The sequence below is a fragment of the Carettochelys insculpta genome, chromosome 16, assembly GCF_033958435.1.
Source record: "Carettochelys insculpta isolate YL-2023 chromosome 16, ASM3395843v1, whole genome shotgun sequence".
NCBI classification, from domain to species: Eukaryota; Metazoa; Chordata; order Testudines; family Carettochelyidae; genus Carettochelys; species Carettochelys insculpta.
The window spans coordinates 16,666,114-16,738,202 of record NC_134152.1 but is presented as its reverse complement, the minus strand read 5'-3'; the positions used below and the strand labels follow the sequence as shown (position 1 = coordinate 16,738,202).

The 72,089-nt window shown below is 45.0% G+C and overlaps 1 long non-coding RNA gene across 1 annotated transcript; it reads right to left on the bottom strand.

Annotated features, from left to right (window-relative positions):
* Nucleotides 1-23,440: 23,440 nt before the first annotated feature.
* On the bottom strand, nucleotides 23,441-53,270 carry LOC142021725 (uncharacterized). Its single transcript, XR_012647760.1, has 3 exons — nucleotides 53,186-53,270; nucleotides 35,153-35,272; nucleotides 23,441-23,665 (listed from the first exon to the last, which is right to left on the bottom strand). It is a non-coding gene; the product is annotated as an uncharacterized LOC142021725 (long non-coding RNA).
* Between the last annotated feature and the right edge of the window lie 18,819 nt (nucleotides 53,271-72,089).

The window sequence follows — 72,089 nt, the reverse complement described above, 5'->3', positions numbered from 1 at the left end:
ATCAGGACCAGATGGAGCAAAAAGTTTGCTGACCTAGCTTGTCTCAGGTGGAATTTGCTCACTGTGAGCAAAAAACAGACACCAGTTAACATGAAAACAGACCTTGAGTCAAACAGCTGCAATTCTGTATTTCCCTGTATGTCTCTCACACAGATCTCATCCTACATAGCTGTAGTGCTACAGAACAAATTCTAGCCAAGGCAATGTTAAAACAGATCAGCAAACCCATGGCAGGAATGCAAGACTTTGGACATTCCAAGCCTGGCCATTGACTCTTGCCTGCCCAGTGAAACCATCCAGTGACACTACTCCTTAGGGCAGGTCTACATTCATATCTCTGCATCAGTGCAGCTGTGCTGTTGTAACACTGCAGTGAAGATACTACTATGTCAACAGGAGATCCTCATCCAGTGGTTTAGTTAATCCACATCCATGAGAGACAGTAGCTATTGCAATGGGAGCAGCTCTTCTGTCAACATAACACTGTCTACACTGGGGGTGAGATCCATATCATTGTGTTGCTCAGGATGCTGATTTTTCACATCCTTGAGCAATGTAGCTATAGAGACGTATATTCTTCTAGTGTCGACCTGGCATTAGTCTAGCTGAAGTGGAAGACATAAGAGATGTAATGGAGTACGGCACTCTGCTGGACCGGGTGGATTAAGAACAGGTGGAGCCCTGAGACAACACAGTCACAAGGGCTCCCCTACCCCAACATATTAAAATATTAATGTCATGTTATTATTTATGCTTTAAAATCTATTCATGTTTATTATTACTCGTGATGCACAATGAAATGACATTTAAATTAATTTTAAAATAGGAAGGACGTGACACATTTCTTTTGTTCCATTAAAGTGAATTGCTTAATCTAAATGGAGCTATGGAGACTTTGGGCCCCTCATGCCAGTGGGACCCTGAGGCAACTGCTCCTTTTGCCCTTATGTCAATCTGCCGCTGCTGCTGGGTGGGTGGGGTCACAGTTCACAAATGAATGCACCTGGGACCCTGATCCAATAGCCATGGGGCACAGTTTCCACCTAAATCATCACTTTTCTAATAAATATGGGCTGCACAGTGCAGGCACCTGCAGATAGCCAGAACTGAGAGACAATCTTGTTTCAGAGGAGAGCTACTTAACTTGCTCTCTATTTGCTGGAAGTAGGCCCTGTGATATTCATAGGCCTGCATTACAGGAATCAGTCCTTACTGATTTCTGGAGATTAATCTTAACAGACTGCTTATTTTAAACTTTGTTCATTGTTATTGGTTTCTAGGCTTTTGTCAAGGCTGTTCCCAACTCTGATACTTGGAGTGCAGAAGCTGGGGGCCCACAAGAGACCTTAAAATACCTTGCCTCTATGAGCTCCTGCTTTAAAGCTTCCCAAGCTGTCACCATCCACATAAGAAAACCCCTCTTTAGAGTCCTGGCAGACACACTTTGGATGTCTCCCTGTGGGGAAACCGCAAGATCTTAACCCTCCCTTGGTAGAAAGCTTAAAAACAAGGAGAGGAAAAAAAAAACCCTGCAGTCTCTGATAGCTGGCCCTTCAGCCTTAGGCATGCACATGCAAAGACCCTTCTCTAGGACACAGGAATCAAACCATTGCCTTAACTATGTGATTGATTAACAAACAAAAGATATATAACTGATAAAGCGTTCTTCATTGCTAGATGTTACAGAGCAACTAAAAAAAAAGAGATTAAAACACAGAGAATTATTCCCAGGAATTCAATTTAAAAGTCACAGTGTACACAGTGGGTACATCATTCAGCCTGAGAAGTCCTGCACCAACTTCAAAATAAAAAATATAACCTGACTGAGTCTGACTGAACATTTCCTTTCTACTTAAATATCTGTATACCCAGATTTCTTCTGAGGTCTGGTTATTTACTGAAATCCTCAAAGCCTAGTAGACCTCTCTGCGCGGAATCCGCACTGCGATTCAGGGTACATCCGCTCGCGTCATCCTTGGCATACTCCAGAAGATTGCTGAGAGGGTGTACCCCAAATCGCAGTGCGGATTCCACGCAGAGAGGTCTACCGTTGACATGGTCTTCTTTCTAAGGCAGCTGCCGGAGAAGTGCAGGGAGCAGAGAAAGCCACTCTACATAGCCTTCATCGACCTGACCAAGGCCTTTGACTTGGTCAGCAGGGATGGTCTGTTCAAACTGCTCCACAAGATAGGCTGTCCTCCACAGTTACTCAAGATGATCCAGTCGTTCCACGAAGACATGAGAGGAACCATCCAATATGACGGCGCATTATCGGATGCTTTCAGAATCAGGAGCGGCGTCAAACGAGGATGCGTGCTTGCTCCAACATTGTTCGGGATCTTCTTCACACTCCTCCTGAAGCATGCCTTTGGATCTTCAACAGAGGGCATCTTGCTGCACACAAGATCTGATGGGAAACTGTTTAACCTTGCAAGGCTGAAAGCTAAGTCTAAGGTGCGAGAAGTCCTCATCAGAGACATGCTGTTTGCAGACGATGCTGCTGTAGTGTCTCACACAGAAGACCAGCTTCAAAAACTGCTGGATCAGTTCTCCAAAGTGTGCAAGGACTTTGGGCTTACCATCACCCTAAAGAAGACAAACGTACTCGGCCAGGATGTTGCTGAATCCCCATCAATCAGCATTGACAACTATACGTCAGAGGTCGTCCACAAGTTCGTTTACCTCGGGTCCACCATCACTGACACCCTGTCGTTGGACACTGAGCTAAATAGGAGGATTGGAAAAGCAGCCACAACTCTGTCCAGACTCAGCAAGAGAGTGTGGAATAACAACAAGCTGTACACTCACACCAAAATGCAAGTCTACAGAGCCTGCATCCTCAGCACCCTCCTTTATGGCAGCGAGACTTGGACCCTGTATGCCCGTCAGGAAAAGAGACCGAACGTCTTCCACTTGCGCTGCCTCAGGCGCATCCTTGGAATATCATGGAAGGACAGAGTGACCAACACCGCCGTCCTCGAGCAAGCTGGAATCCCAGCCATGCACACCGTCCTCAGGCAGCGTCAACTCCGCTGGCTCAGCCACGTCCACAGGATGAATGATGGAAGGATTCCAAAAGACATCCTGTATGGTGAGCTAGCCTCTGGCAAAAGACCTCCCGGACGCCCCCAGTTGCGCTACAAAGATGTCTGCAAGAGAGACCTCAGAGAGGTAGACATCGAGCTGGACAACTGGGAAGAAGCAGCAGATGGAGGCAGGGGTTACACAAGGGCCTTCAGAAGGGTGAGATGAAGATCAGACAGCTAGCAGAGGAGAAGCGAGCGCACAGAAAGCACAATAAGGACTTGCCAGATACCCACTACATCTGCAAGAGATGCAGCAAGGACTGTCATTCTCGTGTGGGTCTTCATCGTCACAATAGACGCTGTAAATGAAGTCCTCAATTGAAACTTTAAAGGGCGCGATCCATAGTCTATGCAGACTGAAGGATGCCTACTACAAAGCCTAGTTCAGACTTAAACCCTCTCTGTGTTTCTCTCTCCAGTTACAAAAAAGGACTCTCCCAGAAGGTAACTACCTCAGTTCAGAAATCCCCTTCTCTCTTCCCATTGCGTCACCTGGCTGCTCACCAACACAGAACCGACTATCTCTGGCTTTAACCCTTTACAGGCAGCTTTTTTGCCCCCTTCTTTGTAAAAAGTGTGCCCAGGCTTTGTCTACTCAAAGATGCAATTGCCATTATAAAAAGATGTAACTTTGGGTAGGACATGTAATTGAAATGGATGATAGTGAATATTAAATATGTATATACACCTTCTTCATGGCAAGGCTCTGCCTTGGTCACAGTCTCTCTTCAGCTCTTTGTTCCTTAGTAGCTTCCTCTCTGAGGTCTAATATGGCATTGAAAGATGCTATCACAGTGTTGGTACATTTCATAATGAGCTATATCCTGAGAGTCTCAGGCTCTACAGTGAGGCACCATTACAGCTGCTGTCTCACAGAAGGGGACTAAAATTGTCATTACAATGCATTTTCTCTTCTTATGCTGCAGCACAGGAAACTCATTTAAGCAGCCTTATTAGGTAGCATAGATATGCCAAGATGATATTTCACACGTTTTCATACAGTGAGCTATAGAAATCCTCCACCTGTAGGAGACTGTCAGAAGTCATAGAACACATGGCACATTTTGTACCTACTCTGTCTGGAATCCTCAGCTGAATCAACAGACGAACATATTCATAGATCTTACAAGGATTTGCCCCAGCAATCACCACCTTTTACTTCCAAAATTAGTACTGTGTTAACTATACTAAAAAGTCATCAGTTCAGTGCCACTAAGTGCTGATTGTACGGTAACATTTGTGATCTGCCAAGCTATGTAACAGCACATGAGATGTTTTAAACAATTAACCTGTTTGTAGTTCTATTCTTTTAAATTTTAAAGAAAATCACTGTTGAATAGGGTATGATTAACCACTATCCTCCCAAATCCCCTTCATTTATATTCTTTGCAAAAGCTGTCAACCTTTGCCCTGCCATTAGCAGTCATTTCTGCATTACTGTACTCAGTATCCATAAAAGTGGTTAATCAGTAAAGCCAAGTTTTATTTGAGAGGACAAAAAGAAATTAATTTTTGCCCAATTCCCCATGGTCTAGTTAATTAATTGTTGGGTCTTCTTGACCTCCACAGCCCAAAGATTCTCATATAAGTGGAAACAAATGAGTTTCTTCTATATTGCCAGACATATCAGTGTTGTTCCTTTTTAATCCTTGCATCTAATCAACATTTGGGGCTTGGAAATATTCCACTTGGAAACAGAAAATGGGGATGGTTAGGTTTTTGTCCATTGTGAAGAAAGGATTCCAACTCCCCAGTGTTGATTGCCTTGCAGGGAAATAGATGCCAGAAGAAAGGCAGGCTAAGACAGAGCAGGGTCACTAGAACATTTTTTAAAGTGGGAGTGTTGTGAACTCTTGAACCAAACCAGAAACCCCATAGGTGCTGGAACCAGGGTGTAGGGGTGCTGTAGCACCCCCTGTCTTGAAGAGGTTTCCATTATATTCAGGGTTTCCAGCTGGGTTCAAGAGCTCTCTGCACCCCCACCATAAAAATTGTTCCAGCATCCCAAACCTTGTATATAATGGAAATGACTTCAAGCTGCAGCAACCTTACTTCTGACTGCCTATGGGAATGAGCAGAAGTGGAGAAGAGACGATCCACCATTTCTTGTACTCTATTTATATTCAAGTATATATTTATATGTACACTATATTCCAGTAGTTCTCATGGGCCTAAGTCAAGGGCAGGGACCCACTGTGTGAGCTACAATTGAAAACATAGCAAGGGAGAAGTTCTGTCCCGAAAAGCTTACAGTCTAAGGCTATGCCTACACAGCAATTTTTTTTTAAAAAATAACATGCTATTTCAAAATTACTTTGCTAACCTCTACCCAGTGCAGCCACTATTTCAAAATACTTTCTTTGAAATAGCAATTGGCATATTTCGAAATAGGTAAACCTCATGGCCATGTCTACACTACCCCTCCCTTTCGGAAGTGGTATGTAAATGCAGCAGATTGGAAATGCTAATGAGGCTTTGATATGAATATTCAGTGCCTCATTTGCATAATGATGGCCACCCAAAGCATCAAAAGTGCTGCTTTCAAATTGAAAACTAGCCAAATTGGGAAGAAGGGTGCTTTGAAATTGGGATTTCCTTTCAAAGAAACCCCATCTACATAGCTAATTTTCAATTTGAAAGCAGCACTTTTGATGGTCTCGGTGGTAGTCATTATGCAAATGAGACACTGAATATTTATATCAATGCCTCATTAGTATTTCCAATTCATGGCATTTACACACTTCTTCTGAAAGGGCGGGGTACTGTAAATGCAACCCATTCCACAAGGAATAGCGCCTATTTCCAAATAGCTATTTTGAAATAGGGTCTGTGTGGACAGGGAATGGCGCCTATTTTGAAATAAGCCACAGTGCGTCCAATGGCTGTGTAATGAAATAGGCTCTATTACGTGCAGATGCTGTATTTGTGCACAGCAGTGTTATTTCAAAATCAGTTTTTCTGGAATGACTCTGGAATAGCTCCTTTCAGAATAACACTTCTGTGTAGACAGTGCCACCCGGCTGATTAACAGAGCACCCACAAGTAGGTTTTCTGTTTCTACAAGTGATGCACGTTCATACATGCCTTGGTGCACAAAAAATTTAATTCCACGCATGGATGGAAAAGATGAGAGGGAGCACTGGATAGCAGTTCTCACACTGCCAATTGGGACTCCAAAATGGGTCAAGACCCCCTTTAAATGGACTCATCAGGGCTGACTTCGACTAGGTCTGAATTCTGATCCTCAGTGCCCAGGGCCAAAGCCCAAAGGTGACAGGGCTCAGGTTGCAGGCTCCCTGGCTGGAGCTGAAGCTCTTGAACTTCAGTTTTGGCCATCTGTCCAAAGTGGTGGACTTTGCCCCACCCTGTGGCATTGGGGCTTGGGGAGGGTCAGACTTCAGTCCAGTAATTTTTGTTGTCAGAAAGGAGCAGCTCTGCAATGACGTTTGAGAATCACTGGTCTAAGACAAGACAGAGAGGGTGGGAGAAAGTAAATATTGGTTTTCCCATGTCACATATTAGGAACTGAAGCACCAAGGTTACATGATTTTCCCAGAGTCAAGCATGAAACTCTAGTGGAATCAAGCTTGAACCCAGATTGCCAGTCCAATGCCATCTTCTTCCTTTCCAGATCTGGTGCAGGCAATACAGAGGCTACTGCAGAACTTCAGTAAACGGCTGCAAAAACAAGTTAGTAGCCACTCTACAGCCTTGAAGAGAGAGTTCCTTCTCCCTGTTCCCTGTGGAGTTCCCAGCTACTCAACTGTGTGCTGATCTACAGCATTTCTCATAACAGAATTTCAGCCAGAAAACAGCTTGATTGTCTGAAGCTTCCTTGCTCTTGTAAGTTGGAAGATAGAAGGTGCATCAAGAAATAGAATGGCTTCCATAGCAACATCTCTTTCTCTCAGGTATTTCTAGGGCACCTGCTGCTGTGGTATCTAAGTGCTGATTTTATTCCATGGAAACAGTTGCAGACAGTGAATGTTGCTTGCAGACTTGTAAATAGCCTTTTACTTTATTTCAGAAAATGAATCTGTATTACTGCCAAAGTAATACTTGGTAAGAGCTTGCAGCTCATGTTTTTGCACAGGCTCCAAATTTGATAGCTATGTCATAATAAAACTTCATACTTCCACTGTGCCTCCCAGCCACCGATTTCAAAGAACATAACGCAAACATTAGAATCATAGAATCCTAGGGTTGGAGGAGACCTCAGGATGTCATCGACCCCCTGCTCAAACCAGGACCAATCCCAACTATATCATCCCAGCCAGGGCTTTGTCAAGCCAGGATTAAATTCCTCTAGGGATGGAGATTCCACCACTTCTCTAGGTAGCACATTCCAGTGCTGCACCACCTCCTGGTGAAATAGTTTTTCCTAACATCCAGCCTAGACTTTCCCCACTGTTACTGGAGACCATTGCTCCTTGTTCTGTCATCTGTCGTTAATGGCTTAGACATCACCATATCTCTTCAAAATAAACCTTATGAGCTCAGTATTAGATTTGAAAGGGCTTGGTTACACAGTGGGGGTGTGATTTGTGAAATGTGCTAATGAACTGAACATTAAGTGGCCTGTGCAGACACTGCTTGTGTGAACTATGGGCTCTTAAGTAAACTTTAACATTGGGCTGTTTCAAACAGCATCACATTAAAGTACACAGGCAAGGTCTGCACAGATCAATTAATGTGCAACATGTTAGTGCACTTTAAAAATCACATCCCCATTGAGTACATTATTGCACGATGTAGACAAGTCATTAAAGTTACTGACACCAAAAAAATAAGCAACCATCCAAGGCCATTATGTTAAGACATAGAATGGATTCTAGAACTCTTAGTCCCAAACCACCAAATTAATCTTCTTTACAGTTTTGAGAAGTACAAGTAAATACGCATATTCCTACAACCTCCCATGCCCACTTCTTATGGGAATCCCCAATGCCAAATCATTATATTAAAAATGCCATCGGCTACCTATTATGTCAATGAAATGTTATACAAAGGAAATTCACTGTGCATCTCTCCCACTGTTTTTGTTTTGTCTATTGCTGTTATAATTTTTAAATGTCTTTTTTAGCACTGAACAAACCACACCCATGACCCAAGTATTAATTATTCTAATGAGAGAATTTGGTTCACAGTGCTTTACTGAGAGACCACTAAGAGTTAATACAAGTGGAAATCACTCTGTCATATTCACTTTCATAAGAATGTTCAACACAGTAATAATCGCAAAAGTTCTGCCTTTCCTCTGGCATGTAGGAGCCACATATCACCACTACAGCTGAGTGAAAATTTTCAGACAAATAGTTTATTCACTGAAGATGTAGTTTTGATTAACCGGAAGCTATTCGGAAACTTGCAAAAAAATTGCCAAATTGTTTCAGGCCTCCAAAATTTTTTCAGGGCTTAGCTGCTTGTCACAAAATGATGGCAATCACAGCTGTGGGAGAGAGGAGGAGGAGGGGAGGAATAGCTCAATGATTAGCACCTTTGGCCTTGTAAACCCTGAGTTGTGAAGGGGCCTTTCAAGGCGGGACAGGGCGGGGCAGGAACTGTTAGGGATGGTTATAGGTCCTGCTGTGAGGGCGGGGGACTGCACTTGATAGTATCTCAAGGTCCCTTCCCCTGCTGTGATATATGGTATCATTTTGCTCAGTGCTTAGGGTATTCGTTGGAATGTGGGAGACTTGGGTTCACAGCCTCATTCAGCCTGATGTGGAGAAAGGATTTATCACCCCTTCTCCCCCCCACCACACACCCCGCGTCTCATTGAGCTGCTGGCTATTCTGGTGTGGGATTCTCTCAGTTTCTCTTGTTGAATTGGTTCCACTATGTATGATTAGAACATCATCGAACCAAGGACTTGAGCTTGGGTATCTCACATCCTTCAGTTGTGCTCAGGCCCACCAACAGGGGAGAGGGTCAGGGGGAAGTTGCTCCCAGGCCTGGCATTTCGTAAGGACCCAGAGCTCTGGCTGCCATCACTGCTGAAGTAGCAGCAGTGGCAGCTGGAACTCAGGGCCCCTTCAAAATGCCACAGAGGGCAATGCTGCCGCTCCACCCCGGCTCAGACAGAGCATGAGGGGGGCCACGGCTGACTGCCCTAAGCCCTTCCCCTTCTGTCCCTGGCTTCACCCCTTCTGCAGCAGGGATCCGGGCCTCCCTCTTACCTTGCCCCTGGGCCTGTGGCAGCTGTCAGAACTGCAGTGTATCACCTAATCAATGGGCATTGGAGCTATTCTTCCTCTATGTCCCTGGCCCACTGACTATGCATCACTATTCATAGCCATTTGTAACAACCACCTTCCTTTGGGTTATGATATTTATATCCTTGATAAGATGGAGAAAAGAGTGGTTGTGGAGAGGTTAATTTGCTCCAAGGTGTGCTATCAGGCAATAAGAAGCACTGCTGAGGGATGGCTTCACTGCATGTGAGGATTTTGTATGGAAAGTGAGAGACATATTATTGCTCTGATACAATATTAATTGTCTGCAGTATCACTTAAGAGTACATTTTCATAATTGTGCTTCAGGAACTGGGCATGGAGCTCCCATTAAAACACCATTCCATATCCATTTTATTTGTTCGTTAAACTGAAAATTTACCTTCCACGCATATCTTGTGCATTTGGCAGCCATGTAAGAAGAAGAATTTTGTCAGTTTTCATTAGGAACTATATTGTATGTTAGTCAAACACAAAAGCAACGTTCCAAGGGTCAGATATCCCACAGCCATTACCGGTTCTGCATAAATACCAGAGTGTGCAGGGAAGAGGAATTTAACCTGTAATATTAATAGAACAAGCTGCAGCCCCCAAGCTGAAGGAGCAACCCCATTAGGCTAAACTACAGAGAATGTTGTGTAATGATCCATCACGCTAGTTGTGGGTGCTTTGATTAAATTATTTATCTAATTACTGAGACAAAGTGAGTTCTTTGGAAATCAGGAAATTGAACTTGGCTTGTCATCTAGTGCAGGTGCCAATGCACAAAAATATGTGCTGCCCCACTGTTATAGATGGAACACTGGATTAATTATTTTATGTGTCTCATTCTGCAATTACTATAACATCAGTAACTATACTGCATACCATCACCTTGGAAACACCATACAAGCAAAAAAAATCCAAGAAAATGTATATTAATGTAAAATATGTAATAAAATATTAAGTAATATTTGCCCTTACATTGCATATATCTGCTGATCAGCTCAAAACTCTTTGCAAACATTGATGCATTAAGCCTCATGAAAGACATCTGCATCATCTTAATTTTAAAGTGGGGAGCTGAAAAATAGATTATGACTAATATTTGCAAATGTGAGAACCCAGAGTTGGACATCTAAATTCAGGTTTAGGGAACAAACTTAGGCTATGTCTAGATTAGAGCGATCTGTTGACAGACTTTTCTGTTGGAAGATACCTTTTGACAAAACATCTGTCAATAAATCATGGCCAGACAGCAAAGCAGATCGCTCTGTTGATCTGCTGTGTCTACAGAGAGTAGCTAGACTGTCCAGCCACTTTGTCAACAAAACAGACACCTGGAATGCTGACAGACAGGGACGCATGGCCAGCAATCCCTTCCAGGTGCTCCACTGAGACATGCCCTTAAAAGTCCACCCCCACCATCCCCAGCATATGCCCGTTCCCTACCTGCGCTGAGGTGTGCCTACCTCCGCAAGGGACAGCAGAGCTACTAGAGCAGGGCTTCGATGGTTCCGGGGACACACAGCTCTTTCCAGCAAGCCATGGCACCAAAGCAGCCCCTCGGCTTGCACTGGCCGCACACAGAGGTGCTTCAGCACCTGTTACACCTCCTGCTGGGGGGAGCCTCAGTCCATGGAGGAGGTGGGAGGCCATGAACCTGAGGGCGAGCAGGACTCCAAGCGGCGACAGCCTCAAGAGCCCCTCCCATCATGGGTTCGGATTAGGGTTAGGGGCTGGGTTGGGACTGGGAGCAGGAGGAGGTACGGAGGCAATGGGCCTGTGGCAGGGTCTGGGTGGGCAGGAGGACTGGGAGGGTCCAGGGAGCACCGGGGATGGCTAACAGGGGCAGGGTGTCAGGGGCGAGGGGAAGTCGGGGAAGGGCTGGCAGCCATGGGCAGCTGGGCCATCATGTCCCACCAGACACTGGTGGTGGCATCAGAATGGGACATTAGCTGGTCCCAGCCCTGCAACCACCACTCTCTGTCATCCCACAGTCACCGCACCAGGAGGTTGGTCATCCTCCAAAGGGCAGCACTGTGGTCCCTCTGGAGGTCCTCCTGGATGTGGCAGTGGCCCCTCTGACTGCAGGCCCGTGCTGTTGCTGGGTGGGGTGGGGCTGGCTCACCCTGGTGTTGGGTTGGGGCTGGCCCAGCTCTCAGATGGTGCTGGTGCAGCTGTAAGGGAGACAAGGAGGAGGAAGGTGAGTAATTCATGGAACACAGCCCCTAAGGCCCTGCCCTCCCTGCCATGAACAGCAACCAACACTCCCCAGGCCAAGAGAAGGGAATGCCCTGGGAAAACCAATGTATGGCCGGCACAATGGGCCCTGCCACACGGGGACTCCGCAGGGCCTCCAGGACGATGCTGACTGCTGAGGGTCCCTCCCCCACTCAGGGACCAGGCTAGTGGCCAAGGGAGGTATCTGGCCACAGAGGAGTCCCCTCGTGGGTGGTGCATGAGCTGGGAGAAGCATAGCCCTCCCTGCCCCCCACCGTGGCTGTGGCTTGCAGCACTGTCCTCGGGAGCAGGTGCTGCCTTGTACCTGCGGTATGCCCACATGCCAGGAGCCACGCTCCTCAGTGTGTCAGGGGTCAGGCCGGAGCCCTTGTGGTCAGCCAGCTTCCAGACAGGGCTGGTACTGGCAGGGCCCCCATCCAGGGCCTGGGGCTCATTCAGCTTCCCATGCGGCTGGCAGCAGGCTGGTGCCCATGCTCGGTGGCTGTCTGCTGGGTCCGGGTAGTGCGCACTAATTTGCACATGCTGGGAACGCTGTGCCAGGTCCCACCTGAGCCAGCCAGGTGATACACCCTGTCTGCACCCACCTCCCACGCTCTGGGATGTGTGTCGCATGGGGTACTCACCAGAGGGACCCTCGCCCAGCTCCGAAGACACCCAGGAGGTGGCCTGGCTGATGGGGACCAGCTCCAGGCTTATGTCCAGAGTGCTGTTGCTGGTCTCTGAGGCTGCAGTAGGGGTTGGGACTCAGAGACCTGCACCTCCTTCTCCAGGGACTCTGGTAGTGGTGGATGGGAGTCCTCCAGCACCATGTCAACCACACAGGTTGGAGGTGACGTGCCCCACCCCTGGATATCCTGCAGCTCCTTGTAATAGGGGCAGGTGGCAGGTCCTGCCCCGAGCATCGGCCAGTATCCTGGGCCTGCATGTACCCCTGCTGGAGCTCTAACTTTCACCCAGACCTGCTCTATGCTGCAGGGTGGCCCAACCAGACATAGGCAGGGTCATTACGGCACTTCACCTTGGGGTCTTGGAGTAACTTCTCCTCACTCACTGGTCCAGGAGGGCCTGCACCTTGGCACCAGTCCAGGAGGGTGCATACCTCTTGGTGCCCTAGCGTGGCTCCTGGGACCCCTTGATCTGCTCCTTTGAGGGCCCAGGTGGGTCAAGGGTTGGGGGCTGGCTGGCTGCCATCTGGGATGGCTCTGGTGAAAGGAGTGGCTGTGAGGGTGTGGGGGACCACAGATGGTACCTCTGCTGCCTCCAGGATCTCAGCTTCCTACCATAGGGTTTCCTGGGTTCCCTGCAGCTTTAAGAATGGCTGGAAGCAGGCACCATACAGCGCTGATTGCTGTGAACAGGACATCCCCCAGGGCACCTGCATGGCAACCTGGAGGACTTTTCTGTTGACAGAAGGTCCCCGCAGAACATCCAGACCAGCTTTCTGTCAACAGATTTCTGTCAACCCAGGCGTTACTCCTCATGGGAATACGGCTGTCAACAGAGGTTCTGTGTTCTGTCGATTTACTGTCAACAGAATGTTTGGTCACCTGGATGATCCCTGGGTTTTGTTGACAATACCTGCTCGTGTAGACATAGCCTAAGTAGCTTAATGAGCATTCGTAATTCCCCTTAACTTCAGTTCTCAGTGCCCCTGAATATCAGGTCCCTGAAGAACCTAACTTTAGTTCTGGTTTGAATGGCTTGTCTACAGTCAAATAGGAAGTCTGTGGGACAGACACAAAGTACAGCTCTCCTGACTCCTGTTCCTCTTCTGCTTTAAACAAGGCTAGCCCCCTTTCCTCTGTGCAATAATAAAGTACTCTAGGCTTCACTCGCAGACGTGAAAAACAAAAACCACCATTGAGAAGTGGACCAGGTGCTGAACTCAATATAACTGTGTGATTTTGATACTAAACATACCTGTCAGGAAGAGATTTTAAAAGTGTGCTGAGTATCTTTAGGAAAGGCAATTCTGCTAGTTAACATTCTAATTAGAAGCTCTAAGCCTTCGGCAATATTTATTGCAATCAACAGGAATTAATATTTTTATTCAATTAAAAATTAAAAGAATCTCCTACTTCCTTGGCACTCAGCATTTTGATAGAAAAGACAGATTTGTTTGTTTTCCAAGACAGTTTCCCAACTAGAATTCATATTTAATAATGCTGTGAAAGTGCCATAAATTGAACTGCTGTCAGTTTAAATGAGTCTTACTTTTTTTTTTAACAATCCGCTACTCTATCTACTGAGCAATGCGTCACAGGCCTACACAGTTACATTGACACAAGGCAACTTATGTCAACCTAGTTTGCCGAGGCCCATGACAGCACATTGTCAGAGGGGCCCAACTGGTGGGCAGGTATCAAGGTGGCACACTGACAGTGAATTGGGGCATGGGACCTTGAAGGTGCCATGTCCAAGGCAATGGCCCTGTTCACCTGGACCTACGGCTGGGCCTGTAGTTGTGGCTCTGTCTACTCTCAAATTGTGCTCCTGCCAAGATAACTGCCCCATTACACTGACTAGTAACAGAGAGGTAGCCGTGTTAGTCTGTATTCTAACAAACCAAGCAGTCATGTAGCAACTTAAAGACTAACAAAATAATTTATAGCTTTTGTGGGGCAGACCCACTTCTTCACATCTGGAAATAAGCAGCACAGCACTGATGGTTTTATAACATAGGGTGCGTCTACGCTAGCCGGCTACTTCACTACTTCGACGTTGAAATCGATGTTAGGCGGTGAGACGTCAAAATCGCTATTCCCATCCAAAGATGGGAGTAACGCCCTACTTTGACATTCAACATCGAAGTAGGGTGTGTGTAGACGATCCACGTCCTGCTACTTCGAAATAGCGAGGTCCTCCATGGCAGCCATCAGCTTAGGGGTTGAGATGCTCTGTCCAACCCCTGCAGGGCTCTATGGTCCCCGTGCGCAGCAGCCCTTAAAGCACCACGGACCCAGATTTCCTGTGGCAGGAAGCTGAGAGCGTGCAGGCAGCACCACATGCACATGCTAGCCCTGCACACTTGCCAGGGGCCCTGATCCACACATCCACCAGCCATGGCATTGAGCCAGCCCTCTGAGAGCCCCCCAGGGCTCCCCGCCAAGGGGACCCAGGCACCCCCGGCAGCCAAACAGGGGCCCAAAAAGCGGCAGGGCCTGTCCTGGTTGGAGGCCGAGCTGTGAGACCTGCTGGGGCTCTGGGGTGAGAAGGAGGTGCTCCATGTGATGGGGAGCAAACGGCAGAAAGCGGAAGCATTCACCCAAGTGGCCGAGGGCCTGGCCGCCTGGGGTCACCCTGCCCACACTCCAGATCATGTCCGTAGCAAGATGAAGGAGTTGCAGCAGGGTTATGCCTGGGCCCGGGACTTGGCCAGCCAGTCTGGGGCCACCCCCACTGCTTGCCCCTATTACAGGTAGCTCAGGAACATCCTGGGCCCCCGGGAAACCTCCTCCCACCAGGCCACATTGGACACCGCAGCTGAGGAGTCTCAGCAGGCCTTGGAGCCAGAGGCCAGCCCCGAACTCCAGGGCCCACCCGAGGAGCCCCCCTCGGCACTGCCAGGGAGGGGTCCAGCAGCGAGGAGAGGTGGCTCCTCATAGACCTCCCCTCCCAGAACACCAGTCGGGCGTCCACCCGCCGGGGTTCCCCGACCATGGCAGTGGCCGGTCAGGTATGTACTCCACAGGGCACACACAACAGGCCATGGGGTGGGGGCACCAGACACGACCGGGAGCCTCACACACCCCCAGCGGACCCTGACCCACAAGTGCCCAGCCACAGCATGGTCCCAGGACAGCAGCACACCCATCAGTGCCTGTCAGCACCCACATCCGTGGACAGCACTGTGCCCTAACCCCAGGGGTGAGGGGACCATGCAATGGGGACACCCAACAGGGACACCACACCCACTGATGGGGATGGAAACCCAGCACCCAAGGCGGGCCCAGTGAATGAGCCATGGACCAGGGCACAGCACTAACAGCCTTCCCTTCCCTTTCTCCCTCTCCACAGCTGCACCGTCCAAGGCTCCAGGCAGCCAGGCACCCTCCGTGGGCCCTGAGAGCCCGCTGGAGGTCAGGCACCACCATCGAACGGGGACACCACCAAGGCCAGTATGAGCACATGACCGCTGGACCCACGGGATGGCCCCCGTGGACCACCAGCTCCTGGCAGCTCTCCAGTGGTAGGTGGAGGTGGCCAAGGAGAGACTCCACTTTGACTGGGAGGAGTCCACCTGGCACTGGGTGGCATGGCAGGAATTCATGGGCGGATTCCAGGACATAGCCAGGTTGATCTGGGAGGCTGTCGCCCAGCTCCCGCCCCCCCGCCTGCCAGCCCCCGAGGACTGGAGCCCACTGGGGCTGAAGACCAGCTGGTGAAGGCATCCCAGCCATACCTGCCGGTCCTCCTGGCCCCCAGCTGGACGCTCTGGGGACCACAGACAATGGGGGGGCCATGACCCGTACCCACCAGGGGTCATACCCCTCTACACCCACCCCAGATTGATGGGCTGATGGCGAAGCCATCTGCTGGTCCCCCATTTGTAAATAGCTGTCCCCCTTGCATATAGTTGTCCCCCTTGTATATTGGTTCAAGTTTTTGTTGTGCATGTAAGACAGTTTACCAGTTTTCAATAATCCACAGTTTTATTTTCCAAAGAACCTGAAACTTGTGCTTGTTGATGGGATGGTGTGCGGGCGGTGTGCAGGCAGTGGGGGTGGTGTGTGGGAGGCCCTCTGGGTAAGGCCAGGGAGGTGCTCAGGGGTCTCCCTCATCAAAATGGGCCCACAGGGACTCGCGGACCCATACCGCCTTGTAGTGGGCCTGGTGACTGGGTGCAGCCACCAGCTGGGGGAAGACCGTGCTGGTGTTGACAGCCCACCCCTGGACGAAGGCCTCCCCCTTGTTCTCAACAATGTTGTGGAGTGTGCAGCACACGCCCACAACCTGGGGGATGTTCTGGAGGCTGATGTCCAGGCGGTCAAGGAGGCACTGCCAGTGGCCCTTCAGGCACCCGAAGGTCCTCTCCACCACCTGGCTCAGTTGGGCATTGAACCGCTCCTGGCTGGCAGTGAGGTGGCTGGTGTACAGGCGCATGAGCCAGGGCTGAAGGGGGTAGGCCATGTCCACCATGAGGCAGAGGGGCCCAGTGGTGTCCCCCAGAGAGATCTCCCTCTGGGGGATGTAGGTCCCTGCCTCCAACTGGCGGCACAGGCCCCAGTTCCTAAAAACATGGGCATTGTGTGTACAGCTGGGCCAGTCCACGTAGACATCCTGGAAGTGGCTGCACCTGTCCATCATGGCCTGCAGGACCATGGAGTGGTAGACCCTCCGGCTGATGTATCTTCCCCCGCTGTAGTCCAGGGTGCGAATGGGGATGTGGGTCCTGTCCAGGGCCCCAAAGCAGTTTGGAACCCCATGGCAGCAAATCTGGCGACAGATGCATCCAGGTCCCTGCCTCAGATGACCCTCTGGAGCAGCATGGCATTTAGCGCATGGACCACCTGTGGGGAGGGAACACAAGTGCCCATGAAGGTGTGCAGGGTGCCCCAGGCCCCTGCCCCCTTCGCAGGCACCTCCCCAGGCACACCCCTGCCCAGCCCCTCCCTCCCCAGCAACTCTCCCTCCCGGGCCCCACCCACCCAGCCCCTCCCTCCCCACCACCCCCCCTCTGGCCCCACACCCAGCCCCCTCCTTCCCTCTCTCCCCAGCACCTCTCCTGCCCTGGCCCCACATCCAGCTCCCTCCCTCCCCAGCACCCCTTCCTCTCCAGCCCCACACCCGGCTCCCTCCCTCCCCGGCACCTCTCCCTTCCCAGCCCCACACCCGGCCCCCTCCCTACCCCCCCTGTGGGTTCGTGCCCAGGCCTCCTTACCTCCATGACGATGGCCCCAACCGTGGCCTTTCCCACTCCAAACTGGTTTCCCATGGAGCAGTAGATGTAGCCAGACAGGTATTGCAACCCTCCTCTCAATGGGGAGGGCACCGCATCTGTGTGTCCTGGTGCCTCAGGGTGGGGCTGAGCCACTGGCAGAGCTCCAGGAAGGTCTGCTGGTGCATGCAGAAGTTCTGCAGCCACATGTCATCGTCCCATTCCCCCATGACCAGCTTCTTCCAACAATCGAAACTGATGGGGTAGCTCCAGAGACGGCAGAACACCCGGTGGGGGAGGAACAGGGGAGCCCCGTGGCTGGAGTGACCCCATCTGCCCCCTGGGAGGGCCCCCCTGCTAGGAGCTCCTGGACAGCCTCCCATGTAGCACCTAGCAGGGCGCTTGCTCCCTGGGTGACTACCTGGAGGGCTTCCAGGTGCTGCTGCTGGGGTCCATAGCTGCTGTGCCGTGGTCTGAGAAAGTGTGGCTAGCGCTCTGCAGACTTCATGCTGTGCAGGCCAGGTGTGTCTGGGAGGGACCCTTTAAAGGAGCAGCTCGCTGTTGCCTCGGAAGCGCTAATCCAGCCTTTGACCCCCATCTGCAGGCTTTCCTGGCCCCTTATTTCAGCAGGGAGTGTTTGTGTGTGTGGACACTCCACATTTCCTTCTGGGGCGGCTCCTTTTGACATTCCCCTTCACTACTTTGATGTTGAACATCGATGGCAGCAGACCCTGAGGATGCATGAACGATATGCGTCGAAGTAGCCTATTTCAATGTTGTTACTTTGAAATAAGCTACTTTGATGTAGTGTCCTAGTGTAGATGCAGCCATAGAGATCCAAAAAATACTGAAATGAAAACTGACAAATCAGATACATAGGACTGAAAGGGCACAGGAAGGTAGGGAAAAGGGGAGCAATATATTAAGTATCCTGCCTGAGATCGCTAGGAATATCAAAGAGTGGGAAGCTGTCTTTGTAATGTGGGAGGTAATTGCTATCTCTATTAAGGCCAAGCTTCAACATCTTGAATTTGAGAATAAACTGCAGTTCACACATTTCTCTTTGTAATCTGCTGTTAAAGTCTCTTTGTTGTAAGATGCATATTCTCAGGTCTTTAACAGTATGGCCCACTCCACTGACTTAACACCACATCTCTCCTACCAGTGTAGAGTCAAGGTTGATAGATTTAGGTCAACACAGTGGAAGTGTAGGAACTATCTTATTTACAATGACTGTTTCTGGCCTCTTGAAGCTGTCCCACAATGTTCCACCCTGACTGGAACAAAAAAGCAGTCATGTACAACTTCAAAGACTATCAGAATAATTTATTAGGTGATGAGCTTTCATGGGACAGACCCACTTCTTCAGATCATAGCCAGACCAGAACAGACTCAGTATTTAAGGCACAGAGAACCAAAAATTGTTATCAAAGTTGACAAATCAGAAAAATGTTAGCAAGGTTGGAGAGTCAGAAGAGCAGAGGGGTGGCATGAGAGGGGTGTGAGGTGGGGAAGTTAAGAGTTAGATAAAACAAAGAATGTACAAGTCCTTATAATGGGCCAGGTAATTGTTGTCCCAGTTCAAACCATGTATTAATGTGTCAAATGTGAATATAAATGACAGTTCTGAGCACTCCCTCTGTAAACGGTTGTTAAAGTTCCTTTTCAGTAAAACACAGACTTTCAGGTCATTAACAGAATGGCCCACTCCATTAAAGTGCTGGCTGACAGGTTTGTGTGTTAGGGGGTTTTTGATGTCTGTTTTGTGTCCATTCGTTCTTTGTTGAAGAGTGTTTTCAGTCTGTCCTATATACATGGTGTGTGGGCATTGTTGGCACATGATGGCATATATGATGTTAGTTGAGGAACAGGAGACTGTGCTCATGATTCTGTGAATAACATGGTTAGGTCCAGTGATGGTATCTCCAGAATAGATATGTGGACAAACTTGTCAAAAGGGCTTATTGCGAGGACAGACTGCAAACACTCTTCAACAAAGTCTGTGTTTTATAGCAATTACCTGGCCCATTATAAGGACTCTTTTACATACTTTGTTTTGTCTAACTCTTAACTTCCCCACCCCACACCCCTCTCCTGCCACCCTCTGCTCTTCTGATTTGCCAACCTTGATAACAATTTTTGGACCTCTGTGTTTTATATATTGAGTCTGTTCTGGTCTGGCTATGATCTGAAGAAGTGGTTCTGTGCCACGGAAGCTCATCACCTAATAAATTATTCTGTTAGTCTTTAAAGTGCTGCACGACTGCTTTTTTGTTTTGATAGAATACAGACTAACAATCTCTCTGCCACCCTGACTGGAGTGAACTCTGCTGCCTGGAGGGCCAGTGGACAAGAAGTTGTCCCTCCCCTTTAAAGCCCCACAGGTTTTTGAAATTCCTTTTCCTGGTTGCTTAGCTTGGTGAGCACAGCTAGCAATTCCTGAGTGTTGTATCTAACTGCCCACCTGACCATGCCAGCTACACACACACACACACACTCTCTCTCTCTCTCCTCTCTCTCTCTCTCTCTCTCTCCCTCTCCCGCTCCCCCTCCCCACCCCCGGGTTGGTGTACACAGGAGCTGTTAGATCTCCACAGAGCCTGATCCAGCAGCAGAAGCATTAGCATTTGTTAGAACATTTCCTGGGGCATGGAAGAGAAGTGCTACAAGAGCGAGCAGCAGCAGTGCCTTGTGAAAGCTAAGGAGCTAAGGCATGCACACCAGAAGGTGAGGGAGCCCAACAATCTATCTTAACTGAGGTGCAGACCTGCTTCTTTTAAAAGTAGCTGCATGCTAACCTCAGCAGAGAGCCCAGCACCACACCCAAAGAACCAGAAGATGATGACTATGGGGAACAGGTAATCAAGGGATCCAGTTGTGCACCAAATCAGGATGCATTTTTGACTCCACCACAGTCTAGCCAATCCTGACAGTTAAGCACAGGTGAGCCCAGTGCAGCAGAAGTCGTCTCAGGTATGTGTACTGTGTGAAATTACAGAGCTGGAACCCCTAAAGTCACAGGCCTCCTCTGTGGATTTACTCTTTTTATGTGTGCTAGAATAGGTAATGAAACAACTAGGAAGTAGAGTTGTGTCCTGCTTTTAATTCCCCTCTAGCGTTAGGCAGGACCAACCACCTGTAGCTCTCTGAAGACTAACAAATTTAGTTATTGGCTTTTGTGGGTAAGACCAGCTTCATCACCTGGAGCTGTTATGTGCACCAGGATATCCCATGAATCGTCCAAAGAGATCTTGATGAAGCTTTCATGGAGGCATTCTGAAACCCTCTACCGATGGTTTCAGGGGAGGACTTTTTTCTTTCTGCCACAGTGGGACCCATTCTCATGCCACTCAGTGAGTAGTGCAGTAGGAACCATTACAGCACCCCACCTAGGAGTGTTGAGCCTGGACAGCATGGGGACACCAGCAACAGCTGTGTTCTCTCTGTACCTCTGTAACTGGTGTTCTTCGAGATGTGTTGCTCATCTCCAGTCCAAACTGGGTGTGTGCTGGCACATGCCCTGTTGTCAGAAAGCTTTTTGCACTAGCCCGTAGCCATCGGGTTGGCGTGGTGCCCCCTCACCTTGTGGCTGAGTGGAATCGGAGGGAAAGCATAGAGCAGCGGGCCTGACCAGGGAATGTGGAACACATCTGCCCAGGATCCTGGACTCCAATTCCAGTAAGAACAAAATGTCCAGCACTTTGCATTGAAGTGCAAGGCGAATAGGTCCACGTGGGGATGCCCCCACTTTTGGAAATTTGAATGCAGCATATCTGAGTGGAGCAACCACTTGTGCTTCATAAAGGACCTGCTGAGATGGCCCACTAGTGAGTTGTGGACTCCTGGAAGATAATGGGCCTGCAGGAGGATTTGATGGTGAAGGCAAAACTCCAAGAACTGCGGGCCTCCTGACACAGAGGAGGCAAGTGTGCACCTCCCTCCCCCGTTTGTTTACACAGAACATTGCTGTTGTGTTGTCCTTACTCACTGACACGCAATGCCCTGACAAATGGTCCTGAAAGACCTCGCATTCACCTGATGGCTCTGAGCTCCCTGACATTTAGATGGAGCTGGAGGTCTGTTTGTCCCGCAGGGCCTGAATCCATCGTTTCCCCAAATGCAACCCTATCCCAAGTCCAAGGCGTCCATTACCAGGAAGAGGGAGGGTTGAGTGTGTGTGAAGGGAACTGCTGCACAGACCATTTGTGCATCTAGCCACCACTTCAGGGCTGACAAAATTTGTGGTGCCACCACCACCAACAACAAATCTGTGCTGTCTCTGACAGGGCGGTACACTGAGATGAGCCACAGCTCAGCAGGGCACATTTGGAGCCTGGCGTGCTGGACTACGAGCATGCACACCACCATGTGACCCAGCAACCTCATGCAGCACCTGGCCATTGTGGTGGGGAACTTGAGAATATTGTGGATAATAGACGTCATGGACTGAAACCTGCTGTCTGGCAGGAACACCCTGGTGTGCCTCGCATCCAAGAGGGCCCCCAAGAACTCCATTCTCTGAGTGGGACCCAAAACCAACTATGCCTTGTTGACCATGAGGCCAAGATTGAGAAACATTTGGTGGATCAGCAGTACATTCTGATGCATTTGGGTCTGTGAGTGCCCCTTGACCAACCAATCATCCAAATACAGGGACAGTTGTACCCCGCACCTGCACCGAAAGGCCGCTACTACAGCCATGCATTTGCTAAAAACCCTAGGAGCAGAGGACAGACTGAATGGAACGACTGTGAACTGACAGCGTCTCCTGTCCACCACAAACCAAAGATACCTCCTGTGGGAAGGGTAAACTGATAACAGAATATTTGTGCATAAGATGAGGCAAAAATATATTACAGTGAAGTAAAGAGAAACTTTTAAAGTGCTTTTAAAAATACACTTCAAAATTATCTGAAGCATCTGTTACATATGCAAATTTAGAAGAGACACTTTTACTTCCCTGCAAGAAGGATTCTGCAGGGGGAAAATAACCAGAAGAATCTTAATCCTTGTGATTCTGTGTTACAGGGAATGGGATGTGGATCCTTTTTCAGATACTCACAGGATGAGAGCTCATGAGAGGTACCAGATTCCCAAGCCTATCTGAGATGAAGAAGCAGAACTGGTCTCTCATAAGAAATAACAAATTATCCCTTGCCATGGCAAATTGTGATTTTGCATTTTATTTTTGCAGTGTTGTTCCCCTTGCTTATAGAAAAGCAAATAAATGGATTCTATGGCTTCTGTGTCCTTGTTCTATGTGTAGCAGAGAAAAGCCAGAATACTTCATTAGAAATCACAGAATCATAGAACACTAGAACTGGGACCTCAAGAGGTCACCGAGTCCAGTTCCCTGCTCTCTCGGTGGGACCAAGCACTGTCTAGACCATCCCCGATAGGTATCTATCTAATCTGCTCTTAAATATCTCCAATGATGGAGATTCCACAACCTCCCTAGGTAATTTATTCCTAGAGGTATAAAGTAACTAAGTAGAAATACTTTATCACATGACCCAAGTACAGTTTTTCAGGATTTGTACTTTAACTAATTTATTTTCATGAAACTTGTACTTTCGCTGATGTATTATTTTAGAAAAGACTGTACTTTTTACTCACCTACCATTTCTGAAAGCATTTAGTTACTCACTGCTTCCATCACCCCACAAGCCAGTATTCCGATTTGCTAAAGCACAGCTACACATGCATATTATCCAATCATCATACAGTGAGAATGTTTCTAAAAAATAACCAACAAGCACAACGACTGTGCGAAAGAAGAACCTTTTTACTAGCCTTTCAATAGCTGCATCAACACCTTTTCATTCAAAGACAGTATCTATGCAGTATCTGCCATCCCTAGTGACCAAGGCTGTTGCCCAAGGGTATGTGCTGAGGCGGGTGCATATGAAGAGTCTTGTGTGACTTTACCTGCAAGCGACTCAGCTAGGTAGGAGGGGAAATCCAGGAGGGAGGACAGCAGCACTTACTCTGTCTCAGGTAATTCCTCTGCTCTGGTGGGAGGAGCAGTAAGGTGGGTTCTCCCTTCTCCCGGGGACAGAAGGCCATCTGCAGAAGTCCTATGGCATGCGGGTGAAGCAGGCTGTGCTGGAAGAGGCTCGGGGTGAGAGGCTGAAGTTGGCAGGGGTTGAAGAAGTGTATGTATGTTCTCTCTGTTCTGGCTGGCTGGGCTTTGGAGTGAGTATGCTGAAATTTCTTAGGTTGGGGCCTTCTTAAAGCCTTCTGACCTGGGAAATGTTTGAGCACAGTGTTATTCTTTCATCAAGACTAGGAATAAGGATTTTTCTTTGCTCCTATCTTAACCTGCAAACCTTCTTCATTCCCTGGAAGGATGAGGTGAGATTGTTGTGACGTGCAGTTTCAATGAGGTGCTTAAACTCAGAGGAATTTAGTGGGAATATAAGCTCTGCCACATCACACCCATCCCCTCTGTGGTTTTTTACCCCTGCTGTTCTGGCTCATAAAAAGATTACTTCATTCGCTTTGTAGCTCTCATCCAGGAAGCAGTGTGACTACAACCACAAAGCAAAATCCACAACATCATATCAAGATATATGAAACAAATATCCTAATACCAGACATCATTGGTTGATTTTACTATTCATTCACCCATCCATTTCTTACAAGCCCAGTTCAGAAGTTTATTTCATTGAATTTTAACTCTAACAAGTGCCCAAGATGCATTTTTCTTGCTTTTCCTATCTATAGATAATTTAATTATTACTGAAGGAAATATTTAGGATTGCTGAGTATTGTGAAATCAGCTATTTTCTAAGTTATTTGGAACCCCCCTGAAAAAAATCCCCCCAAATCCTAGACATTTCAGGTGCCTAAGTATCCTCTGGAATGACAGTTAAAGTTGCCTTCCCCAGACTCACCACACTCTGAAATGGCACCACTGGTGAGTCAGGAGTGGTCAGAGGACTGCAGGAGAGCCATGGGCAAAATGCAGCCCCCATTCAATAGCATGGAGCTCACTATGAGCTACAGGCCAAGCACCAGGCTGCTGCAGCCAGAGAGCTGCCAGTGCTTCTCCGTAGAGGCTCAAACTATGGAGGTAGAACCCACTGAAGGACAAATGACTCCCTCCAATTTTTTTACCCACTGTTTCATTTCACAATCTGATTCCATTCACAAGCAGCAGCCTGCCATCGGTGTGCCATGTCTGGGGGGAAATATTTAATTCAGGGATAGGGAACCTTGTTTGGATCAGAGGCCACAGTCCCGGGTCACATACAAAAGGGAAGCAAAAACAAAAACCAAAAGAACCATCACTGATATGGCCCCCAACGGAGAAGAAGAAACACATTCCCCTCACACATTCCCCTCGGATGGCCCAGACTAGTAGATTTTTGTGTGTTCCAGCCCTACAAGGGGATGGCAGGAGGTTGGAGCTCCAGCATGGGCACCTTAATGCTGGGGAGAAGCTCTGAGTCTTGGGGGGCAGATGTAGGCAAGCTATGGGCTAGATCCACCCCTCCCCTGGCCTTAGGTTCCCCACACCTGATTTAAGCTAAAATAATCCATTTCCTATGTAGCTCTTAAAGGAAGGGCTTGTCCGGGAAGAACTTTGACATCTCTCTTTGCAAGGGGAAGATACAATAGCCCTGTACTCAGAAGAGCAAGGGATTGAGCAGCTTCCAAGGGAAATGGTGGGAAGTGGGCACCATGCTCCACAGGGGAGGAGGATCAGTGGCACCAAAATGCCAGGGCGCCATTTTCCCCTAAGGCTTGACTCTGCTAATTTTGAAAAACAACTGCTTCTAAGGTTGAACCAGCATTTTTGTAATTAAGCATTACAGTGCTAAAATGAGAACAACAAGAAGTCCTGTGGCACCTTATAGATTAACAGATATTTTGGAGCATAAGCTTTCATGGGTGAAGCAGGTCTTTGCCTACAAAAGCTTGTGCTCCAAAATATCTGTTAGTCTATAAGGTGCCACAGGACTTCTTGTTGTTCTGGAAGATACAGACTAACACAGCTCTCTCTAATGCTAAAATGCACACTTGTGAATGTGGACAAAATAAATGAATTTCTGTAATTTGATTCCTGTACTTAATTTGGTCACTCTTTAGCTTTATAAATCAAGGCTACGACTACATTTAAATTCTAGATTTGAAATACAAATGCATAGTATGTGTGTATGTAATATACACACACACACACATATATACATACACATATAAGTGTGTGTGCGCGTGCATGTGTGTGTACACATTGTGTTGGGGGGGTGTATATACATATAAATATCTATGAAAATATATATATGAAAAAATAATGGAGCCCTGTGATAACTCAGGTGGTTAACCATAGATTTCTATAGGATGGCTACTTTTTTCTTCTGGCTACTTGAATACTATCAAGATACGACAACTTTGTACTTTTACCAAAGTCATTTTCCAGAAAGATACCATGACTTTTACTTAAATACTTTTTTTTGCAAAGTAACTGTACATTTACCCAAGTAAGGTTTTTGGGTACTTTTTACACCACTCTTTATTCCAGTGTTTAACCACCCTGACAGGAACTTTTTCGTAACGTCCAACCTAAACCTTCCTTGCTGCAGTTTAAGCACATTGCTCCTTGCCCTATCCTCAGAGGCCAAGGAGAACAATTTTTCTCCCTTCTCCTCATAACCCTCTTTAAGGTACTTGAAAACTGCTACCAGGTCCCCTCCAAGTCTTCTCTTTTCTAAACTAAACCAGCCAAGTTTTTTCAGTCTTCCCTCATAGCTCATGTTCCCTAGACTTTAATCATTTCTGTTGCTCTTCCCTGGACCTTTTTCTATTTCTCCATATCTTTCTTGAAATGTGGAGCCCAGAACTGGACACAGTACTCTAATTGAGGCCTAATGGGTGCTGAGTAGAGAGGAAGAATGACATATCGTGTCTTGCTCACTACACTCCTTGTAATGCATCCCAAAATTTTGTTTGCTTTTATTGCAACAGCATCACACAGTTGACTCATATTTAGCTTGTGGTCCACTATGACCCCAAAATCCCTTTCCACATACTCCTTCTTTGACAGTAATTTTCCATTCTGTATGCATGAAGCTGATTGTTCCTTCCTAAGTGGAGTACTTTGCATTTGGCCTTATTAAACTTCATCCTATTTACCTCAGACCATTTCTCCAGTTAATCCAGATCATTTCGAATTATAACCCTATCCTTCAAAGCAGTTGCAACCCCTTCTAGCCTGGTATCATCTGCAAACTTAATAAGTGTACTCTCTGTGCCAATATCTAAATCGTTGATGAAGATATTGAACAGAACCGGTCTCAAAACAGATCCCTGAAGAACTCCACTTGTTATGCTCTTCCAGCATGACTGCGAACCATTAATAACTACTCTTTGAGAATGGTTATCCAGCCAGTTATGTACCCTCCTTATACTGGCCCCATCTAAGTTGTATGTGCCTAATTTATTGATAAGAAGATCATGCAAGTCCATATCAAATCCGTTACTAAAGTTTAGGTGTGCCACATTCACGTCCTCTCCCTTATCCACAAGACTTATCCTGTCAAAAAAGCTATCAGATTGGTCTGGCATGATTTGTTCTTTACAAACCCATGCTGGCTGTTACCTATCACCTTATTTTCTTCCAGATGTTTGCAGATGAATTCCTATTTGTTCCATCATCTTTCCTGGCACAGAATTAAACTGACTGGTCTGTAGTTTCCTGTGTTGTTCTTTCCCTTTTTTATAGATGGGCACTATGTATTTGCCCTTTTCCAGTCTTCTGGAATCCCTCCTGACATCCAGGACTTTTGCAAGATGATAGCTAAAGGCTCAGAAATCTCCTCTATCCACTCCTTAAGTATTCTAGGATGCATTTCACCAGGCCCTGGTGACTCGTAGACATCTAATTTTTCTAAGCAATTTTTCACTTGTGATTTTTTTATTTTATCCTCTAAACCTACCCCCTTCCCACTAGCATACATTATATTAGGCATTTCTGCATTGGCCTTCTTGGTGAAGACTGAAACAAAGAAGTCATTAAGCATCTCTGCCATTTCCAAGTTTCCTGATATTGTTTCTCCCTCCTCACTAATTAGTAGGCCTACACTATCTTTGGTCTTCCTCTTGCTTCTAATATATTTGTAGAATGACTTCTTACTATCCTTTATGTCTCTAGCTAGCTTAAACTCATTTTATGCTTTGGCCTTTCTAATCTTGCCTCTGCATGCATGTGTTGTTTGCTTATATTCATCTTTTGTAATTTCTCCTAATTTCTCCTTTTTATGACTCCTGCAAAATGTCCTGGCTAAGCCAAGGTAGTCTTTTACTATACTTTCTATCTTTCCTATGCAGCGGTATAGCTTGCTTTTAAGATCTCACTAATGTCCCTTTGAAAAACTGCCAACTCTCTTTAATTGTTTTTTTCTCTTTGACTTTGTCTACACTACGAGATAATATCAATTTTAAGTCATTTAGCTTGATTTTAGCAAGTGCCCTTCTTCACTGTAAATTCCCTAAGACTGCTGTATGGTGCACTAAAATTGACTTAATGTAGATATCATAATATTGTAGTAAGCTAATGGGTATAGTGTTCAGTTTGAATTTAAAATTAAATTAAATCTAATTCGTTAGCCTCCAGAGATGTCCCATATGTGCCCCACAGTTCTCCACTCTGGCCTCTTCCATCTCCACTGTTCTCAGGTACAGAGGAATTAGGCAACAGGAAGACCATTTCGATTTGGCAGCTGGAAGCTCGTGGCTGTAGGATCATGAGGGGCTGAAAAATCTTCTTTCTTTTCCTTAGCCATTAGTGTGGCTGTGGGGTCTGTGGTTCTGTGTCCACCTCTGATAGCTGCCTTTTTAATGTGCTGCCTGGCACCAGCCACTGCACTTCCCCCGGCACCTTGTGGCAGCTAGGCTGTGGGTGGGGGTCATGCTTGTATGATAGGACAAGAAACTTCTTTGCAGCCATTTACTTGTTGCCTCAACCCCCACATCCCCTTTCTTTCCTCCCTCAGGAAGCACCACATAGTCTGGAACCTTCCCGCGCCCAGCCACATCACGTGGCTTGTCTCTGAACCAATAAAATATGTGCTGCGTAAGTTGCCAGGCGCCTTGTGTGTGGTGAGGGTCCTGTAGCCAGCCAGGGAAAGTCTCCCTCAGCAGCTTGGCTATTGGGGAGCTGTCTGCTATTTAGGGGTCTTTTATCCACCCAAGAAAGTATCACTCAGTGCTCATGATTTTGGGGCAACAGAAGATAATCCTGTTTGTTACAAGAGTGGCTGTCCTCTCAGCAGAAATTCTTGTATAGGCTTCATCCTAAGGCCAAAGGGCTGGCTATAGCCAGCAGTCTTTTGGCTGCCCTGGGGAAGTTTCCCATGGTGGTCACGATTTCCGGGTGCTGGCTATAGTTGGGGGTGTTTTAGTCACCTGGGGAAAGTCTCCCTGGGAAGTCATGTTTTTCAGGGTTCGCTGTAGTCATGGTTCTTTTAGCCGCCCGGGGGAAGTCTCCCTGGGCAGTCACGATTTCCGGGTGCTGGCTGTAGTTGGGGGTTTTTTAGCCACCTGGGGGAAGTCTCCCTAAACAGTCGTGATTTTCAGGTCCTGGCTGTAGTTGGGGGTGGGATCTTTTAGCTGCCTGAGGGAAGTTTCCCCCAGTGGTCATGATTTTTGGATGCTGGCTGGAGTCAGGAGTTTTTTAGACACCTAAGGGAAGTCTCCCTGGGCGGTCACTATTTTTGGGTGTAGTCTAGGGCTTTTGGCTGCCTGGGGGAAGTCTCCCTCAGCAGTCAAGACTTTTGGGGCTGGCTATAGTCGGGAGTCTTTTAGCTGCCTGGCAGAAGTCTCCCTGAATAGTCATAATTTTCAGAGCTGGCTATAGACGTGGTCTTTTTCCAAAGGCCACTGAAGGCAATGTAGTAGCTCTACAATTACCACAGTTCTCAAAATAAGGCTTGCAGCGATAAAAATTCTTGTTCTGACGGTGTTCTTTGCCAGGTCCAAACCTAAATCCAAGCCTGGGCATGTTGGTAATAGGGGCAGGTGGTGCGTCTCCCTTGGCGGTCACGATTTTCGGGGCTGGCTGTAGTCAGGGGTCTTTTAGCCTTTCAGGGAAAGTCTCCCTTGGTGGCCATGATTTTCTGAGGCTGGCTGCTGCCCAGGGAAAGTCTCTGGTGGCTGATATAATCAGGTGGCAGGGGCAGGGGAGCATCAAGTGCTCAGAGACAGGGGCTGGAACCCTCCAATGGATCATCATTAAAGGATTTAAACTGCACTCAGTCCAATATGGCAGCCATTTTTCAGGCTCCCTCTCCGTAATTAACCCGTTTCCCCTTTACCTGTAGGCACAGGAAGTGTGATCGAAAGTTGATCAGGCAGACATTCAGTGTAATGCCCGTGGGTACTTAGATGTACTTTTCTAGATTATGGATTGGGTGCAAGGGTACAAATTATTGCTCTGAAGATCTTCTTTGCCAGGAGGTCTAAATACAGATCCAAGACTTTCCTCTTGGCACACTGGGCAGAGGAGCAGATGGTGGGTTCCTGCCACAAGGTTTCATGAGATTACAGTGGCTTTCAGAAGGGCCAGAGGCAGGCACCATACAACATTGAGTACTGTGGCCAGGGAGGCCCCTGGAGGCCTTTTCGGTCAACAGAAGAAAAAACTTTGTCATGAGAATGACCGTCCTTTAAGAGCACAATTTTTGCATGGGCTTGATCCAAAGACCATTGAAGGCAATGTAGTAGCTCTACAATTACCACAGTTCTCCAAGTAAGGCTTGCAGAAACCAACTGAGCCATAACTGATTTTATCATACATTGCATTTTCAGTGTTGTGCTCATGTTAACTACTTACCCATGCATTTCCAGGTTTTGCAGTGGTTGCAAGGATGAAAATTCATGTTCTGAGGGTCTCCTTTGCCAGGAGGTCTAGAGAGTTAGATGCAGGCCTGGGCCTGCTAGTAATAGGGGCAGGTGGTGGTTCTTGCCCTAGAGCGTTGGTGAGCAAACAAAGCAGCCATAACTGATTTAATGATCCATTACATTTTCATTGTAGCACCTGTGTCTATTTATACATTTCAGGTGCAAATTCTTGTTGGGAGATTCGTCTTTGCCAGGATGTCTAAATCCAGATGCAGTTGGTGGGTCCTTCCCCGGAGCGTCAGCCCACAACCTGGTCACAGATGTAGTACTGCTGGATCACCTTCACCTTCACCTGGACTTCCCCCATTATCTAGTGGAGGGTGGCCTCGTACCACCAGGGTGGTGGCCATCCAGCTTAGGCATTACAGCACTTCACCTTGGGGTCTTGGATTAGATCCTCCTCATCCCACAGGTCCAAGAGAGTCTGCACCTTTTGCCCAGTCCAGGAGGGCAGCTCCTCTTGGTGCCCCAGGCTGGCTCTTGGGCCTTTGAGACAAAATTATTGATCTGATGATCTTTGCCAGGAGATCTAAATCCAGATCCAAGCCTCCAAAGATCGAGTGCTTTTGCATCCCCTTTGGAAAACCTGTCAGTTGGGAAACGCAAAATCTTTTTTTCTAACCTTTCCTAAGAGCTTTAATAACCTTTCCCTCCCCTCAATTGTAAAACAACCACATCTCTTATACAGGCAAGCCAGATCCCCCCTGGGAAAAGGGACATTTGGTTAACATGGCAGGGGAAAGAAGGAAATAAAACGTAGGAAATGAAATATGTGGGAAGATGTCATCAGATACCCAGAGCCACTTGTGGGGCATTTTTTTCTCATGCTGCACCATTGAAAATAGCCAGAATGCTAAAAGGCTCAGGGAACTGTGAGATAGGTTCCCACAATACACTGCTGCAACAGTCGATTTTGGTGACGTGTGGCAGCAATAAGTCAATTTTGTGGGGAGCATGTGGGAAGGTGGGGATGCTCAAAATTGAACTGATAAAACCCAGCATTAATAAATCCATTTTAATAAAATTGATTTTAGCTCATAGTGCAGACACAGCCTTAGTCGTACTTCCCATGGGACCTTACCTACCAGCTCTCTGAATTTACCAAAAGTTGCTTTCCTGAAATCCATTGTCTATTTTGCTGTTCTCCCTTTCACTGTTTCTTTGAATCATGAACTATGTGATTTCATGGTCACTTTCTCCCAAATGACCTTCAACTTTCAAATTCTCAAAGAGTTTCTCTCTATTTGCTAAAGTCATATCCAGAACTGCTTCCCCCCTCCAGTAGCTTTTTCCACCTTCTGAAATAAAAAATTGTCATCCACGCAGTCCAAGAACCTTCTGCACAGTCTGCTCCTCGCTGTGTTAGTTCCCCAACATATGTTTGGGTAGTCAAAGTGCCCCCTCACCACCAAATCCTGTGTTGTGGATGATTTTGTTAGTTGTTTAGAAAAACTCTCATCCACCTCTTCTACCTGGCTAGGTGGTCTATAGTACACCCCTAATATATCATCACCCTTGTTTTTCACCCCTTTAAACATAATGCAGAGAATCTCAGCAACTTCATGTCCTTTATCCATCTCCACCTCAGTCCAGGTATGCACATTTTTAATATATAAGACAACACATCCTCCATGTTTACCCTGCCTGTCCTTCCTGAGTAAGTTGTACACATCTATATCAATATTCCAAACATGTGTATTATCCCACCAAGTTTCTGTGATACCAATTATACCATAGTTGTGTCTGTTTACTAGGATTTCAAGTTCTTCCTGCTTATTGCCCATACTTCTTGCATTTGCACATACGCATCTAAGATACTGATTTGCTTTTGCCTCCCAGTCCATCCTAGTTCCTTTTTTTCTCTGATATATAACTCATAATCCCTCTCATTTCCAACCCAACTCTCAGGTCTCCAAGTTTTGTACTTAACTGCCGGCTTTGATCACCTGTCCCTGTTGAACCTAGTTTAAAGCCCTCCTCACTAGATTAGCCAATCTCAATACAAATACATTATTCCCATTCCTCAAAAGATGAATTCCCTCCCTGCTTAGCGCTCCTTCATGGCATAGCATCCCATGATCAAGGAAGCCAAAACGCTCCTGGCAACACCATCCTTACAGCCATTCACCTCCAGGATGTATCTGTCTCTGTCTGGGCCCCTACCTTTGACAGGAAGGATTGAAGAACACCACCTGTGCCCCCAACTCCTTCACTCATTCTCCCAGAGCCCTGTAGTCACACTTGAGCTCCTCAAGGTTACACATTGCACTATCATTCCCACATGGATGAATAGCATGGAGTAGTAGTCAGTAGGCTGGATAATCCTTGGCAATGCCTCCATAACATCTCACATATGGGATTATGGCAGGCAGCATACTTCCCAGAATGACGTCAGGGTGACTGAGGGATGCCGCCGTCCCCCTCAGAAGAGAGTCTCCAGCCACCACTATTCTACATTTCCCCCTCATATTTGGTGGCAGCAAACCTCCCAGCCTTGGGGGTACAAGGCTTCTCTGCTTCTGCTGTAGGGGGTTATTCTTTATCTCCTGTATCCAGAATGGCATAACAGTTTCCCAGTACCATGGTGGAAGAGTTGGAAGCAGGAGTGGAGCACTACCTGATGCCAGAAGTGACCAGCTGCCAGTGTGCCCCTATGAGCCATCTCCTCCTCCACTGATGGTGTGTCAGTACTCTTCTGTGGTGGGACAGCTATCTCAACCTCAGCTGTCTCCACCTGTATACTGTCCAGGAATTGCTCGTGGATATGGACACTCCTTAGCTCAGACACCTCCTCCTGTAGCTCTCCCACCTGCTTCCTGAGAGATTCCATCAGAAGACACCTTCCACAAGGGATGGTCCCCCCAGCATGGACATCAGTAAGTGGGAACTGCAAGTCACAGTCCCTGCAAAACCACACCAGGTTTTGGTTAGAGGCATCCCTGGTCAGCAGGTCTGTCCAGCTAGAGGCACAGATGGAGGAGACAGGAGCAGTGCTGGCAAAGGTGTTGCGGGCCTTCCTACCCATAGTGGATCCCCCTCTGTCACACTCCCTCTATCGAACTCCCCCTTAAAACTCCCATCTGTAGCCCCCTGTCCACTTCGCTCTCCTGGTCACTCTGACTCTGGCTTTTTAAAGCCTGCAAACCTAGGTCAGGCCTCCCCTCCGTTAGTTACACAGGGGGAGGCTGATCAAAGGCAATCAAGGGAACAACGGATCAAAGAAGGTTCCAATCCTCCCAGGCACACAATACCAACTGCCAAAGTAACTAAAACTGAAATCATCTGAAATCAGAATTCAGAATTTAAAAGTCAAGGAAACTCACTCTCACCAAATGCTAATTCACATTAATATTAGCTTATATTATAATTAACTTCAGCAGTCACCTGATGTGCAATAAAAACCAAAATAAAATGGTTCAGTTGTGAAAATTACATCACCAGAAAACGCATGCTGTGAATATGCACAGAAAACCCACAGCAAAATGCAACTTTTTTCTGACAGACATAGGGAAAAAATGTGATCAGCACGTTATTTGAATAATCTGATTTTCAATTATGTCCTTTTTTATGACCGCATAATAGTTGGTTTAATGCTGTTCTTGGAGTAACTCATTGTAAAAGTTCCATTTTCTCTTTTCTAATTAAAAACAGTAAAAGTTGGAAATGGGTGGAATCAAAATAATTGATCCCGGATGGTGCAGTATCCCAACTGTGACAATAAACACCTACTTCAGGGGATTGTAGACCATTGTCTGCACAGTAATACATAAGTATTTCTTTTGTTTGGAAAGAGAAGGGGCAATTTCAAATAACCAAGTCCGGTGTACTGAGCCAGTGAATAGCTTTTTTAAGTCTGAGACGCCACTGGCAACAATCAAAGCAGGAATTGATTTACAATGTGGTCCATAGTTTCCAACTGATGTCTATGGTGACACAGAGCATTGTCTTCCATTTGCCAGAGATGTAAAAGATGACAGCATTTACCACGTGATGTTCTGAAATAGTTCAATCCAGACCCTTTTTTCCTAGGGAAGATTGAAGCCTGAAAGTTCTTTTGTTGGACAGGTAATCACCAAAATAAGTGAAGACAGAGTTACAACCTAGAGTCCCTTGTATTAGATAGTTACTGTCAGAGTCATAGAAGTGGCCAGAGTATTCAGACTTTTACATTTTCAAAATTATGCAAAACTCGATCAAAGCAGCCTGCTTGGGACTCAGAGGCCTTTCATTCTGAACACCCCCTCACCCATTTCCCTTATAACCTCCCTCCTGCAGCCCCCTTCAACTAAGGCCTCTGGGATCTCTATAAGGGCCACATAACTCTTTCCTAGCTGGGCCTCAAAATTGAGCTGAATAAGCTAGCCCAAGCCTGCTGACCTGAAAAGATATGTGTAAATAGCCTCTGCAAACAAGCCACCCAGAGCGGTTCAATAAACATGAGCTAGAGAGGCTCATGCTACGACTCTAAAAATATCTACATAGATAGCACTTTGAAGTGCTGCTTTGGCTCTGAATTTCAAAGTGATGTCTACACAGCTACTTCCAGAGGCTATAGGGTCAACAGAATTCACATGGGATTCCCATGCCTGTCAGTCTTGGCTGGGAGACTTCTGCAGGCTATGTACACATGCCCTCCCTGTTACAGGACCTAGCCCCCTCTCAATGTATGCACACACACAAACACTCAGTAATTCTGTAACTCATGGGACCTACACACTCAGAACTTCAAAGAGAAGCTGCTTATGTTTATATGGAAAAGTCGTTCCTTTGATATGTCAATTTTATTCCACAAAAAGATGGAAATTATATTCAAAAGTAAAATAAGTACATACCTTTCAGAACAAATAAATTTTACCAAAATCTGACTTCTGTGGTGATGGTATAATAATCATTAATTGGATGTCAAAGCAGGAACCAATAAACATATCAAGTAAAAGCTGAGGGCCATGAACCTGAAATGGAAGAGGAAGAAAAAAATGATGATATGATAATATATAAGGTATAAGAATAGGCTTGTCATCACCTAGTTTACTTGAAAGTCATCCTGTTCCATTACCAACTGCAAAGACAAAGCACCTGTTAGGAAATCATCAATGCTACAAATCCCCTCTGAAAACATATGGCAAATCCTGAAGCCTGGATGGATTACCATACGTCTGCTGGGGCGGGTAGTCAGAGAGGCAGAATATGTTACATACAGATGCATCTAGCTCTCTACAGCAGTTTAGAAAATGAGCCAAATTAATTATTTAATTGAAAAAAGAGTATTTCTACAAATGCCCCTTAGGGATGTGATTAGTCTGATGGCAGATATCAGGAGATTCAGATGAACATACTGGTGTGGTTTTTTATTTAATGTATATGTAGAGACAGCACCCTAGTAAAATGTCAACTTTTTCACAAAACACTGTGGCTTACAGCACACTGCATTTAGAACCACATTCTCCCTCTTCATTTAAAAGATAACTGTATTTGTCTGAATGGCATCACTTTATTTAGTCATTAGCACCCAATGTCACAGGCTGCCAAAAGAGGTCACTGTGCTTTCTGGGAGGATTGTGTTCCGTCAAAGAAAGCTCTGGAGAAAGGAGCAGTTAACTACAACCTGACCCGGGGACTCCACCTCTCTCAGATTTCATTTCTCCTGTTAATTCAGCCTGTTGTTGAACCTGTTGATTTCTGCTTGCTCGTAGTTTCATGAATTTTGCAGAAAATGGGATGGATATGGTAGGCAGGAGAAGAAAGGAAAATGGTCAGCTTCAGGAGAATTTTACAGTATTTTGGATTATGCCCCAAAATCACATCAGCCTCGGGTGAATTCAGAAAGCTGTAACTTGCATTGTTAATAGAAAAAAAAAATCAAAGGGAACAGTATTTGCATACTGGGAGATGGAATTAAAATAACATATTTTAGTTTGGAATTACCCTGTTTATTAAAGTATAAACTAATCAGTGCTTTTTTTGGTTCTTTTCAAGTAGTGTTGGCTCCAGTTGGGGGAAGTGAGGCATAGATGTAGCAGAATTAATCTAGTCTGAAGATACAGGCTTCTTGTTTGCTAATGTCTAATATTTTTGAGGCTCCATTTCCTGATATACATTGTTCCTAATGTTATATTAAAATATCTAATCATGTACATCATTGCTAAAATCTATTTGTAATAAAAGTCTTATTTTTACTTTTCCTCTTAGGCCAGCATATTTATTTTCTCAATGGGGAGGAAGACTTATTCGCATGACTGCAAACTTCTTCCAAGAGGATATTTTAATGTCATGAGAGCTGTTTAAACCTAAATATACAATACCTTATATACACTTTAATGGCTAGCTGCAAATTAGGCATTACATCAACTCAGATTTTTGCTTTTCAGCTGATCATCATATTTTCTGCAAAGGAAATTGCTCGGGCAAAAGGTGAGTCTCCAGAGAATTTCTTCATTTTGCATATTTCTAATATCTGTCTCTAAAAATAATATTAACAACATGAGAAGTCTGTGGGACAGGAGAGCTTGATGTTAATTTTGAGGCAGACACCAAGGTAATCATGTTTCATCCAATAAAACAAAGTAGCAGAAATATAACACTTTAAAGACTAACAAAATGCTTTATTCGGTGATGAGCTTTTGTGGGACAGACCCACTTCATCAGATCAATTTCATTTCCAATACAGAGTGACATTTATAAGTACAGATGATCACAAAAAATTGCAATAAAAACTGACAAATCAAATTGGATTGAAGGGAGGGGGTGAGGGGTGGGGAGATGTTAATTGTCCTGTCTGAGATAATTACGAGCATCAAAGGAAGGGAAGCAGTCTTTGTAATGCATGAAGAAATTTATGTCTCTGTTCACACCACGTTAATGTGTCAAATTTGAATAAGTACTCTAACTCACAAATCTCTCGCTTTAATCTGTTGTTTAATTCTTTTTGTTCCAGGACACAAATTCTCAGGTCTTTAACAGAATGGCCCACTCCACTGAAGTGTTCACTGACCGACTTATGTGTTTTGAGTTTCTTGACGTCTACTCTGTGTCCATTTATTCTTTGGCAAAGACACCACCCTCTACCAGAATCTCACTGACTGCTACACTTACCTACATGCCTCCAGCTTCCATCCCGCTCACACCATACAATCCATCGTTTACAGTCAAGCCCTTAGATACAATCGCATCTGCTCTGATCCTACTCACAGAGACCAAAAACTACAAGACCTCTACCAAGCATTCATAAAACTGAATTACCCACTGGGAGAAGTAAAAAACAAATTGACAGGGCTAGATGAATACCCAGAAACCAGATACTTCAAGATAGGCCCAAGAAGTTCAACAACAGAACACCACTTGTCATCACCTATAGCCCCCAACTCAAACACCTGCAATGCTTCATTAAAAATCTACAACATATTCTGGATCAGGATGCTACACCCCAGAAGGCTTTAGACGACAGGCCTGTCCTTTCCTATAGGCAACCTCCTAACCTGAGAAAGATTCGCACCAGCAATCACAGGCTAAACCACAGTAGTACTAATCCTGGAACTTTTCCTTGCAACAAACCCTGCTGTCAACTTTGTCCACATATTTATTCTGGGGATACCACCACTGGACCTAACCACGTTAGTTACAAGATCAAAGGCACATTCTTGTGCACTTTCAACAACACTATATATATGCTATTATAATAGAATCATAGAACAATAGAGCTGGAAGAGACCTAAAAAAAGCCATCAAGTCCAGCCCCCTGCTCTAAGCAGGACCAAACCCACCAGATCAGCCCAGCCAGGGCTTTGTTGAGGCGAGACTTAAACACCTCCAGGGATGGAGACTCCACTACTTCTCTGGGTAGACCATTCCAATGCTTCACCACCCTCCTAGTGAAAAAGATTTTCCTAATGTTCAACCTGGACCTTTCCAACTGAAACTTGAGACGATTGTTCCGTATTCTGCCATCCATGACCACTGTGAACAGCCTCTCTCCAGCCTCTCTGCAACCTCCCTTCAGTAAGTTGAAGGCTGTTATCAAGTCCCCCCTCAGTCTTCTCTTCTGCAGACTAAACAGTCCCAATTCCCTCAACCTTTCTTCATAAGTCATATGCTCCAGCCCCCGCATTATTTTGGTCGCCCTCCGCTGGACCTCTCCAGTGTATCCACATCTTTCCTATAAATGGGGGCCCACAACTGGACACAGTACTCCAGATGCAGCCTCATCAAAGCCAGATAAAGAGGAATAATCACTTCTCTGGATCTACTGGCAACGCTCCTCTTGATGCAACCGAATATGCCATTAGCTTTCTTGGCTACAACGGCACACTGTTGACTCATGTCCACCTTCTCATCCACCACAACTCTCAGTTCCTTTTCTGCAAAACTACTACCGAGCCAGTCAGACCCCAGCCTGTAACAATGCTTGGGATTCTTCTGGCCAAAGTGCAGGACTCTGCACTTGTCCTTATTTAACCTCATCAGACTTCTTGCAGCCCAGTCTTCCAATTTGTCTCAGTCACTCTGGACCCTGTCCCTACCCTCCAGTGTATCTACCTCTCCCCCTAGCTTAGTGTCATCCGCAAATTTGCTGAGGGTGCAATCCAACCCCTCATCCAGGTCATTGATAAATATGTTGAACAGAACAGGACACAGAACCAAACCTTGGGGCACTCCACTAGAAACCAACCGCCATCCCGACATCGAGCCGTTGATCGACCTCTGGGCCAGACCTTCTAGCCAGCTTTCTATCCATCTTACTGTCCATTTATCCAATCCACATTCCTTTAACTTGCTGACAAGAATATTGTGGGAGACTATATCAAAAGCTTTGCTAAAGTCAAGATAAATCACTTCGGCTACGTCTACACGTGAAGCCTACATCGAAGTAGCTTATTTCGATGTGGCGACATCGAAATAGGCTATTTCGATGAATAACATCTACACGTCCTCCAGGGCTGCCAACGTCGATGTTCAACATTGACGTTGTGCAGCACCACATCGAAATAGGTGCAGCGAGGGAACGTCTACACGCCACAGTAGCACACATCGAAATAAGGGTGCCAGGCACAGCTGCAGACAGGGTAACAGGGCGGACTCAACAGCCAGCCGCTCCCTTAAAGGGCCCCTCCCAGACACACTTGCACTAAACAGCACAAGATACACAGAGCCGACAACGAGTTGCAGACCCTGTGCATGCAGCATGAATCCCCCGCTGCAGCAGCAGCAGCCAGAAGCCCTGGGCTAAGGGCTGCTGCACACGGTGACCATAGAGCCCCACACGGGCTGGAGAGACAGCGTCTCTCAACCCCCCAGCTGATGGCTGCCATGGAGGACCCCACAATTTCGACGTTGCGGGACGCAGATCGTCTACACGGTCCCTACTTTGACGTTGAACGTCGAAGTAGGGCGCTATTCCGATCCCCTCATGAGGTTAGCGACTTCGACGTCTCGCCGCCTAACGTCGAAGTTAACTTCGAAATAGCGCCTGACGCGTGTAGCCGCGACGGGCGCTATTTCGAAGTTAGTGCCGCTACTTCGAAGTAGCGTGCACGTGTAGACACAGCTTTCCATTGATTTTCCCCTATCCACAGAGCCACTTATCTCACCATAGAAACTAATCAGATTGGTCAGGCATGACTTGCCCTTCATGAATCCATGCTGACTATTCATGATCACTCTCCCCTCCTCCAAATGCCTCAAAATGACTTCCTTGAGGAGCCCCTCCATGATTTTTCCACGTGATTTTTTTTTTATTATGTGCCAACAATGCCCTGATACTATGTACATTGGACAGACTGGGCAAAACCTTTGCTGAAAAATAAATGGACACAGCAGACATCAAGAAACTCAATACACATAAGCCGGTCAGTGAACACTTCAATGGAGTGGGCCATTCTGTTAAAGACCTGAGAATTCGTGTCCTGGATCAAAAAGAATTTAACAACAGATTAGAGTGAGAGATTTGTGAGTTAGAGTACTTATTCAAATTTGACACATGAACATGTGGTATGAACAGAGACATCAATTTCTTCATGCATTACAAAGACTGTTTCTCTTCCTTTAATGCTTGTAATTATCTCAGACAGGACAATTAACATCTCCCCATCCTGGTGTCTGTAGGTCCAGTAAGCAATTTATAGGTCTCTAGAGGGAAGATTCTGAAGAGATTATAGATGGCAAGAGCAGTGGAAGCATTTCCAGTTCTGCAGGAACATTTTACATATGGCTGACTTTCTACTGCTTTGACCCTCAGAACAGCCCAACTCTGTACCTGAGAACCAAAGATGACTGGTGCCTCTGGGGGTGCACAGTTCAAAGGCTCACTCCCTGTCCCAACAGCTCGAGTCACACCTACCCTTTTACTCTTCATGGTCCCCCTCTGCAGCTGTTTGTTGCTGCCTCTCCACACAGCCACGTCTCCTAGCTTGCCTGCTAATGCAGTTGCCATGCAGGGCTATACCATGTGACTTAGTGAAGCCCTGGAAAATTTGGGGCACATGATTTCATGTGCTCCCCACCAGGTCACCTCCGTTGAGAGCCATCAAGATATGAGGCTTTGAGGAAGAAAAGTGACAGGCTGTGATGGGTCATAGGTGTTCAAATTCTGTGCCAGAAGATCCATTCTGAGAGGGAAATGAAGAGATGCCTTCATTGAGAGGTAAAGCAGGTCCAGGTTCCACACTTGTCTCAGTGAAGACTGTGCTATGAAAATGGCCACTTCTTGTTCTTGGTTCCCCTTGATCAGGGTCTTGAGGATCAGTGGAACTAGGCAGCAGGCATAAAGAAGGGTGTGCAGCCAGAGAATTAAGCGTGTGTCTCCCATAGAATTGTGATGGACTCCCACATGGAACAAAAGAGTGACATTTTGCATGGCTCAGTGTTACAAAAAGAGCTCTCTCCAGAAGTTCCTGGGCTTGGCAGTTACTGTGAAAGACCAAGTTGTTGAGTTCTCACTACTGATTCGGCTGGGAGTGTCTGCTTCAGAATCTGTCCAAGACTCTCCATGGTGATTTTGGTCTCCAGAAGGCACATTGTCGAGACCCCTATGTTGTGCAAGGCCTATTCCAAAGTCTTGGAAATTGTGTGAATTAGGAAAGGGATCATGCTCCACCTTGTTGATTCAATACACTGTCACCATATAGCCTAGTATTATTCTGCCTGGGTTGCATCATACATCATGGAGGAAGTGTTGGGACTGCCCTCAGTTCCAGGTTGTTGAGATAGAGGCCTCTTGAAAAGCCCATTTGCCTTGGGTTGTGGATTCCTGGAAATATTCTCTCAAGTCTAGGAGAGAGGTTTCCATATAATGATCCTTGGTGGTGGTGGATGCAAAAAGGAGCTCCCACCAAGCATTGGGTGGGGGGGCTGAATGTATGTGAACATATGCTCAGAAGGGCTGTGTTTTTGGGGGGGGTATACAACAAACAGCCAAAACCTGAGGCATTGAGAGACAGGATCATATGGGGCATGATAAATGAGGTGGCTGGCATGTGACCTAGGAGCTACAGACAAGCTTGCGCTGTTGTTTGAAACCTCTGCTGCATGGAAGTGAGAAAACTGGATATGGTAGAAAACCCAACAGTCTGCAGGCAGACTTCTTAGCCACCAGAGCCTAAGGTGGCTTCAATGAATTCTATTTGTTTACAAAGTAACATAAGTGTTAACTTTTCCAGCTGTACGTGCAAACCCATGGACTGAAACATGCCAAGGGCTTTGGTGCTCATTGACTGGATTTCCAGGGTTGAGCAACTCCCAAGGAGCCAATTGTACAGGTAAGGAAAATAGTCTTAGAGGGGTAGCCATGTTAGCCTGTAGCTTCACAAAAAGCAAGCAGCCTTGTAGCACCTTAAAGACTAACAATTTTATTTATTAGATAATGAGCTTTTGTGGGTAAAAACCACTTCTTCCTCTTTACCTAATAAATAACATTGTTAGTCTTTAAGGTGCTACAGGACTGCTTGGGGTTTTTTCAGGTAAGAAAAGGAAGTTCTGCCCCATCATGACAGGCAAGCTACTACAATAACAAAGGAACTTTGTAAGTACTCTTGAAACAGTGAAAATCTCAAAGGGGAGGCTATGGTAGTACTCCATGCTGACAACAAAGCACAGGATATAATTGTGGAAGGAATGTAACATGATCTAAATCACGGAGGAAGATATTAAACAGAATTGGCCCCAGAACTGAACCCCGTGGAACTCCATTTGTTATTCCCTTCCAGCCTGACTGTGAACCACTAATTACTCTGTGATCGGTTATCCAATCAGTTATGCACCCACCTGATAATAGCCCCATCTAGATTGCATTTCCCTTCCCAATAAGAAGGTCGTGTGCTACTGTATTAAATGACTTATGGTAATCCAGAGAGGAAGCTGTGCTAGTCTATACACTATCAAAACAAAAAGCAGTCAAGTAGCACTTTAAAGACTAGCAAAATGGTTTATTAGGTGAGCTTTCGTGGGACAGACCCACTTCTTCAGACCATAGCCAGACCAGAACAGACTCAATATTTAAGGCACGGAGAACCAAAAAGAGTAAGCAAGGAGGACAAATCAGAAAAAGATAATCAAGGTGAGCAAATCAGAGCGCGGAGGGGTGAGGGGGGAAGGTCAAGAATTAGACTGAGCCAAGTATGCAGACGAGGCCCTATAGTGACTCATACTATAGGGGCTCGTCTGCATACTTGGCTCAGTCTAATTCTTGACCTTCCCCCCCACCCCTCCGCGCTCTGATTTGCTCACCTTGATTATCTTTTTCTGATTTGTCCTCCTTGCTTACTCTTTTTGGTTCTCCGTGCCTTAAATATTGAGTCTGTTCTGGTCTGGCTATGGTCTGAAGAAGTGGGTCTGTCCCACAAAAGCTCACCTAATAAACTATTTTGCTAGTCTTTATAGTGCTACTTGACTGCTTTTTGTTTTGATATGGTAATCCAGATATACTATGTCCACCACTTCCCCTTTAAAAAGTCTTGTTATGCAATCAAAGAAAGCTATCAGGTTGGTTTGACATGATTTGTTCTTGAAGAATCCATGCTGACTGTTACATATCACCTTATTATCTGCCAGATATTTGCATATGGATTCCTTAATTATTTGTGCCATCATCTTTCCTGGCATTGAAGTTAAGCTGTCTGGTCTGTAATTTTATGGATTGTCCTTATTTCCCTTTTTATATTTGCCTTCTTCCAGTCTTCTGTAATCTCTCCTGACTTCCATGACTTTCCAAAGATGATAGCTAGTGGCTTGGATAGTTTCTCTAGCAACTCTTTAAGTATTCTGTGATGCAATTCGTTGGGCCCTGATGAGTCATCAGACTACTTGTTGTTTTCCACTTAAAAAAAAAAAAAACAGTCCCCAATTAGGGCGAGGAAAAGCATCCGATTCTCTTGTTTTCAGTATTGAAAATGGTAATATACTTCACTGACAATTACTTTAATCCCCTCCATTGAAATATAAAAGTACATTTATGAGCACAGCTGATGTTATATAATGGGAGATTTTTCGTGTATAAACTGTAAAGTGTGAATTACTCTTGCTCCCATTGCAATGCTGTTTACTAGACTTGGCTGGCATGGTTTAAAGCAGTGCATTCTGTCTGGTAGGTTCCAGCATTTTCTCCTGTGCCCTTCATGTTGATAAGGGATGATAGAGTTGCAATTTTCTTTTTTCATTCTTCAGGACTCCTGATGCTTATTTAATGAAGCATAAATATGAATAGCACTTTTCTCCCTTTATTTAGTTGAAAATCTTTGATGACTAAAAATGCACTCAGCTGCACAAGTGACTACCTTCACCTGGGCTTGAAAACAATTTTCTTTCCTGTAAGTAATAGTATATGTAGACTTATTGTCTGCTGGTTTCTGGGAGGACTACCTTTATGTTTTTTTATGTTCATGAGCCATTTTCTGCTTCTGAAATAATCTATCCACATTAATAGATGATGTTGCTTTCAGAGAGGGATAAGAAAATGCTTACACAGTGATAAGCATGAACAAGAATACATTTTCACTTAATAAAGACATGGAGACTCATACAGTTATTAGTTAAGGCCAATAAAAAAAGATTGTGTGGATGGTTGCTCAAACATATTATTCCCTTCTTTTTTGCAGGAAAGGTGGGGAAGGATGTGCCACTAAACAATGACTGGGCAACAATTTTTGATGGGGGCCACTCCAAGAATTTGGAAAGTTGTCAAGAGATGCACTTTTCCATAATATTAAATGTGGAGGTGCAGGGTGTGGTATGGAGGTTGGGAGCAGAAAGGAGCTTGGAGTAAGGGATTGGGGTCTGAGAGGGAGTTTGGGTGAAGAAGGCAGTGGTAACCTAGGGCAAGGGATCTGGGATGCAGGAGGAGGTGCAGGGGGTTGGGTTGCAACATAGGGCAGGAGGAGTTGTGACCTGGGGCAGGGGATTGGGTGCAGGGTCTTGGAGGGGGTATAGGTGCAGGAGGGGGGCAGAGGGTATTGGTTATATGGGGTGGAAGGGCACAAGGGGGCAGAGGTTTTGAGTTTTGCAGGGTACATGGGTACAAAGGGGGCAGGAGATTAGGGTTGTGTGTGGTAGGGGGCAGGAGGAGGGGCAGAGAGTTGGGGGAGGGAGGGTCTGGAGTGCCAGAGGCAGGCTGTGGCCGGGAAGTTTACCTGTGCAGCTCCTGGCCAGCAGCACACTGAGGCAGACTCTCTTCAGCCCCTAGCAGCTCAAAACTGCTTCCTGCTTCATATAGCTCTCTGATCCAGATGCCATGGAGACGGGGAGCCCTCACACGCTCCTGCTTCCCTAGCAAAATCTCTGAGCTCCTATTGGCTGGAAACCATAAACCAGCCAATGGGAGCTGAGGTATTTTGCAAAGGGGTAGGACCAGTGCACGAAGCCTCCTTATTCTGTCCTGGGCATCCAGAGCAGAGCTACAGGAAGTAGGAAGGGCTCAAGGCAGTGGCTGGCTGCTCCAGGCCTGTGGTGGCCCGTGGGCTGTATCTTGCCCACCCTTGCACTAAACAAAGGAATGATATTTTAAATAAGTTTTTGTCATTTCTTCTCTTTCCCCCAACTGGCAGTAAAAACAACTGTGGAGCTGGAAGATGTATCTCTACATTTCAAAAGATGCTCGTCGGATCTGAACTGGGAACATGTGCAAACTAAGTATTGGAGGCTAGACTGACTCACGATAGTTTGGGACTGTACAAGCCTGCACCAGCTCTTCGCTTTCCTTTCCCAGAGGATGGGGCAAGCTGAGTTGCCCTGTAGCTCCCTATTTCTTTCAACTATCATTCATACGTTTGGGTGGGGAGGGGGTGCTCAGCATGTCTCCAGGGGAAGACAGGTTGAAGGTGCTGCATTCTCCCTCTAGCGTGCTTCCTGCTCTCAGCGTTGATGTTGGTAGAAAAAGGATAGAAAACTAAGTGAATCAGCTACATACCTGGATAACATTTTTACTTTGTTGTCTTCCCCATTATCCACCAGGCACATAATATTGAGTGAGCTAGTGCACATACTATAGATGAAAAGTCTATAGCTAACTGTTGCTCCAGGCTCACAACACTGCAGAAGAAGCCACAGATGGAAAGCCAGAAAAGTGAAACACAACTCACAAAAAGGCAAATAAGAGTAAATGTAATCTTCTAAGGGAGGTGGGTCAAGATCTGGGACACGATTATTTACAGCACAAAGAATGGAAGTGAGTTAATATGATACTAGGCAAGCTAGAGATGACTGGGTGACCCAGAAAACTGGCAAGGAGACACCAAGCTTTTCTTCTTTAGGTCAATTGTTCAAACCTGATTTAGGTTGTCAGTAGTGGGGCCGACAACCACCACAGGCCAGGGGCAGAAAGTGTGGGGCCAAGGAGGGAAGGGGTGGGCTTAGGCTAGTCAGCCCTGGGCCCCCCTCCCATGCTGCCTCAGAACCATGTGCAGAGCAGCAACACAGCACTCCATAGCCTTTGAAATGCTGGGTCCTGAGGCAACTGCCCCTTTGTCCCCCATACCCCCCATTGGCAGGCCTGGGTTTTAATGATGACCAGAAGTCATTAATGTCCTAATATGGTTAACTGTGAAAGTAGTTAGTGTTATCAGAGCACTTCGTAGTGATCCATATGACAACCACTAGAGGTCCCACTGGCAGTCATAACAGGGATACATGGACTGAATGCACATAACATGCCTTACCTTGAAAGTGAGAAGCAGTTCACTGCTGGGGGAGTGGCTGCCTGTGTTGTAAGTATCCTGAGGATTAAGAGGATTTAATCTCCATTTGGTACCTTTTTAACACAACAAGATTCAATAAAGAAACACAGGAGAGATTTTAGCTAACATGGAGAAGGGCTTTTTCACAGTGAGTGAAACATGCTGTCAAAAAAGCGAGCCAGTGGCTAACATCACACAATTCAAGACGGGTTTGGCTATCCATACAGGAGCTGGTTATGGAAAATGACCAAGAACATTTGGATAACATGGATCATAAACAGGCCGATTATTTCTGCTGAGCTGGAGAGTATGGAGTGGGAAAACCTACCATTCCTTCTATCCAAAACAGTAAGGTTTTGCATACAGCCAGTATTGGTTATAAGCATGAAAGCTGCAAAGTATTACTATTCAGTCACTTTACCACTGTTTGCTTCGACTGCTGATTCAATTATAAAAAGCTTGAAAAATGCCTAAATCTTTATTTACAGCCAAATGTGGGGAAAAATTTACAGTAAAGTATCCCATTCATTGAAGTCAGGGGGTCAGGCAGTATTAGCACAGAATTTAGTCTTAGGTATTTTAGGAATTCATTTCAGCTCACAATCCATTTAGATTACCTGATCAACATTTCTCCCTCCCACACTAAGATTTCTTTCAGTTGATGAAGATGTTTGAATGCAGTCAGCAGCAAAACTGTAGAGAACATAGTTTCTTGACAAAAACCATGTTGGAAATGACTGTCCTAATTACACAACCAAGGAGTCCTTTAAATAATGGACTATCCTCACTTTATCCCTAATCTGTTTGACAAGGCCTTCACTCCCTACTCGTGTAAAACTGACATTACTTTCAAGAACAGGAAAAGCAAGATAATGTATTTGAAATTAATCTCTCATCTCTGGAATGATCTAACCATCCAAAAGTTTCGTTATCCTGCTTTCACAGAAGTAATAGGAAAGTCTTAGGACAGGATAGACATAGGGCCCATTTTGAAGGAAGGGGCATGGCAATGAGTGAGTTGGAAAGATGTTAATGAGGCACTCCCATGAATATGCAGTGCCTCATTAGGATAATGTGGCTGCACATGATTCAAAAGCACCGCTTTCAAATTGCACACTGCCTGTGTAGATGAGGGCCTTTCAAAATGACTCCCTGGACTTCAAAAGCCCCTTCTTCCTAAAACCAAATAGGAAGAAGGGGGTTTCAAAGTCTGGGAGGTCCTTTCGAAAGGCCCCCATTTACAGCGGTGGTGCACAGTTCAAAGGTGGCGCTTTTGAATTGAGCACACCTACCATTATGCTAATGAGGCACTGCATATTCATAGCAGTGCCTCATTAGCATCTTCCCAAGTTGCTCATTACCATGCTCCTTCCTAACGGAGGGGGCTAGTGTAGACGTGGCCCTCTTGAGGTCCATTCCAGCCCTCTGATTTTATTATTACAATTTTGAAATAGGGCATAAAGTGTGTAGACACTCTGTGATGTTTTTCAAAATGGGGCCTTAATAATAATAATTGTGAAATACATTGCAAGTGTAGATGAGGCCTATGTGTCCAGATATGCTATTTCAAAATAGGTGGGTGCTATTTCAAAATGCATTCTTGTGTGTAGCTGTGTTATTTTGAAGAAAGCTCTTTCAGAATATAGCAAGGTCATGACATTCATGAGTGCAACATTTGCGAATTCAATTATTCATGAACACCACTTCCCTGGGGCTCCAAGCCCCCTGTATTTGTGAAATTCAACATTCCCGAGGGTTCTCAACACCAAACCCTCGCAAATGTTGCAACCCTACTGTAGCTATTGTGGAATGGATTATTTTGAAATAACACTGCTGTGTAGACATAGTCAAGAATGACTAAATAAGATGCCTGTACTGGCTTAAGGCATGTGGTGGGTGTGCTCAATTCAAAAGCGCCACCTTTGAACTGTGCACCACCGCTGTAAATGGGGGCCTTTCGAAAAGACCTCCCAGACTTTGAAACCCCCTTCTTCCTATTTGGTTTTAGGAAGAAGGGGCTTTCGAAGTCCAGGGAGTCATTTTGAAAGGCCCCTCATTAGCATCTTCCCAACTCACTCATTACCATGCCCCTTCTAAAAGGAAGGGGCTAGTGTAGCGATGTAGCCAAGGTCATTGAGTCCAGCCCCCTCCTTCAAGCAGGATCAACCCCAACTAAGTCATCCCAGCCAGGATTTTGTCAGGATGGGACTAAAAAACCTCTAGGGGTGGACATTCCACCACCTGTCTTGGCAACGCATTCCAATGCTTCACTACCCTCCTGGTGAAGTAGTTTTTCCTAATATCCAATCTACTCCTCTCCTTCTGTAACTTCAGACCATTGCTCCTTGTTCTGCTGTCTGTCACCACTGAGTTTTTCTCCACCCTCTTTAGAGCTCCCATTCAGGAAGTTGAAGGCTGCTATTAAATCATCCCTCAGTCTTCTCTTCTGCAAACTAAACAAGCTTCACCAGTGCTGAATAGAGGGGAACAACAACTTCTCTAGATCAGTTTGAAATGCTCCTCCTAGTTCACCCCAATATGCCGTTAGCCTTCTTGGCTACATGGGCACACTATTGACTCATATCCAGCATTTCATCCACTGTAATGCCTAGGTCCCTTTCTGCCGTACTGCTGCTTAGTCAGTTGGTCCCCATCTTATAACAAACCTTGAGATTCTTCCATCCCAAGTGCAGGACTCTACACTTATCCTTGTTGAACTGCATCAGATTTCTTTTGGTCCAATCCTCCAATTTACCCAGGTCACTCTGGATCCTATCTTTACCCTCCAAAGTATCTACCTCTGCCCCTAGCTTGGTGTCATCCACAAACTTGCTGAGGGTGCAATCCAGTCCCTGATCCAGGTACTTAATAAAAATGTTGAATAACACCAGCCTCAGAACCGAGCCTTTGGGCACTACACTCAAAACCAACTGCCATCCAGATAATCGAGGCAATGGGGCCCACATTTCAAATCCTTCTTCCATTCCCGTATGAGGAACAGTGCCCTATTTCAAAGTATAATTTTGAAATAGGATGTGTGTAGGTGCTCCACGGCCCACTCTTTTGAAAGAATGGGTCTGCCATGGCACCAGGCTACAGGAGTGTGAAGACTCTCTGGATGCCCCAGGCACATTGTGGGATGGGGAGGCTCCTAGAACCCCTCTGTTGGCTCCCTGGAGACCCTGAGGGTGTCTCATGGCTGCTGACTGTCAGTCACGCTGGTTCTCGGCTATGTGGGTATGGCTGTGAAGGTGTGGAGGGATGCAGATGTTGCCTGTGCTCCACGAGCACTCTCAGCTTCCTGACACAGGGTTGTCAGGGCTCCCTGAGTCTTTAAGGGTGGCTGGAGGCAGAGAGCATAGGGGTGTGTATGCAGTGGCCAGGGCATCTCCCAGCTCCAACTGGCCAGCGCCAAGGCAGAGCTCTCTGTCAACAAAGGGCCCCCAAAGCATCTACATACCGTTTTTTGAAGTAATCTTTTGAGAAAGTTCTCTTCTTCGTCTGAAAGAGGCAGAGGACCACCAAAAAGAAAAAGTGTCACATTCTGCCGATTTACTTTCAACAGAACACTTTTTAGGTGTAGACACTCCATTTTTTTTTCAAAAAAAGTTCACTAGTGTAAACATAGCCTATGTGTCCAGACGTGCTATTTCGTAGTAGCTGGATGCTATTTCAAAATGCATTCTTGAGTGAAGCTGCATTATTTTGAAATAAGTTAATTCAGAATAGCTATTCCAGAATGGCATATTTAAAAATACACTGATGTGTAGACATAGCCTTAGCTTCCTTTTATATGAGTGCCCACATCTGGCAGGAAGAGAGTTCTACCTCATGCACATCGAGAAAGCTACAAACAAGAGTAATCAGGTCACAATAATTGAACATGTTTGTGTTGTATTGGAGCAAAGTGACAGTTGAATTCTGCCCCTAAAATGACTGCACTTCAAGTCATTTTTCATTGGCTTAACTCCACTTAGTTTTATAAAAAAAGTTTCAAAATCTCAAAGTACAAACATTTCCATATACCTACATTATGGATACCTTACTATCTTTTCCTGCATTCTATTATGTGTCTGGTTTTTCATCCTTGAGATGCAATATATGCTGCTGTTTTCAAACATAGGGAAAAAGTACTTAATGCAAAAAGTAAATCCATTGCTGAAAAAAATGCATATTTTTGTACTTGGTGAACTCCAAGGAAATATAAAATAGTCTACATTTAGCATGTGTATAACAACAATTTTTCAATTGTAGAAATAAAAAATATTAAAACTCACAAAATAGCTATTTCTAAATACATTATTTTGAAATAGAGCTGCGTGTAGATGTAGCCATATAGACCTGTTCTTAGTTTCATTCTCTCTTTGCTGATTTTCTTGAGTGACATAATGTATATGAGTTACTGTGAACACACAGGCCTGGATATACCTGCAGGAGGAAGGGAAGATCAGAGGGATAGCCAAGATAGTCTTTATGTTCAAGAACAATAAGTAGTCCTGTGGCACTAACAGATTTTGGATCATAAGTTTTCATGGGCAAAGACCCACTTCGCCAGATGCATGAGTGGGGTTCCAGAGCAGGGCCTAAATTTAGAGGCTCATGAAAAGTAGGGAGTTCCAGTCAAGAAGTCAGCCAGAGTTGACAAGGTCAGTTCACTCAGGGAGGATGTGGCCCGTTATCAGTAGCTAAATGTGGAGGTGTGAACATCAAGAGAGCAGAAACTGTTTTTGTAATTGACCAGCCACGCTGTTCAACTGATAGTGTCAAATTTGCAAATGAGTTGTAGCTCTGCAGTTTCTCTTTGGAGTCTGTTTTTGAAGTTTTTGTGTTGCAGGATGGCCACTTTTAAATCTGTTACTGAGTGTCCAGGGAGACTGAAGTGTTCTCCTACAGGTTTTTGTATGTTTCCATTCCTGATATCTGATTTGTGTCCATTTATTTTCTTTTATGTAGAGACTGTCCAGTTTGGCCAATGTACATTATACTGAGGCATTGCTGGCACATATTATATTAGTAGATGTGCAGGTGAATGAGCCCGATGGTGTGGTTGATGTGGTTAGGTCCTGTGATGACATCACTGGTATAGATATGTGAGCAGAGTTGGCACCAAGGCTTGTTGCAGGGATTGGTTCCAGGTTTAGAGTTACTGTGGTGTGGTCTATAGTTGCTGGTAAGAATTTGTTTCAGGTTGGCAGACTGTACGTAGGCAAGGACTGACCTGCCTCCCAAAGTCTGTGAGAGCAAAGGATCATTGTCCAGGAGGGGTTGTAGATCACTGATGATGCACTGGAGTGGTTTTAGCTGGAGTTTGTATGTGATGGCCAGTACTGTTCTGTTGTTTTCCTTGTTGGGTCTGTCTTGTAGCAAGTGGCTTTTGGGTACATATCTGGCTCTGTCAATCTGTTTCTTCACTTCCTGAGGTGGGTATTGTAGTTTCAGGAAAGCTTGATAAACGTCTTTTAGGTGTTTGTCCCTGTCTGAGGATTGGAGCAAATGTGGTTGTACCTTAGTGCTTGGTGGTATACAATGGATCATGTCGTATGCCCTGGATGGAAGCTGGAGGCATGTAGGTAAACGTAGTGGTCCATGGACTTCTGGTATAGGGTGGTGTTTATGTGACCATCACTTATTTGCACAGTAGTATGCAGGAAGCGAATCTCTTATATAGACTGGCCCAGGCTGGGACTGATGGTGGGGTGGAAACTGTTGAAATCACAGTGGAACTCTTCAAGAGTCTCCTTCCCCTGGGTCCAGATGACGAATATGTCATCAGTGTAGCTCAAGTAGAGGAAGGGCACTAGGAGACGAGAGCTGAGGAAGCTGGAACTGTGATTTCAGCAGTTTCCAGCCCGCTATCAATGTCAGCCTGGACCAGTCCATACAAGAGATCCCTCCTCTAGAACCTTCATTCGTGCATCTGATGAAGTGGGTCTTTGCCCACAAAAGCTTATGCTCCAAAATATCTGTTAGTCTATAAGGTGCCACAGGACTTCTTGTTGCTTCTACAGGGAGATACTCTTCTCAGGGGTGAAAGTATTCATTTCTTACAGTACTGTTGTACTCCAATCCCCACTCCTTGGGGGTTGCTCAGAACAGGAGATTTTGGGGTTGCAATATGATAGTACCTGCAAGAAATTTACGTATGGGATGGAATGTGGGGATGCAGGGCAGGGGGTTGAGGTCTGGTGGGGTAGCTCAGGGAAGGGAATTAGGGGATGCAGGGGCTAAAAGCAAGGGGTGGGGATGTGAGGAATGCAGGACTCAGGGCAGGGGGTGGATTTGCTGTGGGCTCAGGAGTCAAGGCAGGGAGTCTGCAGGGGCTCAGGGCAGGGGACAGAGTTGTGGGTGGAGCTCAGGGCTGGCCCCACCATGACAGCAGTGCTGCCTGTGCACCAGGGCTGGAGCCTGGGTGCACTGCAGTTGTGCTGCCCAGGGCTTGTAGGTGCTGGTTTAGGGCTGGGGCATTGCCTCCCTGCCTCCAGTCATCTGGCACTGGGACCAGAGGTCATGTGGGGACATGGTTTGGGCTCATGTCGGGCAGCAGCCTGGGCAGGGTGAGCTGTTGACACCCAGCACTGGTACAGAAACCTCGGCCAGCAACATCTAGAGTTCCACCCCCAGCCAGCCACTCTCTTACTGGTGTAGCGCACCAGGGCACACTGGCTTCCTTTCGGCCTGGCCCTTCAGCAAATACAAATGTTTACTTACCCAGCACATGCATACAACTGAGGTTTTCTTCACTGATCAGACTGGTAGTTCCTTCAGCATTCAGTTCCTTTTCCCGGTTCCTAGCTAAAAGATAATAATTACTCCACATAAACCAATGTTCTCAGTGAGCCAGATAGTTCAAAAGCAGCCAGCCCAAAATATGGAAATATGCTATGAATATGCATATGACTAACTCAAATATGCTTTATGCAAAATGTGGCATGTGGCTTGTCACTGGCTGCTGTGCTTGTGAGAAAAGATGATTAGAACTACTGTTAGGGTAAGAAATTGCAGGTAACAAGTTTCACAGATATTAAGCTCAGCTGGCAGATAGGGTTTGGTTTTGCTTAGTAACTTACTTTGAGCTGTCTTATCACTTGCAACCACTTAAATCCTACTTTTTATATTTAATAAGTTCACTTTGTTTGTGATTACACCAACCCAGTGTAAATATCTGTTGCCTAGGAAGGAAAATGGCTGTGTCTGTCTCTCTTTTGTTGATAAAGAGAGAGAACAGCATATAAACTTGCTCTGAATAAAAGTTTTAAAGAGAGCAAGACACATTTATCTGGGGTTCTGGTCCCATTGGGGACCTGCACCTGGGTCCTATATCAGGTCCCTGTGACAAAGCCTTCCCAGAACTGTACTGCTCTCAATGTCTGTGCTGCTCTGCTGTGGACTGTGACTCCAACTCCATGCCTTTGCAGTGGGAGACCAGAGGTCCTGGCTCATCAGAAGAGAGCACTGGGGAACCCCAGAGAGCAGGTAGGTGGGCTCACAGTTAAGGGGACCTCTGTGGCTGAACCCTTCAAAGTATTACTGTAAAGACAGGCACTGATCTAGAAAGTTAGTGAAATATAACTACTCTAAAAACATCAGTTAAAAGGTCATATCTAGTGTTCATTTGGAAGTAATTTTGATTTTAAAATCAGAAAACATACTGGAAATCATTGAAATAAAATGATGCATTAAGGTAAACTTTTTCATAAATATTTTATATAAACCTTCTGTTAGGTGTTCCATTAATATAATGTAATGTTTAGGTTCAAGTTAAAATATTTCACCAGTCAAACTCAATGCTAATTCCATGGTAAAGCAGGTCCAGCTCCAACTGGAAATATTCTCCCTGTCCCCTATTCCCAGAATAATATTGAAAAAGGTCTGATTACCATTTTGGTACTTCCCATCTCAACAAGTGACAGACACTGACTCAGCTGAGGTCTGGAATAAATTAACAGTGCAACACTTCACTGAAAGAGTTTAATAAAATGTAACAAGGAAACCAGATTACCAATAATGGAGCTGATTGAAAAAAGTCACATGAAATATTTTGTTATATGTGGCGACTTCATTCTACTATTTTAGTTATGGGAATCACATTATTTGTCTATCATGAGAATCCAAGTAATAGCTAGATAACTCATTAAAATGACCATGGATACTGGAATTTCCATAACTATTTTCACAAAAGATAGGATTCTGAAAAACAAACTTGTGTTAGTTGTTGTTCTTTACTCATTCTCCTGATTACAAAGTGATGGCACCATGCAACAAATCATATAGTTGAAGTCTATTGTTCATACTGGTTGAAATATATTCGCATCAACAAACTAGCAAATACCAGTACTGTAGAGATGGCTTGCAAATAATTTTCTAACAGAAAAAGTTTACTTATGGGACTGATATCATTCGCAAGCAATATGTGACAGTACACAGAAACAGTGAAATGGTGACAAAGCACAGGATGTATCCACGGCAATTCCCATCTCATTCCATCTGGAACAAAGGGAAAAATCACTTTCCAGCAAAACATTGTTGGTGTGTGTGAGATGAGTGACCTTTTTTGCCGAGAGGTCTGCATTTGAATCTTTCTATTGTAGCTCCCCACATATCTATAATTAGAACATAACAGCAGCCACACTTGGTCCATCTAGCACAGTATCCTGTCTTCCAAACAGTGCTACTACCAGCTGCTTCTGCGGGAATGAACAGAGCATGCAATTGTTGAGTGATCCAGTCCCTGACATCCACTGCAGGTTTCTGAGCAAAGAACACCCACTTAACCCTACCATAGAGATGACCTGGAACAATGTAACCTAAACAGGAGTCACATCGGGGACAATTCAGGTCTTGGCTTCTTTATTTTCATTCCCTTACTAACAGAGAGGACAGCACCCCTGCTTACATCCTTGAGAGATAAAGGAGTCCCTTCTTCTTTAGCACAGTCAGCAGAACACAGGGCATAGCACCCCCTCCTCTCACCTCACTTCCACCAGCACAACAGACAACACATCTCTTTACCTCAGCAGGAACTGTTCACAGAAAAGGCCAATGAGATCCAGACAGACTTACTCTTCCTTTCCTTTGTTCTCACCCCATGTGCTAGGTGCCTGATGGTACCAATGGCTTGTCTTCAGAGAAAATTGGGATGTCAAACAACCCAGGCCATCAAGAGAGACTTTATTGTCCCTACGAAACTGAGGAGAAATTGTTGAATGACCACCCATAGGGGAGGTGTGGGGAACTGCTGGCCCACAATTCATTAGGACTACTCATTGGCAGCTGCCAGACGGTTTCTTTATCTGAGTGTCCACAGGCATAGAGCCCCACAGCTCTCAGTGGCCACAGTTCACTGTTCCCAGCCAATGGGAGCTGCAGAAGTGGTGGTGCCCTGGGCTGTGCCACTGGAAGCTGCAAGCAGCTGTGCCTGAGGATGGTCCAGGTAAACAAACTATTTGGTGGCCCTTCAGTGGCTAGCCCTGATGAACTGCATGTGACCAGGGTGCCAGAGATTTCCCAGCCCCTGCCATAGGGGAAATCACATTTATACAACATTAAACTTAGGAAAATTGCTTTCCTACCCAAGCAAGTTGTTCTTTGCTGAACATTCCCTCCCCTCCCTCCCCCTCTCCTTGCACTTTTCACATTTGGTACATTTACATGCACATGAAGAAGGTGCATTATTGATGGAAATAGTTGTCTCAGCATTGCACAAGGCCTTAACGTGCTCAGACCATCTTTAACACTTCTGTGCAACATTCCTGTTTTCCTTTCCAAATATTTAACTTCAAGCATTGAAATGTTTTATTCTAACTCTCTACAAAAGAGAAGAGGCTTTTAAACGTACAGCAGATGTAAGTAGGATTAATGGGAGAAAATTAAGTAAAGCATTTAAACTATTACATTTCCTAACAGAAATAGCCTCCCAGCTGAAAGCCTTGCAGCTTGGGTAATGAAGAAAAAAGAGACTAGACTAATCACTGGGATATATACAGCTTTAGAAAGGAAACAGACTGGACAGCATATAAGCTTTTCCACCCCTAATTTCTATCATTCTTTCAATTATGTACTAAAGAAGATTCTAGGTCTCCCATTTAGAACTTGCAGGGCAAACTGAACTTTTGAGCCAAAAGAAAAGTCTTAGAATCTGCTCTGACCTTATTTACTACATGGATGTAACTCCACTAACTGCAGAGGAGTTATTCTTGCTTCACACAGATTTAAGTGAGGAGAATCAATCACTTGTTTGTCCTAAAGAAACATCCAATTTATATATGTCTTTAAGAAAACCAGGCCTTACTCAGTGTTTGCTAGGTTTTCAAATACCACATGATGTAATACCAGGCAACATTCACGTGCAGTATCCTTCTGGGACACCAGAGTTTATTTTTAATTTATATTCTTTATAAATTCCATCACAGTCATTTGCATCTATTGTCGTGGAAGATGAAGAGCAATTGTCAGGAAGTGCTTTGGCTCCTCTAGGATTTACTAGGACTCATGTTACTTATTTAGCATGTTCTGAATCCCTTTTATATCAGACCTCTTAAATGTCTGTCATGTTTATTTTAAGTTCCATAAATGTTTGGGCCTTAACATCTATGTACAAAATGCATGAATTATACTGAGTAATCCTTACCACAGAGCACTACTAACTTTGTACCAAACAATGCCTATCCAGATAAGTAGTAAGATAAAGCAGCAGCAGGAAGTTTTGGCTAACAATTAGTAGATTGAGTAGTAACAGAGATAGCCCTGTTCATATTCAAGTTTGACACATTAACACATGGTATGAACAGAAATATCAATTACCTCAGGCATTACAAGGACTGCTTCCCCTCCTTTGATGCTTGTAATTAACATCCCCCCCCCTTCCTCACCCTCTCTCTCTCTTACTATTCCTTCAATCCTATTTGATTTGTCAGTCTTTGTTGCAATTTTTTTTTGCTCCTCTGTACTTATAAATGTCAGTCCGTATTGGAAGTAAGATTGATCTGATGAAGTGAGTCTGTCCCATGAAAGCTCATCACCAAATAGATCATTTTGGTAGTCTTTAAAGTGCTACATTTCTGCTGCTTTGTTCAATTAGTAGATTGGGTACCCACAAGCAAAAGGCAATTCTATTAGCAGCATGTACTTTTCAACAGCAGATGCTCTGCTACCTATATATCTGTTACAAAACCAAAATGTAGTCACTTCAAATAATTATATTCAGACAAAGCCAGGGGAAAAATGGGCAAATATCATGCCCTCCCTCAGACACACCACAGAATATTATGTATTTCAGGTAACATGTTTAAGCTCCTCAGGCAAGGCAAAGATCTAACATCCTTTCTAGTTATAAGCTGCCTAGTTGTTGTTTCTTTTTATTTATTTTTCTCTCTTTTCCTTTTGCATTTGTGGAATTGTCATCCATAATTCATCTGTGCTGGCTGGTCTGATGTGTATTTGCTTAGTAATCAGAACATTCTTCAGACTCTTCAAATTGTGCTCATTCTTTCTAGTCCATTCCGCCTGTAAACAGTGTTGCATTTAGAATTATGAAAACATTTTCTCCTTCTCAGATAAAACTAAGTAATCACATAGCAATTTTAACTTAATTTACATGTCTGAGCTCTGCCTCCTGTACATTAATTTGCTTCCAGGGCTCTCCTCACTACAAGAAAATACAGCATTATTACTGATGATAAATAGTAATGAAGCAAGTAATGAAGTAAAGGCAAGCCCTTTATTTCAGTAAGTTTGTGATTCCTAGTTACCTGTAACATATAACACTTAACTATTGTTTAAAATAAAATACCAAATATTGAAAATACCAGGGTGTTGTGCTACCAAGATCTCAAGCCTTTATGATTAATGATGGTTGAACCTAAAATGGCTCAGTTTCATTTTTGTTTAGATAAGCAAATAGATATCAGATGCATATCTGGACTATTCAGACTGAGGATTTTCCAAAGTTCTCAGCATTGGCCTCCTCTGCCCTCAGTGAAATTTACCCTAAAACTTTCCAGCTTCAGTGGAAACATAGTTAAGTCAATGCCAAATATTTTTAAAAATTCCAGCTGGAAACTCCTAACTGTACATCTGGACTGAAAATCTTATAAGAACAAGCTTTGCCTATGAATGCCAAGATTTTTTTTTAAAGGCTACCTAAAAAATTACTCTCTCAAAAATACATAAGCACTGTGACAAGAGTACTCAGAGACAGGAACTGATCCAGTACTTTGCCCACTTGGTGTATATGGGCAATACAATAAAACATCTGCAGTAGAACCATGTCAGCTGACTTGGACTTGCAGGGCTTGGACTGCAGGACTACATAGCAAGGGTGGGGAACCTCCAGTCTGTGGCCCACATGCAGTTAGTCATCATCGGCTGCTAGCAGCTAGGCCAACAGACAGGATTTTTTATCCGAGCATCCAAAGGGAAAGAGCCTCATAACTCCCAGTAGCCATGGTTCACCTTTCTTGGCCAATGGGAGTTGCAGGAAGCAACGGCCCAGCCTGTGCCACCTCCTGCAGCTGCCTTTGGTCTGGAACTGCAAGCCACAGGCACTGGGAGCTGGGAGCAGTCATGACTGTGGAATGTCAGGTAAACAAACCATCTGGGAACCTGCCAGCAGCTAACCCTGATGAATCATGTGTGGCCAATACACTGAAGGGTCCCCAGCCCTGCTATAAACTTACCTTTGTAGACATTTGGTTTCAGGCTGGAGCTTGAGTTCTGGAACCCTCTTCCATAGAGAGATCCAAGAACTTGGGTCCCAACCTAAGCTCAACTAGCTATGCTGCTTTTATTGCCTGCAGCCCAAGCCTGAGAGTCAGCTGACACAGGCCAGCTGCAGATGTTTTATTGCAAGGCAGGTATATTGGGCCATTAATTAGTTCCCACAGAGAAACCGTGACTGAGGGGTGTAATACTCATAACTGGATTGTAGGCTGATGATGAGCAGAGCCCCACTGAAGCAGGGGCTTTAGGCACTGCCGCACAGCTCCTTGGGATAAAGGTAGCCCTGCAGATCAGATGTCACCCTCCTGCTTCTTTTAACCCAGCCCACAGCAAGTTTCGCATTGCAGGCAGAACACAAGTCCCTGTTCCTCAGTGCCCTCTCCCCACACTCCCCACTCCTGCTTGAGCCTGCTCACCAGCATACCCCTGTGGGCCATAGGCAAGGAGCATCCATGGAATCTCTGTGTGTTGCCCCTACCCACAGCACCCGCTCTGTGGCTCTTATTGGCTGAGAACAACAGACAAGGAGAGCTGTGAGGGGAACACTTGCAATGCCCATGGCATGGGCAGCGTGCACGATGCACCATGCAAAGCACTGACCCTTCTTTACCTCAGAGCCAGACATATCAGCCATCTTGGGGAGCAGATCCTGCCTTAGTTCTGCTGCACTGCCAGCCAGGTGCAGCCCAAGGCAAGTGCCTCCTGTCCAAAGCCTGTACTTGTCCACTCCAACCCTCCACTCCAGCCCAGAGCCCCTTCTCTCACCCAAACTCCCACTCAGAATTCCCACCTCAATTGCATCCTATCCATGCACCCTCGAGCTCACCCTCCCAAACTCGAGCTGCACTCTCTCCCACACCCCAGTCCCCTTCCTTAGTCCTGAGACCACACCCACACTCCAAACCCTCTGGGCTCCCACCAAATGTAGTAGCCCCAAGCCCACAGAAGAATTAATTTGGCCCTGCTACTGAGTTAAGTGGTCCATTATCTCAACAGAGGGAAAGGTGGTTAAAAACACAGGAAGGCAGTATAAAGGGAGGCCGGAGGACTAGCCAAGCCAAGAAGTGAGATCTCTGTCTGGTGAGATCACTTCACTCTCTCTTGCTCTCCCTGGAGAAAGGGCTGCGGATTGAAGGACATCATAGGTAGAGGTGAGGCGTGGCAGTTATGATGGTAACATAAAAATTCATGGAAGTGTTCACAATCAAGAGAAATCAAAGACTGGGACCCCAGGTTGAGCCTGTCCTGTTAAAGGCACCTAAATAATGTGTCTGCTTTTCAAAAGTGCTGAATACCTAGTAGCTCCCAGTGAGTGAGAGAGAGACTGTATGCTCACTACACTGAAAATCAGGCCACTTATTTAGGCTCTTAATAATGAACTTAGTGGCTTAATTTTAGGCATCCACTAAAATCCTTGGCTAAGACCTCCAGAACTTCTGCTTTATCTCCTGCAAAAGCTCTGGAAACAAAGGATAGGGGAAAAATCTATACTGTGGAAAATGTTTGTTTAGTGTTCAGCTATAGAAATGGACAAAGGTTGACAGCATTTAATGACTGTTACATTTTCTGAACTGGTTTTCTGTTCCTACTGTGGATGACCAGTGTGTCACAAGAAAACAGATGTTGATTCTTAGAACAGTTATAGAAGAGAACTGGTCTTGACTCATCACCTCACAGCAAGTCGCAGAATTCCCACATGTTTAATCCTATCTCCCACTGTTTCAATTAAAATAGATGTTATAAACACTTTTTCCCTACTGTCATGAATTTATCATAAAAACCCTGAGAGAAGGCAAGACAGCATGGGCCTGTCTACACTAGCCCCCTCCTTTGAAGGGAGCATGTAAACGAGCCCAATCAGAGAATAGCAATGAGATGCTGCACTGCATATGCAGCACCTCATTAGCATAATTCCTGCTCCGTGACCTTCGAAGTTCCTAACTTCGAAGCGGCAGCAAGCAGTGCAGCTGCAGGCACTTTCTGAGTCACTATAGGGGCTCGTCTGCATACTTGGCTCAGTCTAATTCTTGACCTTCCCCCCCACCCCTCCACTCTCTGATTTGCTCACCTTGATTATCTTTTTCTGATTTGTCCTCCTTACTTACTCTTTTTGGTTCTCTGTGTCTTAAATATTGACTCTGTTCTGGTCTGGCTATGGTCTGAAGAAGTGGGTCTGTCCCATGAAAGCTCACCTAATAAATTATTTTGCTAGTCTTCAAAGAGCTACTTGACTGCTTTTTGTTTTGATAGTGTATAGACTAGCACAGCTTCCTCTCTGTTACTATTCAAAGTACCTGCGCAACTTCGAAGTTCGCTTACTCCCAGGAACTTTGAAGTTTGCATGGTGAGAATTATGCTAACGAGGTGCTGCATATGCTGCGCAGCACTTCATTGCTTTTCTCCAATTCAGCTTGGAGAATTTGAGCTTGTTTACATGCCCCCTTCAAAGGAGGGGACTAGTGTAAACAAGCCCTATAGGAAGTAAACTGGAGAGCAATCTGCAGTGTGAAATTAAAAAAGCTATAAGAAATACATCTAAAGAGCTAATGAGGTACTCTGTAGTTTTCACTTCATTGTTGTGGCTCTAATTGGTGTAGTTCCACAACTGGTAATGGTGTCAACTCACTAAAATTTTGAGCATTGAGAATATACCAGGCCTAGCAGCTGTATGATCAGCTAGCTGAAGTACAATTTGAGAGTGGTCCAGTTGTCCTGATGTGGTATTTGAGAGACACAGAACTACTTTGGGGCTCTACTTCCATTCTGTTCTGTCTAGTTTCTTACACTGTGCCCCCTCCCTATAGTATCTGAGTGCCTCCCAACAAGGTATCAGTTTACTCCTTTGTGAAATGGGGATAATGATACCTCCCTTATTTGTAAAGCACTCTAAGATCAACTGTTACTGCAAACGAATTACTAAAGGCAGAGGCTGGTAAAGCTTGGGAGCAGTGTTCCCTGTAAACTGAGCTGGTCCCAGGAGAGATTCAGGTGATGACCATCTGATCAGCAGAGCACCCACAACCACCCATAGCTGGTAGCATGTGTCTATGTTGGTGGTGCACAACCTCACATGCCTTGGTGCATGTAACAAAATTTATTCTACCATGGGTAGAAAAATGTAGATGCAACACTGTTTAGGAACATTAGAGAACCATGACTTGAGGTCTAGAACAAGATGAAATAGAATCTATGCTTGTTCTGAAATAACTTAAGGTTAGAAAGGAGTCTCATCCAGCACTGGGCCAAAGGAAATTAAATGTAATATGAAGCCTTGAGGGAGAAAGAGTCAAAGGAAACCTGTTCTACAGAAAACATAGAGATCCTTCCTTTACTGAAGATACTGGAACAGAAAGATAACTCAAAGTGCACAGATGGTTTGCCTAAATATTTCACTTTGCTCCCAACCTTGTTTAATACAGGAATTTTTAAGGTTCCAAATATTGCAGCTTGGAAGAAACTTACCTGGATGTTTAGGTGTACAATCTTCATATTTATTGAAGGTTTCTGTGCAGCTATTTCTCAATAGATGAAGATCTTATCAGACCCTACTAATGATCACAACTAGATAACCTTGAGGATGAAGCAGAAATCATCTTTTCAACTATCTAAGAGATAACTGAGAGATAATTTTCTAACAATGACCAGGCAATCAACTTTTATGTGTTTTTTTTAAAAAGTTGTTACACCCTGTGGGAAAAAGTGCCAGTCCTACACCACCAGAACTTGAGGTCACACCTAAAAAGCCATGAAAAGGTTTTAGATTATAAATATACAGCTGAAATCATCCACTGGAAAGATTCAGTCTTTGCTCTGAGAACAATGATACTTCCTTATATTTATAGAAATGTCCTTGTGTTCTTCCTTCTGTGTACACAGAGGCTTGGAGGATGAGGTTTTTTTGATAAATGTAAATTTCAGGTCAACGTATACAAATAAAGATATTTCCATTGATAATTTATATTTACAGCTGACTGAGGAAAAAGGCTGCTTGAGGGTTTAGCCTGCTAATAGGGCTTGATTTAAAGATATTTACTTTTTATATTTTGAAACGTAATGCTGATAGTTTATGTTTTAACAGTTATAAAGCTTTAACTTTATTAGTATTTACTGACATTAAATAATTGCTGATCCCTCTCAATTTTGCACAACAGAGAAAATTTAAAATGATAAAAATTGGAATATTGCTTATAAGCAAAGATTGATCTTTTCAGTTGAATTAATAGAAAAAAAAACCTGATTCTACTAAGCCTATGGGTATCACACAGCTATCAAGAGCTCATATGCAGCAAGTTACCAGCTGGCTCCCTAAAGCTGAACTTTCATCTGTCTACTACAAGGAAGGCAAAATATAGGAAAAAATGAAAACAAAATTATTCATTTAGTTCATGTTTGTGAATGAATCTCAACAGGCAGCCAGACATTTCTGGGTAGGAAGGAACCACCATTCCCCTAGGATTCTGATGTCCTTCTATAATACTAATTAGACATCTCAAAATATCCAAGTTCCAGTAATTTAAACAGGCAAGAGCATTTTATAATAGGGAGAGGAAAACATATTATCCCTGGTGTAAGAGAATAATGCAGAGACGAGGGAAACCTCAGCTATGTGTCATACCAGATGACTGAGTAACCCTGCGGCAGATCCCCCTAGCCAGCCAAGTATACAATGGACAGAACTTATAGGATTTCTGTATTTGTTGAAACTAAAACATTCGTGATCCTGCAATTATAACACAATGGCTAGCTAGCTCCTGCAGGTATAGCCTTGATGCTGAACAAGGACAATCTAAACTGATTATATAAAAAAGAAACACGGAGATATACATACATGCCCTCACAGCACATTCTATCACCATCCCTGACAGCAACAGATATTATTTTAATCTAACATACCTAAGCCCCTTGGAAGGCCTCTTCAAAGATAGGGCTCACAACCCCAGGTTTAAGAAGGTCAGTGCTCTAACCACTGGGCTATCCCTCCCTTGTGAAGATAATCACGTATTGACTATAAAATAATGTATATTTAAACCATGATGTGACAAAGGAGATAGATTATGCACACTATATTTTTTCTAAATGTTCCTATACATCTCCAAACCAAAGAAAAAATTACAGGCAAAAATAAGATGGCGAGAAGATATATTGTCACCTTTCCAGCCACAACTGGGTCAAAACTTATTCACAATTTGTGGTGATGAACACATTATCAAAATGAGAAGGCAATCTGTAAAGCATGCTGGAGAACTGTGTTATCCAAGTTGCGTTAGTCAAATATATGCTATATAATGTAAAGAAAAATAAATACCTGTTGTTAGAAAATATAAAGGGTCTTTTATTATTGTATGTTTATGCTGATATGACACTTCAGATTTTGCTGATGAAAAAGAGGGTTTTTCTGTCCAATCTGTAAAATTCTTGGCCTATGCAGAGAGCAGAGTAAAGCAGAGAGATAGAGAGATTCATTTTGTCGTAAATCAGGCGTACATGCCCTCCTCTCACAACAAAACAAGCTCAGAAATAAAAACCAAAGGCCATAAAAACAGACCAGTAAGAATAACAACCTGCCATAAAATAAGAACTGCATGAAGCCAGTGACAGCAGAGAACAGATGCATTCAAATCAGGATAAAAGCATGTTTTAGTAGAATAAGAAAAAAGTAATAGGTTAGGTTAGTTATTGTGATGTATGCATAAGAGTGTTTTAATGAGGGGATACATAAGAGCACAGATATGAACAAATTTTGCACAGAGATATAAACAGGGAATAAAATGGTGGCGCACAGTAAGAAAGCAGGGAAGACAGAGTGGAAGAACTATACGGACACAACACAGACCAGAGATTTGAAGAGAGTCACGATATCCTCAAAGCAGGAAACCTGATCATTCAGTTTTCTTGCCTTATCTGTTTTGTGCATAGATGTCATTTATAGGTGATAACATTGTTTTCCTGGAACAGATAGCTACAGACTAAAAAATGTTTGAGCCTTACCTAGGGCCATCCTTATGGTTTGTGGTACCCTATGTGATGGAGGGGTGACGAGATGGAACAGAAGAATGGCTGCTCTAGAGGGTGGGAGCTACTGTCAGGGTTGGGTGGGGACAGGGGCAGGGCAAGAAAGCATAAGCATGGGAACTGCCACCAGCCCCATGCCTGGAAACACTGCTGCTGCCTCAGCCTCCACTGCCGGCCCAATACCTGGGGTCCCAGCTGCTGACCAGGGCTTTGCCATCAGACCCTATCCAAGGTGTCTGGGCCTCTGCCACTGGCCCCCCATCCATGGTGTGTGGGCCTGGGGTCCACCAGTCATATAGAACTCTGCCGTCAACCCCATGTCACACCTGACCGGGGTTCCAGTTGCTATCCTGGGCTCCAGCGCCCACCCTGCATCCAGCCAGAGTCCAGGCTGTCAACCCAGGGTCCACTGCCAGCCTGCACCTAGAACACTCCATATACTGCATGCAGATGCCTAGAGCAACTCTAAATTTGGGGCACCTGATGCCTCAAATTTAGTTGTGCCCTATGCAACTATATATTCTGCATATGCCTAAGGACAGCCCTGGCCTTACCTGGAACAGATCTCACTTCTCAGTCAATTAGCACCAGCCACAGTCCAGCAGTCCACAAATTCCACTTTTCCTGTAGGGTTAATTTCAACTAGTAACAGTTCTTTAAAAATACACTGCATGCTACAGAATAAGGAATATTTCAAGATTCCAAACTATTTTTAAAATCTGTTTTTATTTATTCTCTCTGCCTCCTTACATATTCTTGAACTGGGGTGAAAGCAAGATCATTTTTTCCTGATTTGGGGGGTATGGATGGACACCAGCTAAGGGGGTTCCACATGACCTCCCCCTGTGACTCCACCCTAGCCCCAGCCTGTGGCCTGCACACTCTTCCCCGTGTTATCTGGGGAGAGAGCTAGGACTTCTGCTCCTTTCCCTGCTGGGAGGAGCAGCTAAGAAAAGGAGTAGAACCCTGTGGTGGGTTCTGACTGCAGCTGTAGGGGCGGCCCTTGGATCCTGGGTTCTTGGGGTGCACCTCATCCACTGCAGCATCCAGGATGGTGGGGAGCTCTCCCTGGGCCCCAGGAGGCTGTGGAGCTCCCTGCCATATGAGCAGGATGTAGGACCTGCCCCCAAGTGGCTGGTGGAGTCCTGGGCTCAGGCATAGCCCTGCTGCAGCTCCTTGAACCTGCTCCACACCTGGTCAGGTGTGCAGGTAGGGTGTCCTGTGGTGGCCAATCTGGTGGCAAGCCAGGAAAAGGCATCTGCATTGCAGCACTCGCTGCCCATCTCCCACAGGACCTTCTCCTCCTGCTACAGTCCTAGGAGGTCCCTCAGATCCGGCCCTGTCCAGGAGGGAGCCTGTTTTTTAGACAACTGGCCAGGCTCCTTCCAGCTCTGGGGCTTCTGGAAGGGCTGGCTGCTGTCCATCTGGAGTCTGGCCTGTGGGGACAGCTGCGAGGGTGTGCTCAGTGCAACTCATGCTGTCCCTGCTGCTAGCACACTCTCAGCTTCCTGCATGGGGTTTCTGGGTCCAAGCAGCTTTAAGCTCAGCTGGATGCAAGGATCATAGAGCTCCACAGCCGCCAGCTGGACCTTTTCCATACAGCAGCTGGCTGATGCCATGGAGGACTCCTCTTTTGAAAGAGAGGCCCATGGAGCGTCTACACGCGTTTTCTTTTGAAAGGGGATGCTTTTCCTGACCCAGGATCAGAAGAGCGCTTTCAGAAGTGGCATTGCTTTCTTTCGATTTTCTTTTGAAAGAGTGCGTTTTGTATGTAGATGCTCCACACACTCTTTAGAACATGCCCCTGGTTTTCAGTTTATCTTTCGGAAGACCATGCTAGTGTAGATGCAGCGCTTGTGTCTTGAATAGTTACAAATATAGATGACGATAACCCATCATATGGGGATCACAACAGGCATTTCCCCAATTACTTTTTCACTGTATGTAAAGGGATGTCTACACAAGAAAATTGCACCAGCAAATTAAAGTTTTCTTTAAGTCAGGCTTAAATGAAATAGTCAATGTGAAACAAGTTTAGCTCAAAAGACCAAAAACAAAATATCACTGAAACTGAAATAAAAAAATTCAGAGCCTTTTGCAATGATATAAATGTATCTGTTTAAAAACTGATCCAAGATATACTGGTGCAATTGTCACAACAAGACTTAAGAGGAAGGAACAAGACAAAATACTGAGTTATTTTAAGAAAATTATTAGTGAATTATAAAATATTGTTCAATGTGCATGGGAATGCTTTATGTAAAACTTGCAATTAATAAGCCTGACAAATACAGAACTACTCACGGTTATGTGAAAGCCTGAGATAGAATCCCCAAATAAAACAGGTCAAACATTTTGTTTAATGATGAAGATAAACAAGGACATTATTTTGACTAGGTTCCAGCACGGCGCACCATCTCTCATTGGGAAGACACTCATATGTTAATGACACAGGCTAAAACTCTGCCAGAAAATGCAGAATGTAAAAATCAATTATGTTTCTGTGTTTCTCTTACCTGAATTATCAAATTTTCAATTCTTGAGATAGAATTTCCAGAGTCTCACACCAAAGATGCCAACTCATGTGTTAGTTACACACAGTGGGGTGCTACAGTGCTTGGGTGGAGTAACAGAAGGCAACATAGAGCTTCTATTTTGGTTTGTGTTTATTGGATACATAATTATAAGTAATAAACACACGCACTTTTCCACCCATCTCAGAAGCCACATTTCACACTTTATTATTGCTTCGGAAAGCCTACTGCTGGGTTGATTGAAGTGTGTGGGCTGCACTATACTTACCTGCAAATAAAGCACCTTCATTTGATTATTTACGTTGTTTCAGTAGCATTCGCTGTTATTACATGCCTCGTTTTCACACTGTAGAGTTCACAATTTTAACTGCCTTAATGTTTTAGATTCCTGGGGGGGGAGAAAACCTTCACATGTTGTACAAAAAAGTTTCATAGAATCATACAATCCTAGGGCTGGAAGAGACCTCTGAAGTCATTGCATCCAGTCCCCTGCCTAAAGCAGGACCAACCCTAACTAACTAGAATGTGCAAATACTCTTTTCTAGAATTGCCCCATTTTCACATTATGAATAATCTGTAAACATTTATGACTCATACTCACATAATTGTAGAATATAAGTAATTAGTGTTTTATAACCCAGATGCAATGAAGATCTAATTTACATATAAATAAAATATTGTCAATTGCCACACTCTGTCTCCCACCAAAATCAATGACAAAACTTCAGTTGACTTCACAGGAATTGAATTAAGCCCAAAACAGTATTAAAATATGTATGTATGAAAATTAAGCAATAGGAATTAAATTATATTTTGAATAAATCCCCTTCATATAGATATTATATATTGCTTGTCAAAATGAAAAGTTAGATTTATTTAGGAGGCCCATAGTTTCATTATATTATTAAAAACAATTTACAACGATAAAATGCCTAAAATATCCCTGATTGCAGTCTTTATAACTAAGAAAAGGCAAATATGACAAATAGTTGTAGTAGTAGTCATATAGCATTGTTCATCTATAGATCTCAGCCCTTCAACAGAAGACAAATATACCCATTTTACAGATGAGGAAACAGAGACAAAAATAGGTAAAATGACTTCTACACTGTCATACAAAAGGCTGGTGGAAGATGGGTGAACAGAATCTAAGGCTCCCAGTCCACTGTCTTATTGATCCACTTGGCTACAAGTTGTAAGACTGATGATAGGTAATAGCGTAAGAGGAATAAGAGGACAAGAGTTACAAAAATACTATGCACAACTTTGAGTAGGGACTGGTGCAGAGTTGTACCTTTGCAGAGAAAGCCTGGGGAAGATTTGTGAAAAATCTCTGTTGTTGGCCTCTTCGATTTCTTTCTTAAAGTCAAGGGAGGATTTGCTCTGTTCAGTGTCTTAGCACAATTTATGTCAAGAACATTTTGATGTCAGACATCTTTTCCAAGCCTTGGCAGCACTGTGAAATGCTGTCTTCAGATTCAGTGACTTCCAGATACTAACCATATGATCTCTCCTATCAACTATATTTCAGTAGTAGTACTTTTCTGCAGTTCTGTTTTAAATGTTTAAAAGACAGATTGCCCCAGTACAACAAAAGACATATTAGAGGTAGGATGATGGTGACCATCTTGCTGTCATCTGTTGTTAACTAATTTTTCTTAGGAGGGGAAAGCAAACCTGTCAAACTGTAAAATCATCTTTTCCTGTAACTGTTGTGCAAAAAAGTTAGGAAAAAAATAAGTTGTTGGGCTACAATACTGCATCTTTTGCTATTGTTGGAACAAGGATTTCCAAAACTGTTTGTTTCTATTAAAATCTTTGATCGAGGAGCAGCCAGTTTTGCTGCTTGCAGTTTTTGACCAAAGGAGTGCCCTCTAGCAGCAAATCTGGGCTTTGCATATCATATGCAAATACCTCAGAGACATATAAATCCAAAATCATATGGAGGCTTCCGGATTGTGAATTGCTGAATTTCTGCTATAACTTGATAAAGTGCCTTCTACTGCAGACTGCCACATGCCTAAGAATTCATTCTGAAACTGAAAAAATGGCTCTTCATTACATTATGAGGTTTTTTTTGAAGTTTGCAGCAACACAGCTTTAAATTACTACAATGCAAAGCAACAAATGGAGTAAATAAAAAATGTTAGCCCTGCTCCCCACTATGGATTTAAATACCTACAATCAAAGAGAGGCATCTTCATAGGGAGACAAGGAGAGGTCGTTTCTATTATTGGAGCAGTGTTCTGTTGGTGGGAGACTACCTTTGGAGGAACACAGAGATCTTCAAGTTTCGGAAAGATACTCCCAGCATCACATCAGACTGCAAGGTGGAAAAGATTGTTTAGCATAAGTAGGTTAGCATATCTTGCAAGAGCTCTTCAAGGTAGAATAGCTGATTAACACCTCTGTAGTCTAAGGACAAAAAGAGGTTCGTGGGTTACAGGTTCCTGTACTAAGCCATAAAACAGGTGCCTCTATTCCATCTATGATTCCATCTATCTAGCAGTGTAATGAATTTAAGCCCCCAAGCTCATCTTTTGAAAGTATTGTGCAGGTTTCCTTTGAGGATGAGGATTGATAGATCAGATTAAAAGTGATTGCTTTGTGAAAAGTGGTGACAGAGGTGACACCACATTCTTGTCCTCTGTCATTGCCTTGTTTGACTTCATCTGAGAGTGCAGTGATTGGTTTCACCCACACAGTAGCTACTGGGGCATTTAGTGTATGGGATGAAGTATCCTACAGGTTGTGACAGGCACATCTAGGAGCCATGGATCTTGAAAGGTGTGTTGTGGGCAGTCTTGATCCTTGCAATGGAGATACAGCTGCAGAGTTTGCATATGTTATTCTGCCTGGTGCCAATTTGTGTTGGTCTGTCATGCTCTATGAGGAGCTTGCTCCTGATGATGAGCTTGGAAGAGGTTGGAGGTTGTCTGAAGGCCAGAAAAGAGAGTTCAAGAAAGACATCTTACAACATGGGGTCCATTGAGTCCAGGTGGTAGTTGTTTGGTAAGCACAGAATCAAATATCAGAGGGGTAGCCGTAGCATCTGAAGAAGTGAGTTAACTCACGAAAGCTCATGCTCTAAACTTTTCTGTTAGTCTATAAGGTGCCACAGGACCCTTCGTTGCTCCACAGAATCAAAGAATCACAGGGTTGGAGGACACATCACATGGACAACATCCTGCTGAAAGCAGGACCAATCCCAGCTAAATCATACTGGCCAAGGCCTTGTCAAGCCAGGACATAGAAACCTGTAGGGATGGAGATTCCACCACCTCCTGAGGTAGCCCGTTCCAGTGCTTCATTAATGTAGTGAAATAGTTTTTCATAATATCCAACTTAGACCTCCCCACAGTGCAACCTGAGACCACTGCTCCTTGTTCTGCCCTTTGTCACCACCAAGAACAGCCTCTATCCAACCTCTTTGGAGCTAACCTTTGGGTATTTGAAGGCTGCTATCAAATTCCTGACCTCCCCCCCACTCTTTTCTTATGTAGACTAAATAATCCCATATCCCTCAGCCTCTCCTTATTATCATATAATATGCCTGCATACCCCAAGAAGCAGGGGTGGAAATGTCCGGGGCTGATGCACACAGTCTCACACAACCTGGAATTCTGCAGGCATAAACACCATATAGGCTTTGTCAAACTGCTCTGACAGCTTTTATTCACTATAGCCTGGACACCTCTAGCTGGGAACCAAACAACAAGGTAAACACCACTGGCCCCTGCTTCAGCTCTGTGGAAATGTTAGTTACGGTGTTGAGCCAGTGCCCATATACATACTAAAAGTTTAGATTATGAAGCTACATGGAGCCTCGCCCCCAAGTGAGTCTCACCAGGGACTTCAGCCTTAGAAGTGCCCTGGATTCCCACAGCTGGAGCCATGTGCACCGCAGCCCAGGTGCAAGGTGTCCAGGATGGGATTCCCTGTGGCTAAGGGGCGTAAGCATTCCAAGTGTCTTTTACTTCCATTCTTTGTATGCATTGTTCTGTAGTTCTTTTGCTTATTAAGGTGTGCACTGGAATTGCAGTAGCAGTAAAGTAGTAAGCTTAACAAAGTACACTATCCCTAAATGACTCTGTATTGAAGTGAATCCCACAATCCTGTCCATCTTGGCCCTGTGAGCTGACACTCAAACCATGTGCTCCAGCCCCCTAATCATTTTTGTCACCATCTGCTGAACATATTTGTATGGGTTCCTGTGCTGGGTAGTAGGCAACAATAAAAGTGTGGGAGGGGGTTATTTCTGTGTTGAAGCAGATTGTCATGGAGTATTTGAGCAGCCTATTCCATTAGGCAATATACTTCTCTGGTGGAGACACTCTTTGCTGAAGTGT